This window comes from Zingiber officinale, chromosome 5A (genome assembly GCF_018446385.1).
Source record: "Zingiber officinale cultivar Zhangliang chromosome 5A, Zo_v1.1, whole genome shotgun sequence".
Lineage (NCBI taxonomy): Eukaryota > Viridiplantae > Streptophyta > Magnoliopsida > Zingiberales > Zingiberaceae > Zingiber > Zingiber officinale.
In genome coordinates, this window is record NC_055994.1 from 14871435 (window position 1) to 14943523 (window position 72089).

At 37.8% G+C, this 72089-nt stretch overlaps 2 protein-coding genes across 6 annotated transcripts; both read right to left on the reverse strand.

Moving 5' to 3' along the window:
• Positions 1-6036: 6036 nt before the first annotated feature.
• Positions 6037-31377, reverse strand: LOC121980252 (serine/threonine-protein kinase STY46-like). 4 transcript variants are annotated; one of them, XM_042532228.1, is made up of 16 exons: positions 30894-31375; positions 30467-30581; positions 29252-29349; positions 28976-29092; positions 27233-27287; positions 22333-22429; positions 19913-19977; positions 17628-17803; positions 17431-17538; positions 16216-16289; positions 15925-16100; positions 12101-12196; positions 7203-7283; positions 7060-7113; positions 6601-6735; positions 6037-6526 (listed from the first exon to the last, which is right to left on the reverse strand). In XM_042532228.1, the coding sequence occupies exons 1-16, from the start codon at positions 31106-31108 to the stop codon at positions 6449-6451; spliced, it is 1740 nt and encodes a 579-aa protein (XP_042388162.1). In that variant the 5' UTR covers positions 31109-31375; the 3' UTR covers positions 6037-6448. The 4 variants fall into 4 exon arrangements, 2 of the variants coding, with proteins under 2 accessions (XP_042388162.1, XP_042388161.1); XM_042532227.1 differs by having other exon boundaries at positions 19927-19977; positions 22319-22429; positions 30894-31373; XR_006111470.1 differs by lacking the exon at positions 6037-6526 and having other exon boundaries at positions 6695-6735; positions 7203-7317; positions 19927-19977; positions 22319-22429; positions 30894-31377.
• Positions 31378-70515: 39138 nt separating this feature from the next.
• Positions 70516-71910, reverse strand: LOC121980253 (transcription factor bHLH93-like). Of its 2 annotated transcripts, none has more exons than XM_042532230.1 (4): positions 71327-71910; positions 71094-71237; positions 70854-71021; positions 70516-70785 (listed from the first exon to the last, which is right to left on the reverse strand). In XM_042532230.1, exons 1-4 carry the CDS (start codon positions 71786-71788, stop codon positions 70765-70767), a joined length of 795 nt encoding a protein of 264 aa, XP_042388164.1. In that variant the 5' UTR covers positions 71789-71910; the 3' UTR covers positions 70516-70764. The 2 variants fall into 2 exon arrangements, with proteins under 2 accessions (XP_042388164.1, XP_042388163.1); XM_042532229.1 differs by having other exon boundaries at positions 70516-70764; positions 71327-71907.
• Between the last annotated feature and the right edge of the window lie 179 nt (positions 71911-72089).

A 72089-nucleotide genomic window follows, 5' to 3' on the forward strand; every position in this document is an offset into this window, starting at 1 on the left:
ATTTTGAAGATGAGATGCTTTATCTCTTGAGGTTGTTATGATACTGCAAGTGCATGATTTTGTCGTCAGTAATAAAAAGATATCGAACCCACAAGAACTATTAATTAAGCACTAATTAACTTCGCATGGAGAATTATCTAAACAAATGAAGGGTTGGTTGAGAAAAAGATTAAGTATGAGAAAGGTTAAAGAGAAGGAGAGAGAAGAAATAAGGGAGTGAAGTTGGATTTGGGGATGTATAGATGCTAGGATTTCGGTTTCGTTATGATGCTAGTTAATGCCTCTATGTATTGTTCATCTACCTAACTCCATGCTTATATTCGTGTAGGGCTTCTAACTAGAGTTTGGCACAACCTCACACAGATTGCACCAAAGAGTCTACCCAAGTCCTAACGCCATTAAGTAAAGAAGCAACCCTAGAAAGTCCGATTACAGGGTTACCCTCTGCCATAGGGCTCCCCGGTCATATGTTCCTAGAGCTATCCGACTTACTTCCTAACGGTAGATTAATGCAATTAAGTAGAAGAGGTATCTTAGGAAGTCTATGTTGGATTGAAAGCGCTAGAGGGGGGGGTGAATAGCGCTCGTGGCTTTCACTATTCGTTTTTAGAAATCGTTCGAGTAAATGCAGCGGAAAATAAAATAAATAACACAAACACAGAAGGCACAGTCGTTTACTTGGTTCGGAGCCTGTGGAGACTCCTACTCCAAGGCTCACGCTCGTTGAGCGTTTACGTTGAGCAACAACTATAATATCGAAAAAGATGATTACAATATGAATTACAATTAAGTGCAATAAAAGAAACTATACCAACGAAATGGAAAACAAGGAACTTTTGGAGCTTTGATTCGTTGGAGCAGCAGGGTGTTGTTGAAGAGTACAGGACAGCACACAGGAGCACAGGTTCTTCTGTTCGAGTTATGTTGAAGCTGCACCTCGAGGCCTCCTTTTATAGCTCTGCAAAGTCTGATCCAGATCCCCAAGCTTCGGGATCAAGTTTGACCCGAGGCGGATCGGTTGACCGATCCCAAGGTTCGGTCGACCGATCAGGCGATCCCTCCTATCTGATCCACCCAATCTTCTCGCTCCGCTTCAATCCGGTCAAACTCTATCTGAGGTTCAGTCGACCAATAAAAAGGTTCGGTCGACCGATAAGCTGTTCTGACTCAGCCCAATCAGCCTGATCCAGTCAACACCCAACCCAGGTTCGGTTGACCAATCCCAAGGTTCGGTCGACCGATCCCAAGGTTCGGTCGATCGATCCCCTGGTCGAGCCCGGTCCAACCTCTGGAGATCAGATCTGCTGGCTTGTGGGTTCGATCGACTGATCCCAGGGTTCGGTCGACCGATCCCGGTCACTTCTAACTCTACACAACAACATTAGTCTCCTGCAAAACAGAGTTAGAACACAATTGAATATATAAACAAATAAACTGACAGCCTTCAGACCGTCCGGGTCTGACTTCGGGTTTCCGACCGGAAACCCTAGGTCGACCCGATGCCTACTATTCCCTCTTCGGGGAACGCATCCTCACCTACTCCACTCAGGAGATTTACCTGTTGCCAGTGCGATCCTCCTGATCGACTGGACTTTTGCTCGGCGCTCGATGCTTCCGGACTTTCTGCTGGATGCCCGCTTCCCGACCCGTCCAGTCTTCCACCTGGTTCGCGACACCAAGACTTTCCACCTAGGGTTACCACCCCCTAGGACTTTTGCCTGAAGCACTCGACCCGCCAAGACTTTCCGCATAGGGTTACCACCCCCTATGACCTAGGGTTACCACCCCCTAGGGTTTTCCACCTGCCTAACCGCAGCTAGGACTTTTGCCTAAGTACACTTAGGACTTTTCTGCAAACTTGTTCAACATATTAGAAATCAAAACACCTTAACTTTGAACCCTTTGACATAATCAAAACATAGGTTCGATCGTCGGATGCTTCCCGCACCAACCGTCTAGTTAAAGAGTTACCCTCTATCACAGGGCTCTCTGGTCATACATTCCTAGATTACACAAGTTACTTTCTAATATTAATTTAGGATAACTCTCTAAACTCTAATTAGTTTCCCTTATAGGGAATCGATCTCTATTTCAGGGAAATGTCGTATGATCATGTCCGAAAGTCGATGAGATGGATGCTGGGGATGTGGCACTCCCGCTGACCTCCTGTGGACTTCGCTCCCACCTGCAACACAAGTAGCGTCAGTGTCGAGACAGAGAAGGGGTCCCTGACGATGACCCTCCGACGCTCAAGTCAATCTCCGGTGAAGCAAGAAGAAGAATAAGCCACGAGAATTGTAGCGCAACAATAAATATCGCATGTAATGCATACCTCCGCCGATGCTTGAACCCCCTTTATATAGAGCTCCGAAAGTGCACGTGCATGCTTCCCAAGGTGAGCACGCATCTCAAAGCTTCCCCTGAAAAGACGTGCCAATAAAGTGTTCCTGACACAGTACCTTAACGGGTTGAGCATATCTCTGAAGTGACAGTGGAAGCTTCCGTCGTACGATCCTCTGTCTGACGATGTCACCTGTCAGCGGCACTAGCTCCCAAAAGGATGTCAAAAGATATCCTCCTATGCCTGTTGCTTGGCCGAGTGGAAGAGCCGCTCGGTCGGAATTCTGTTGTACCCATTTGTTGCCCGGCTTGGAGACTAGCACAACAATAGCTAGCCGCTCGGGAATTAGACTTCCCTGATATGGCCAGCCTCCAGTAGCTTCTCTATCTCCTCCCGGATGATCATGTTCTACTCCATGCTGAAATCCCTTTTCCTTTACTTGATTGGCCGAGCGTCCGATCGGACATGAAGCTCGTGCTGAGCCACACTCGAAGAGATGCGGGGGCAGCTCATGTGTCGACCAGGCGAACACATTGTGATTCTGTTTGAGGTAGGCAATCAGTTCTATCTTCTTCTCCTCCTCCAGGTTGGCGGCAACAAAGGTCGTAGCTTCTGACCGGCTTGGGTGAATCTAGACCTTCTCCTTTTCTTCATATACCAAAGTGGGAGGTTTTTGTGATGCGGTGATAGAATTTACCTCTAGCCGTGGAGTCTTCCTAGCAGCCTTTGCCTCAACCTTGACCATCTCCACATAGCAACGCCGAGCGGCCAGTTAGTCGCCCTTGACCTCACCCACCTGATCATCCACTGGGAACTTTATTTTCTGGCAGCAAGTTGACACCACTGCCCGGAACTCATTGAGGGTTGTCAGCCCAGGATGACATTGTAGGTCGATGATGCGCCCACCACTATGAAATTGGTGGTCCAAGTCTTCCTCAACGACTCTTCACCCAGCAAGATGGCCAACCTTGCTTATCCGATCGGCAAAAATTTGTTTCCTGTGAATCTGTAAAGCAGGGTCACCATGGGCAGTAGCTCGCTCCGATCAATCTGCAGCTGATCGAACGCCTTCTTGAAGATGATGTTCACTGAAGTTTCCGTGTCGATGAAAGTCTGGTGAATGGTGTAGTTGGCGATCACCGCTCGGATGATCAGAGCATCATCATGAGGGATCTCTACTCCCTCTAGGTCGCTAGGGTCGAAGCTGATCTGAGGCCCTTCGGCTTTCTCCTTGCTGCACCCCACGGCGTGGATTTTCAACCGCCAAGCGTATGACTTCCTGGCTCTGTTGGAGTCACTGTCGGTCGCCCCTCCGACAATCATGACTATCTCTCCTCAGGAAGCGTTGTTCTGGTTTTCTTCTTCCCGAGCGGATGACCTATTTCGCTCAGCCGGGATCCTTGAGGGATCGGTGTCCTCCCTTCGTTGATGGTGATGGCGCTTAGTTAATTTCTTTTTCCCGAGCGGATGGCCTAGGGTTTGATTAAGCAAAACCTAAGTTAATTTCCTTTTATTTCCTTCTCCTCTTTTCTCCTCCCGACTCCTCGCGCGCACCGACCCCCTTCTCATCTTCTCTCCCGATTTTCCTCAGCCACCACCTCTCTTGCTTTCGCGAGGTTCGCCGACGACGCCGCAACCGTCGCCCTCTCCCTTGCCTCGTCTTCTCTCTCGCGACACCAAACACCACTGCCAACTCTCGATCCGCCGGCTTCCTTTTCTGCTTCGGCCATCTCCGCACAGAGCAGCGCCGACGCCATTACAACCTTCACCCGACCGATCGCATGTTAAGAGCTTTATATAAGGCTTAAATACATAGAGCCTGAATGACCTTTCGTCCGACCAAATTCTTCTAAACCCGACCGACCATTAACTGACCCAGCACCCTATTTCTTATTTTCATCATAGGGCCTTAGAGTTCTTATATTCTACCAAGCTTACAACTGATCGACCCTATACGAGTGTTCTGCTTCAGAACTACACAGACTAGATTTAGGGACTCTGAGGCCAAGCAATCGACATAACCAAATAACGAATACTACTTTATCTTCATTTTGACCACCACCTCATCTTGATTTGACTTCCACATCATCTTTTGAACCTACTTGCCATAACCCGTATCAAATTTTACGTAGTAAAATTTGATATTTATTGATTGTTCTTTAGTATACTAGAAAGTAGAAACATTAATATTTCCTTGGCCTAAAAGAGAATTAAAGACAGAGATGTTCTTTCCGTAAGTTATAAATCATAGATAAACTCAAACATCGTCACTAAAATCTTTAGTGTTTTTTTACAGTATCCGGGCAAAATAATATTTTTGTCTGTAAAAATAGTACTTGTCTAAAGAAATATTAAATCATCAATTAAAAAATTATTATTAAAACTTAAATATAAAATTTTAATTAGCTAGAAAATTAAATTTTGTATAAAAATCTATTTTTTAATTGATATTTTATTTATTTTTCAAAAAAAAAAAATTAAATCCATCATTATAGGTCCCAAGTAAACTTGACCCCGTACCGAATCCGTAACTAGGTCAACGAATCGATTACCTATTGACCTGATTCCCCACTACTTAAGGTTCTAACCCAGTTTAACCCATGGGTCAGCTTTTCGATTTGCAAAGATTAACTAGGATCTTCAAAATTAGGAACAAACATCCTAACCAACTACACTATAATATTTTAACATGCTAATTAATTGTTTAATAACTAGTTTGTTTTGTTATTTTTTTAATAATTTAAAAATAAATGTATATTTATTAATTAATTTATAATCATTTATTATAAATTAATTAATTAATAACTAATTAATAATTTTTACTATATAATTATTCAAATAATTTTATAAATTTATATTTTTAAAAAAAAATAATATAATAATCTTAAATAATAGTAAATCATGACAAATCGTAAATCGTAATCATCTTAAATGGTTAAAGTTAAAAGACGACCTCTCAGAAATCATCGAATTATTGATTCTGAATCAGGATGTTGGGACTGATTCAGAATGTCTAGTCCCAAGTCCAATTGAGAAAGGGTGAAAAAAAATTAATTTGTTTTTTTAAATATTAAAGGTGTAAAAAAATAAATTTCCCTAAGGGACCTGCAAAGTTCTCACATAGAGCTCTTGTCCAAGTTTATAGAGGTCTTATAAAGTTTTCTAATATTTTTTTATTCCCAAAAAAGTTAGGAATTAAGTTGAATTAAGGGTCACTCCCCTCTCTTCTAGCAAGGTGACAAAGGCTCTCAGCTTCAATCTCTAGCAGAGTTTTCTCCTCTTCGTGTTAACCTTTTTCTTGTTGTGGTTTTCACCTTTAATATCTCTAGCAGAGCTTTTCTCCCTCTTACTGTCTCCCTACTTTATGTCCATGGTGACAGTGTTCTTTCTAATTGAATACCACTACAGACGTCTGAAACATTTAGAACATCCAGCGCAGGCCATATGATGGGAGCAATCAACCCAATAAAAATTTGAAGACAATCCACGTACAGCTATTTGTAGAGACAAGCTAGTGTTCACAAGTTTGTTCAGAAGCTTAAAAAGAGTGACTCTAAATAATCCAGCCGAACAATGTGTATTGTTGCGAATGCCATAGATAGCTGCTGATAAGAAGAATGTTCAGAACTTCTAAACAACAAATTACTAAATAAACCAGAATAAAGGAAAGTGAAATTGGTACAAGGAAAACAGCATGAGTTAACAGCCAAAAATTTGATTAGAAAATCCGTGTTAGGCTAAGCATTAGTCTTGTAAGCTACATTCCCTGTCGCAGTGTACTGATGCATATCGAGCATTGGTAGGGTATAGTTCCAGTCAGAACCAAAACTCAGGTACAGTTAGATTTTCAAATATTGCAGAGGTGCTAATAATAAACATAAAAACATAAAAGTGATGAGAAAAAAGTTCCTCAAAATATGCAAACCAAAAAGGGCCTCAAATTAACACTGTACATTTCTAACGGTACAAACCCTATCGATGCCAAAGATTGCCCAGGAGATCATTCATATAGAAGGATTCACGGACCAGATCAGATTGAGTAGCCTAGCTCAATGTGAAATTTCTGGTGACGAGATCAAGCATGCGTAGACTTGCAAGCTAGAAATTTCAATGGCCACGCCTGAGAGCTGAAAGAAACCCACTGGTAGTCTTTTGTTTGCAGCGATTATTGGATTCTTCCCCAACCTGTTCAACAATTCAGATTAACTAACCCTGATGTTTTAAAGGTTCAGAAAGATCATTTTTCTTCAGCGATGAACCTCTTTAGCAATAAGCTCTAGCATCTCCAAGATTTCTGAAAAATCAGGCCTATCAATGGGATTTTGTTTCCAACACTTCTCCAGCAGCTCAGCAAGCTTTGGATGAGCATCTTTTGGGATGGTAGGCCTCAGACCCTACAAATAAATAATAATATGTATGTTACATTAAATAAGAACACCATATATCAACCAGTTTGTAATGAATTTGTCAACGATGATGGGAACACTATAAAAATATAAGTGAAAAGGAAACCATGTTCATATTACTTGTACAAATCAGCATCTGCTTTTAACATGTCTATGCCATTAGTTCTAACCTAATATAATGCAAAGTACAGAGATCTTTGGTAGGATAGTAAAATTGTAGCCAAGGTGCTCTATATTATGATTCTTCTAGTTTAGAAGTGTAATAATGGTATTGAAAGTTATTATCCTTGCACAATAAAACTGGAGGTATACCTTTTGAACCACACCGACTGCTGCTTGTAGTGGTGTTAAATATTCATAGGGAAGCTGGATAGAAAAAAAAAACACAATAAACTTGTTATAAAGTTTAAATTGTGTAGAAAATAATAAAAGTTCATGCTGCAAATGCCAGTTACCTTAGCTGTAAGCAGTTCCCACAAGACTATTCCAAAGCTAAAAACATCAGCTTTGTGATCATAGGGCTTGTGTTCTATCACCTAAATTTAGAGTAAGGTGAATTTCTTCGATATACTACATGTAAGAAACACAGATCAAATATAATGAAGCTACATAATGCCCTAGAATAGCTCTCTAAGATTACCAATAAGTTAATACACCACCAAGATATTTTATACAGATGAATTAATTTAAACATGCACACACTCGCACGCATGAATGCACATAGACACCAGAAAAACAAACACTCATCCACCTACTTAAACAGTAAATGGTAAATGATATAAATGTGTGCAAGGGATTGAAAACAATTTATGTTTTATATGTTCTGTTTAATTTACTGGTGAATAGAAGGATGACATCCATAAAGAAAATCCCAAATAATGAGGACTGATACAATTTGTTAATGCTGTTAGTTGATGCCTGTTCAGTTTAATTATATGCTGCCCAGCAAATTGTAAGTGCAATGTTGGAATTAAATTAAATTGCATTCAAAAAATTTATTTCTTCATGCAATTTTGGAATTAAATTGAATTGCAGACAAAAATTTTATTTCTTCATGCTGCTTCAGTTTCTTTATGAAATGTTCATAATTATATTTAATTCGGCCATTTAAATACAAGAATTAGTTAATGAACAAGAATGTGGTGCTGACAAGTAGTGATCTGGTTTAACAAGTTCAATTTTAAAATAGAGAAATAGAAATCTGCAGTTAAACTTGCTCCAAATCCTTGCCCAACAGTACCCAAGGCCTTTACAGCTAAGTTAAATAGCACCTTCTGGTAGGTCAATAGTTTAACATATCAGTATCACTCGATCATTTACAACCCTAAATACCAAACAACAATAATATCCATGTTTTTTTGGAATAACATAAATGTGCTATTTACAGACATACAGAGACGTTGAGCCATCTTTTCTCCCTTCAAAACCATGTAAGCATTTTTACCCATTTGTTACAAAAGTTATCTAACTTTTATCTGATTTGTTTTAAATTAAATTTAGATTAGAGGGCTTAAATTAAAATTGGAGGGCAAGTTACAAGTTATTAGATCATAGTTATAAACCTAAAAACATGGAAGAGTGATTGGATTTAAATTGGGATGAGCTAATCTGAAAAATATTCTACTCTAATTTATAAGAGAAGTTGACGAGTGTTGTTTTTGTACGTCATTGAAGAGCAAAGAGTCGAGTAACAAGAGTAAAAATACAAATGACAGATGGCGTGAAGCATGAGAGAAGGGCCACATCTCCTGGTTGAGAGGAGGTTTTGAGATTTTTCTTGAATCCTAGAGATTTTAGTGCCAGGCCGGGAACAAAAGTCTTCTTTTGAGTCGTCATGTTTCCTTGAGTTATGATCAATTCCTTTTGATTTCAAGTACTTCTGACACATGATAATTTTCTTATGCTTGCCATTATGTTGAGACCATATGAATTTTGAAGGATTTCAAAACATTTAGTCGATTGTTGAGGGTGAGAAGAGAAGAATAGAAATGAAAGGAATAGAGGAAGAACTTTGTTCTTCTGAGCAATTGACAACAAGGTCAATCGAACACCAACCAAATGATGACTGGTTCATCGATTTGGTGATAAATAGAGAGGTCAACTACCCATCTGATTGACTAAGTCCAAGTGTTCCAAGCAATCTGAGGATTAAGATCAAGAAGCTTGGGCCTTTTGTGTTTATGCAACCATAGGATTGTGAAAGATATGAAGCTTGAGCTCATCCTTTTGGACGAAGTATAAACTACAAAGAAGAAGGCTTGGTTCTTATGGGGCATCATGGGGAAGAGAGTAGTTTTTAGGATAACTTGTGTTCTGAACAAATGGAGACAGAGTTGCAGTCTATAGAAATAGAGAGTGGAGTTATCATTTTTGTATAGTGATCCAAATAAAACCGAAGAAGAGAAGATAATTGAAAATGGTATGAAGCCTCTAAGATGAGTTTAGAATGATACAAATAAAAAGAGACTACTTAAAAAATAAAATGGTAAACTGGTTCAGCATATAAACCTCAATTTCCTTTTATTTCTAATTGGTTGGAAATATAATTTTATTTACTATTTCCAGCATGCATAGTTTAGTTTGCACAAGTCCTATAAGACCATACTATTGTGAAGTCTATAAAGGTTCTAATCACATTTTTCTATTTGTTCACTAAAAAAGATGGCTATCTCTTAATTTCCTATTATCCCACATGCTATTGTCAACTAAGGCTTGTAATTTGCTTCTAAATTCTAAGTTGATTTTTGGTTTACTTAATTATGTCTAACGTTTATGTTTATCATATTCTTTGTGATGAGTTGTTTATGCATCAACAAGAATGAATTGTGCATTATGAGTTAGATCTTACATTTATGGAATTTTATACTTAAAGAGTGATCAATATAGAGAGAATGCATGTTAGGGGAGGTGCATGTTAGCAAGAGTATCTCTTCATTAATTAGAGACTATTGAGGACAGAGGTAAGGGTGACATTAACTTGCGACCATTATGCTTCTCACAAACTTGAGTTTCCCAAGATTGAAGAAATACACAGCTTGAGAGAGGGAATGTGTAATGAGAAATAGAGATGATCAAGAATTGAGATACATGATTTCTGTTATACTAGAAATACAGTAGGAGAGTTCTTAGATGATTAGAAAGTTACATCACAGAGCAGAAAGATTTAGGCTGTATTTCGGTGATAGTCAAATATACTTTAGTGGAAGAGCCAAATGTGAGGTTGAAACTTAGTTTTAGTTTGACATAATTTTAGAGGATTTAGTACGGCTTTAAGTGGCAAGATATGTACCTGGGTTAGAAAAAAAAAACAGAGATGTATCAAGTAGAAGTTGAGTTGGTCATAACGCATAAAATTTAGCAAGCGTATCTTTTATATGTAACCTACCAACATTCCCATAATTATTCCTATGGTGTTTCCCATGTTTTGAAGTGTTGGAGGTTTACAACACACCTAGACCCACAAAAAAAAGATAATTAACCAGACTGGGTAACGTCGAGCCTGGGGTGACCGGCCCGGCCCCACGGAAGTTTCCCACCGGCCACCAGGGTAAATCGGGAAGCGCTCACAGCGGGCAGCCTAGGAGCCCAACATCCTTTAGTTGCGTGCCCCCATTTGGAGGAAAAATTCTTGCAAATTTGTCATAGCTGGGGCTCGAACCGTGGGTGTCTGGATGACAACCTGGATGTCATAGCGAGACCCACAAGCACCATGTTCATATGAAATATCTTGTGCAAGAGTAAATGAGATAATTATTTATGTTTTCTGACGTTATGTTTGAGTACATTCGAGTTATGAGATATGGGTGTTGACTCCAGATCTTTGTTTACAATTCAAGACATCAATTATTTGAAACAATGAGTCAAGATTTTTTGCTATTTTAGTTATTTCGGTTTGAGAAATGTGAAATGTGAAATGTTAATGAAGATTTTGTTGGAAATTTAGCTAACGTCTTGCTGGAATGTCTAGGAATTTTCTACCAGGTATAATTTCCTGAAACCTTGACAAAGTGTTCTAAACTCATATAAGCATCTTTTGCCAAAGTTTGGGATTTTTTTATAAGCACTTAAGCTGTGACAATTCAGTAAAGTTGTCAAGATGTTGATATTTTGACATTTTCTTGATGCTTATGGTTTTACTCAAGGTTTAAAATGTTGTTCGGTAGCCTGAGCACCAGTGCTTGGTGAGAAAAGTTCATTTGTATCCCTACGATATTTTCTGAGATTTTAACATGTGAATTGGCTCATCTGTGCATGACAATTCCCAATCACAAAACTTTGTACAGCTAAATCATAATTTTTCTTTGATAACATGCTCTTGGGCGACAATAAAAAAAAATAACTGCATAAATAGTGACCCTCTCAAAAAAGAAACAAAAGAAAGTAGCATTGAATTTTATGAAACTCATGGAATCCAATTCACAGGTGATTAACTGATATGGGTAAAATTGCCAACCAAATGCTTTGGATGGTTGACAGTTGAATGGAGTAAGACTCAACCAATGATAGTATAAAGATTTAAGGACATACAACCAGGGCAATCTAGGCTTAACACTCACCTAGGGAGAATGGACGTGTTGCAACATAGCATAGCTTGATTCCTTTAATGGATGGGTTGATAAGTGGTTGGACGTTATTAGAGGAGTTTACACCCAAAGGCCTATAAAAGGAGAAGGTTTCGAACCATTTTTGGAGGGGTTGTGATTGTGTGCTAGGCAATGAAACCTTCTCCAACTCGAGCATCCTTCAACCTCACTCTGGCAAATATCCCAGCTTTTTCGCCATGTTCAGCACATAAACCCTAAAAGCTTCTTCAGCCCAAAACCACGCTACAATTCATCCCCGACCCAAAAAATCCTCCAGTCGTACCTAAGCACTTAATCCTAACTGAGCAAAACTAGCTTCAGCCAAACCATTTGCGATTCAGGCAAGTTGAAGATACATTAGCATCTCAGCAATCACAACTGAACTGAATCCAATTTGAGTAAACTTAACTCTACTTAGCCTAGTTTAGACCAAACTCCACTCAATTTGAACTCCTCTATCCTTGTTCCCATGGAAGTCAAAGCTAGATTACCATAGCTAGCAGACTTCTACAATCTATTGCAACTTCACTGTATCAATAGGGAATAATATATATTTTTTCCATGTTAGGTCATTCCTGGGCCTTTAAAAGAGACCATAATCCATTGTCTTTAATTATCTTCGGTTTAATAAAAATTTATTGTCTTTATGAATTTTTTGTGTTTTCTTGTCTGGGGTTGTATAACTGACTGCATCATGTGTACACAGAGAAGAGAAGAAGGAAAAATGAAAGAAAATCTAATATTTCAATAAAATTGATTCTAGATAATACCTCAGGTGCCATCCAACGATAAGTTCCTGTTTCAGCAGTCATAACTCCAGACTCAGCTTTAACACGTGCAACACCAAAATCTGCAACCTTAACGATCTGCCAAATAAATTAGTAAATGAGTTCTGAAAAAAGCAAGTAACTTAGCAGTTTCCCACAAGCAAATAGGATTTATCTTTGATGTTTCACTCATTTAAAGTAAAGAAACTTTATATACTGAGATAATGTACACAACTGTACATACAAAGTTGTCTTCAAAAGAAACTACCCATGGAACAAAGAGCACAAATGATTAAAGCAATTCCTAGCAACATTTGCAAATATCACCTGGCTTCTAATGAAGAGGTTCACTAGAATTAAGAACATAAATGAATTAGACGATAGTGAACAAGCGTGGTGTTTAGTTTGATAAAACTCATTTATGTTCGTAATAGCAAAACAATATGCTAAACAAACAAGTTTGAAAACTAATGAGCTCAGGAAGTTAATGTTCATAAGCAATTTATGAATAAACTTATTTATTAACTTGTGTAAATTTTAATTATAAATTTATTTCTTAATTTTTTATTTAAATAGTAATTTATAAAGTTTTACAATCTTAAATTATTCATAATATGTTAAAAATAAGGAAATAATATAAGTTTCATGTATTAGATAAATATTTATCCAAGTTATAAGGACTACAACACTATTAGTTGAGCTCAATAAAAAGCTCAAGCCCAGTTTGAGCACAATAAGATTTTAATAAATAACTTTGAATGGATTCGATAAGAAAATAATCAAGCTTGAACATAGTTAAGCTCGGCTTAGCTCGGTTCTTTTACATCCCTAACAAGAATGGAGCAGAGTAGTCAAATAATAAATTTACCCTTTAGACAAATTAGTAAATAGGTAATCCCATAGGTGAGCTAAGTTAATATCAAGCATGTCGAATGGAGTGCTAAATCAACAATCCCTACCTCAGGAAATAAAGCTCGTAATAATTTATTTTAAAAGAGATGTATCTTTCCACTTTGTTACTTGAACTTATAGGCCTCTCCTACACCAACCCCACTAGAAGGATCCCAGTTAGCATAGCAAAAATATTTCAGCTTACAAAGTTAACAAAGGAGCAATTTGTGTACTACTGATTTGTGGGATGCTTGTGCATGCCTTTAAGATTTAAAATACTCCTATAGCGATGTGGAGAAGACCCAGTTGGCTGCTTGTCTGTTCTAAGGACAGACTTTTGAGCCTGAACTCATTTTGTGGTGGTAGTTTAAGGAGGCATTTGAAAGCCACACGTTACTTGAAGAGCTTCAGTAACAAAGTCCAACTATCATCTCAGTGCCATCTAGAGGGAGGAAAGTTTTCCTCTTATCTACGATTAGCATGGAGGCTTCTGACACAAAGTAACTATCCATGAATTGTTAGTCCCGGTGTGGCCGGCAAGAGGAAAGTGAATTGCCATGAAATTACGAATATACCCTTCCCATTCTTTTGACTTTGAGTTAGACAAACACTTAATTAAAGTAAACTAAAATAAAAAGAAAATACGAGACTACTAAGATTTACTTGGTTTGCAATCATGAAAGTTACTAATCCAAGGCAATGTGAGCACTAGCAAAATCTCCTTCTTCGAGCAAAGTCAGAGGCAGAGAAGCCACGTACAGCGTTTGAAAGCACAACTAGTAAATATGAAAAAATAAAATGAAATTGAAGTACAGAAAGTGTTGTGTCGAATAGGAGAAAAAACTCTCCTTTTATAGCCCTCTGGTCAGATTTGACCGTTGGCTGACATAGCAGCTCCGGATGCATGGAGTGGGTCCGGGCGCCAACGGTGCACTCTATCTTTTTTGCAACAGCACTGTAACAACTTCAGGATAAAATTTCATCCTCACCGGGGAGCTTGGACCGGTCCAGGTGCCTGGAGTGTTGCTAATGTGGACATCTGACGTCATTCACAGCAATGTCTCTAAGAGGCGCCTAATCTGGCCCAAGGTGGTTCGAGCACCTGGACCCTATCCGGGCGCTTGGAGTCCGGCCGCCTAAACTTGGTCGACAAGTCAACTCCGCTTATACTCCGGTCACTTGGGTGATTCTCCGGTCATCCAAAGTTGGGCTTACCCAAACCCAACTCCAATCTTCTCCTTGAGCAATCTTCCTCCTCGGCTTCTCGTTCCTCGAAAGTGTCGAGCGCGTCCTTCTTGTCCATCAATGTACTCTCCGCAGCTTCTCATCCCTCGGATGCATCGAGCCCGTCGACTCGCTTCCCATGCCTTCCTTCTCATCTACTACGTCTTCCGCTCGACTTCTTGTATTCCCAAGTCACTGCACACTTAGACACAAGGCATCAAACACAACAAGACCTAACTGTACTTGGTTAACCACATCAAAACCAACCCGGGGTACTTACATATTTCAGTTAGAGTTCCCTCATGTTTTCCTAGATGACTTGTCGAGTCTTCATTCAACGCGTCAAACTGACTTCTCTAGTGAACTATAGCATTGCATACTTTCGATATCTAAGGTTCCATAACCTATGATGCCAAAGCAATTAGAGGAGATGATAATTTAGTTGCATGAATTGTTTGATAAGGATTTCATCTAACCAAGCATATCACCTTGAGGTGCTATGGTTCTCTTTGTTAAAAAGAATGATGGAACTTTGAGACTTTATATTGATTATAAGCAACCGAAACACAGTGACTGTAAAAACTTATCCCTGCCCATGCATATAATTTTTTTAATCTTGAACCGCACTAGCATTTGCTCCAAAATTGATTTGAGGTAAGAGTATCACCAACTCAAGACCAGAGATTCAAATATTCAGAAGACAACATTCAAGACTCGTTATGGCCATGAATTTCTAGTGATGTTCTTCAAACTCATTAATGCCCCAACAACTCTTATGGATATGGATCTGAAGAATAGAATATTCCCAGACTACTAACATCAGTTAATGATTGTCTTCATTGATGACATCTAGTTTACTCAAAATAGGCAGAACATGAGAAGCAATTGCAAGTATTGTGTATGTATTGATAGAGACTTTATTGAGAGAAAGTATGCGAAGTTGAACAAGTGTATTATGGTTATCTTCAGTGAGTTTTCTTAGGCATATTGTTTATAAAGAAGGCATTTTTGTCAACCTGTAGAAGATAAAGCAATCAAGAAGTGCAAGTGACCCAAGTCCATGCTAGAGGTTCCTAGTTTTCTTGGCTTAGCTAGTTACTATCATTGCTTCATAGAGGATTTCTCCAAGATTGCAGGACAGTGATTTAATTGACTGGAAAAGGAATTAAATTTGTTTACGGCAAGGCTTGTGATGCCAGTTTTCAGGAGGTTAAGGAGAGGTTAGTTAGTGTTACTTTCCTTTTATCCCCTCAGGGTGAAGACAGATTTGTCCTCTACACAGGTGAATCGAACCAAGGGTTTGGAGTAGGTTTGATGCAATGCAAGTGAGTGGTGGCCTATGCATCTAGACAATTATGGGTCTGTTAAGTAAATAGGTTACTTTTCTCATCTAAAGCAGTAGGGACAAATGATGTGCAAGACACCTAGATCTACCCATATTAGATAATCACATCCAAATCAAAGATCTGAATCCAAGTTAGCACATCAAATTGTCCAATCATCCAAATGTATGCCATATTTCAATTTAAGAACTGTTGTAGAAAGGCTGATTACAAGGATTTTAATGAAGAATGATGTTTCTGGAATCACTTACACATGCATATGATAACTACACAGACACAAAGTAGGGAGCCATAACCAGATTGGCTACAGAAACTTCAAAGAACCAATCCAAAGCAACCAACAGACAAATTATTAAGAATATCACTTGCCTCGTTCTCATCCATCAAAAGATTGGCAGCCTTTAGGTCCCGGTGTATAATGTTATTTTGGTGCAAGTAGTTCATTCCCTTGGACACATCAATAGCTACTCGGAGTAAAGTTGGGAGTTTGAACAATCCTTTGTGTTTATGAAGATAATCATATACACTTCCCCTTGACATAAATTCTGGAACAAAGTACAGAAATGATGAGGAAAAATCTAGAGAGAAATGATACTATATCTATATCTTGAAAATGAAAAGAAAATCCCATACATACTCAATCTTTGAGGATCTTAGTACCTGTAACAATACATAAGGTAGGAGGTCTAGTACAAGCTCCAAAAAACCGCAGCACATTCTTGTGCCTAACCTTTCTGTAAAATCAAGAGAAATAGGAAAATGTATGCAGAGGTTAGAAAGCAAGCGGTAGTGTGGAGGGAGATTATTTTATTAGATATTTTTGATACATTAGAACAATTACAATATCTAAAAAAAAATTACAGAAGGGTAAACAAAACTCCGTGAGAAAAATGACAAAAGGAGCATGTTAGAGAACTGTCTCATGGCAGAAACAAAGATGACCATTAAAAAAAGATAGCATGGTGCACAAAAACTTCCGCCAATGGGGATTAGATTACATTGGATCTATTATATGTAGTCTTACCCTGCATTGAAAAAAGTTATTTCTGTGACTCAAACCCATGACCACCATATCACATGGCAGCAACTTTACCATTACGCCAAAGTTCCCCTTGAGAAACAAAGACGACCATGATGAATAAAAATCAAATTGCAAATTGCAACTGCAAATGATTGCGAACCGCACTGCAAGCAAACTGACCATGCCCCATTGACTTCTATGACGTGACTTTACAAGGAATGACTAGATGAAGACAACAGGACTAATCAAGATTTTATCCGTTTCTGCAAATGGACTGTTTTATTGGAAACAATCATTAATTTTTTATTTTTAAAAGTATCACAGAGTTACTCATTCTTTAGTTGCTTTTAACGAGCGCCAGATGTTACCTTGCTAAATGGTGAATAACCAAAGATACATGATTGTCTATGCTGCCAGATGATGGAGAAAGAGTGAGAGCGAGATCTTGATCTTTAGCACAAATCTAGGTATCTATTAGGCCATATTTTATGTATGCTCAGAACTTTAAGTAAACTTTTCAGCAAAGAGGGGTGAAAATTAAAAAGAAGCATAAGTAATTGCTTAAAGATAAAGCAAGGAAGTCATTGAAGTGTTATGGTTGTAAAATTTTGTCTACCAATGATCAATATTGTATATAGATAAGAATACTTATAGAATATGTACTAATAGAATCAAGCAAAACTTGGAAAATCATATTTAAGGTATTGCTTTGTACACTAGGATATGAGAGACAATCATATTATGTCTGAGGCTCCTGCCTATGACTTCTTAATAGAGCAATATCCATTCAAGCCAGTGGATGCAGAAAAACTTATAGCTCTTATTACCAAAAGATATAAGTGAATTTTACAAACCGCATTATAAATACTTCCTGAGCAAATTCTCGTTGCATTTCAACATTTACAAGCTCAGGCTTTAGTACTTTAATTGCCACATCCTGGCTATGGTACATTCCATGATAACTGAAAATGAATCACAACAATAATTAAGTGGACAAAAATAAACACGAGATTGCTCTCTACTATACGTTTAGTCGATTAGTGAAACTTACAGGTCACCATGCGACCCAGATGCTACTTTATTCCCAAACTTCAGATGCTGAAAATCAATTTCCCAAACATCAGTTCCATCTGTTGGTATAAGAACATGGTCTAGCAGAGAGTTCTCTCCAGGTTGTGGATTTTCAATTTGAGGTGACAGCAAATGAGACTTTGACCAAATATGTCTCTGCATACCAGAAGCTTTTACTGTCACAATCTTACAAAACAACTGTGTCTAAGACATCATGATTCATAAATAGTAGACAATTTATGAGATACATCAAGAAATACGGTGACATCTACTGATCTACATCAAATTGAATAGAATCTATTAAATCACATATTCAAAATTTCAAATACCACCAATGTTGGTTCCAGATAGAGGCGAAACCTAAGTGCAAGTCATAAATCATAAATATGGATCTTAAACATATTTGTTGTGAGAAACATTGTCACCCATAATGACCTACTTATTAATTTAGATAGAGCAGCATTATTCTCCTGGAACGCTGCACTTCTCCTAGCCTAGGTGTGTGCCACTTCCAAACTAGAACAGCATTATTCTCCTAGAACGCTGCACTTTACCCTGTGATGAGATTAGTGAGGTTTTTAATCACATTAGTTGCTTTAGAGCAATCTGGGTACCCTAGGTTTTGATGTTTGGGCAAAGGTTTAAGTTAGGTTTATTGTTGTATTTGATATGCATTGTGAGTATGCAGGATACAAGTACAACAAGGAAAGTCCAAGTGTGATCTTGGAAAAGGAGGAAAGTCCAAGGATGAGTCTTGGCGGTGTAAGTCCAAGCATGTAGTCTTGCCAACGTAAGTCCAAGTGTGACTTGGCAATGCATGAAGTCTCGGAGGTGAGGAGCCTTTTGGCAAAGGAAGACCCGACAATAAGGACAAGGTCGAAGGAAGCTCCAGAAGGCAAGACGTGAAGGATGGGGAGACATCCGAGGACGCGAGGCTGATGGAGGAGACTAGAAGGCTAGGTCTAGGTTGGTCGGGCGAGGACGAGTGCTAAGTGATTGTACTCAGAGCAAAATATTATGTTTTTTAGGATTACTGTAGCAGTACTTTAGTGACACTGTAACAGTACCGTAGGGGGGTACTGTTGCAACACTGTAGCAGCACTGTAGCGATCGACTGGTTACTGTAACAGCCGGCTGGTATACTATAGCAGTCGACTGGTACACTGTAGCAGTCGACAAGTAGCCGACCGTTGGATAACGGTCGGCTTCACTTAAAGGATCAGTCGACTGGTAGCGGAAAAACAGCTTAGTGTTTTCCTCTCGAGCTATATTTAATAGAGCTCGGGGTGCTTGGGCATGGTTGACGAAATAGAGGTGGTTAACCCCTATTAGTAGTCTTCCAAAGCCTCCAAGCTCTTCTTGTGATCTAAGAGTGTTTGGATCAAGGTTGTGGTGAGGTTTCTCCGTCAAGAAGGAGGTTTGAGTTAGTCGGAGGTTTCCGGGGAGTCATCCACCGACGGACTGGGATCGCCCACCTTACGAACAGCCGTGGAGTAGGAGCCCTAATCTCCGAAAACGCCTTGTGTTACGGTTTGTTTTTGGTTTATTGTCTTTCCTTATTATTTATAGGGTTTAGTTTTCTTCTTGTTAGTTTATATTTTGTTTTCCGCTGCGTACTAACAAGTGTAGGAAGTGACGATTTGGGTGAAGGTCCCAACAGTTACTTCCCCTCAAATCAAGTTTGAGGTGACATCATCTTTTCAATCTCCTTAAATAAATGTTGTTTGGTTCTTCATCATTAAAGGTGACATTGAATAAGCATCAAATTAAAGGTTTAGTCCAACACCAAGCAATACCTTATCTATATAAAGCCCCCTAGTCATTAGTTATTTTACTCTACTCATTTACTATTACAGCAAACTCTGAATAGCTCCCTGCTCAGCAGCTCTCTGTTTTCCAACGAGGTAATCTCTCTTTAATTTCAAGGCCCTTTTTAACTGCACTCCATCCAGCTGACCTGGTCCTTTTGCTCTTAGGACCTGCACCTCAATCTCAGTTCAAAACCACCCAAACTGCCCACCATTTCAACACAATCCCTAACCTAACCTCTTCAGTTTCCATTTCCCCTAACCAACTGAACCTTTTCCAATTAATTTCCATTGGAACATCCCAGAGAGGTTGCCCCTCTACACTTCCACATGCTCAGTTCCGATCAATCAAAAGGTTGCAAACAAGAAATTCATGTTAAAAGACTCACTGAAAATCCAAATTAATAAACAAAGAAGAATTATACAAAAGATTCTCTAGCGGAGGAAAAGGAATTACAAAAAGGAAGTTACCCCCAACTTGAGAATCTCTTTCTGCAACGAATCCCTCAGTTGCTCTGTTTCCTGCAAATTGAAGAGTAAGCAAGCATGGTACTCTAACAATTAAAACAGAAACATAGATTACACATAACAATACCTAGTGCATACCAATATCAAGGTTTCGAAAAGTGTGTGCTAACGGTACATATGCAGTATGCAAAAGCATATGCAGAGGCATATATGGATTAAGATATCAAAAAAAATTATAAAGATATATGATTAACACATCTATTTCATATGTCTACGTAGAAACATATATATATATGTCAACCAAGGTTTAAAATCTAGTACCATGCTGGAAGAGATTGGGTCTCTATCTAGTTGATACAGTTTCAAAACCATATGGTGCTATGCCAGTATGGTTTTGATATTTATTTAATTGTATTAACAATTATATTGATTTTACATAAAATAAGTTGTAACTTTTAGTTAACTATTTTATATAATTAATTAGATTGCAAATACATGTTTTATTTGTATTTGTTGATTCATTTGATCACCTTACTTTTTTTTTATTTTTATAATAAAGGTATCCAAATCCATTTGATCACCTTAATGCTCAAAGTTAAAAATGCTTGTAATGAATTATATTTTAATTTTTAACTTTAGTCACTTGTAAATTATGTCTTTCGTTATACTCTCCTTACTCTTACTTTGTCCATTCTCTCTCCTCGCTCCCCTCAGTCCATTCTCTCTCCTCGCTCCCCTCATAAAGTCCCTTCTTCCTCCACCGCTCAATGTCATCGGACCTATGCATGCACGCCCTTCACCCTAGACTGAAATCCCCAGCAAACTTCAATCTCCTCCCTATCCTCTGGGAGCTATTCTCTCTCCCTCAGTCTCTCTTTTGGTCACTCTCCTCCTATTGTCTCTCTATTTCTAGGCACATAGCCACCTCTCAAGGCCAAGCATGAGTCATCGTAGCTAGCGGGACCTTGTAGACAATAGACATCTCACACAACCTCACCAACATTGTAAAAACCCTCAACAACTTTTGCTTGCAAGTGGCAGTATCAATGTCGGTCAGTGGATGGAACAATATTTCATACAATACAAGAACATATGAAATATAATGATCAATATTAGTCCAAAACTAGATAATATATATAACATACATACAATTACAGTTAACAATTTGTGACTTGCAAAATAAGCATTTAAATTAAGAATAACAAGTTACAAGCTATCAAATAGGTTTTTAAATCAACTTAGTTCAGCCTAAATCAATTCAAATGAAACAATTATCATCTTTTTTCAATCGCATATGCATGTTGCAGATGACATATGAGTAACTATATGGACCCATTTAAATCCACCTAGAGAGATACGTATGTAGCTCAAGCAAACACTTTTTTAAACCATGGTTCCAATTGTATGAAAGAAGATATAATAAAGGCAAAGTACATTTATTACAGCAACCAGAATTGCTTCCACAGTTAGAATAACACAGCATAATGAATGAAACTCCTCTTCATTACTCTTAGTTATGGAGGTGTTAAGGTCCAGCACAAAAGATGGGCAATACTAGCCTTAGGCCCAGCTGCAGTTTCCAGCATCTAAGGAGCCAACGTGGATCACACACCAGGTGTGCACGCAGCATGCTATGCACTTTGTGCAGGTACCATCAATTGAGACACCACCACGTAGGATCAGTCCCAACAAGTGGTACTAGAGTGAAGGTTGATTCTATAAGATAAAATGGCAAAGCACTAGTCATATATTGGAAATTTTTTAGTGCCAAGGTTCAACTAACAGAAGTGATTTTTCTATATATCAGAAATGCATAATTATTTCTAGAGAAGAGATTTGTCATAAAGTATGTAATTAAATTCCAAAACTGTGACTGGCAATAAAAACTTGTTCCTTTAATTATAAAATTAATTTTGACCAAAGTTTCTTAGCACACACCCCATGTATCAGGCAACTAGTAAGGTCCATCAGATTTTCTAATTTTGAAAGGGTCTGGTTAATCAAACTTACCATGAGTATTTCATAATTTATTCAATCCAGTCCATAAAGCTATGTAGTCTAAGGGTGAAATTATATCTAAAAATGATATCTACAATATATCTACAACTTTGTAAATCTCTTGTACTTTAAAGTTGCTGAACATGTTCAATTTTAGGGTAGCTAAGAAAAGAATTGCTTAGTACCATAAATCAAACAGAAACCAAAATCATCATATTAGGAGTTATTTACACAAATCTCATGACTTCTATCTACTGAATACTGGTTACAATTATGCAGAAAGGACATTTGTCTACTTCAAGAAGAATGAATGGCATAAGCAGAATGCATTTTATAGTGACTCGATGTCAGATAGTCAAGGTAGTTAAACAACATTCCAACAAGCTACATGAGGTACCTCATAAGGCCAACCTTCAACAACGAATACATCTAATGAGTAACCATCATTTGTTGAGAACGCATGTGCTTCTTGAATATTAAGGCCAAGCTCAGCAAGCAAAGAAGTTAGCTGAGACAAAAAAAAAATTATAATATAGTACTTCACAACACATGCAAAGTGAAGGGGAAGATTATAGTTCACATAAAAATTGGCAAGCATTTAGTAGCTATTAAAAAAGGAATGATGGATATTAAATGAAGATGCTTCGCAGAACTGTAATGCATGCAACTTAAAATCACAAATCTGAAACATGGATTCTAATAATGCCTTTTTTTTTATCTGTTCTCACAAATTGTAGGTTCTAGCAACCCATCAGAACCTCTGAGAAGATTCAACATACAAACAACAATGCACTTCTCCTAACTCAAGGAACTACTTAAGTGACATTAACAATACTCAGTAGAGGAAAAAAAATCATGATATTAGATGTATACAAGACTTCAATACTAGACCAATAGCTTACAAGTGAATGCTAAAAGCAGATCCCAATTACAAACAAAAACAAAAAAAAAACTCAAACCTAGCATTTGCAGAGATTGAAAAAAAAAAGAATAAAGGACTGAAATATCATTTCAGAAATAAAATAATCAAGCTACAAGTAGAGAAGAATTCATTTCTTGTGTACATTATACTACAAATTTCAGTTTTACAAATAAATACTGAAGTGTTCTGCTCAAGCATCAGAAACATGAGTAGCATTTAGTAACTAATTATGGAGAAGAATGCCAACTGCTGCCAGCACATCCTTGTTTAGTTGCTAATAGTGGTAGTACAGATCAATTCCATAAATTACAACTTCAGGATAATATTTTACAAAACAAAATTTTTGCAACTTATTCAACAAACAACAGTAATAAGAGAGGAAGATGCAAGGTTTGAAATTTCATTGAGTTGGATTTCAGTCCTGGCTAGAACCAAGCAGTATGTGTCGGTTGTGACAACATGTGGTGCCAGTCGCAACCATTGAGGAAGAGCAGGGAGCCAAGAGGAATTGAGGAGGTAACTAGCAACAGCAGTAGAAGAAAAAGATGAAGGCGCATAATCATGGATCATGGAAGAAGCCAAAGAAGAAAGGATCATGGGCCTTATAGTTCATGGAAGAAGAAGAAAAAGGTATGGTAGCAAGCTTGTGGAATAACCAACAACAATGAATGAAGAATCAAAAGTAGGGTTTAGCTTGGAGCCTTAACTCATCCTAGGATTTGTCCCAAGTGCAATGAGACATAGGATGACAAGGAAGATGCAACAGGAATGATTCACCTTACAGAAGACACTCCAGATTTGCCCTTGCCAGTTGCATAAAAGATGATGGTGAGGAAGATTCAGTAGGAACCTAGTCACAGTGGGATTCACCTCTTCTCCCCTCTGTTTTACCTAAAGTTGTGCCATCAGGTGGCATTATGACTTCTGAGTGGCACTGCCACAAGTGAATCCCTAGCAAACTAGTCGCAGTTTTGTGAGATGTATTTCATCATTTCAGTCACCGTCCTTGTCATGCGCAGAGAAAAGAAAAAGAAATGTTATGCGAGGAAGTCTCATTGTCTCGGGTGTTATCGCGTGTCAATCAATGGTTCGCTTGTGCCAATCAGCATAGAATGGTATTTTAAACAAGATGTTGGTATTTGCATCTCAGAAACTAAGCAACATTCAATATGCATGCATGTACAAAGAAAAAGAAAATGATGTGATACAGAACCAATTGTTGGTAAGCACCTAATATCAGGAGTTTGAAGGTGCAATATGAAGACATGACACATAGCAAGAAGCAATGTTTAAAATTTTGCTGTTCCAAGCAAGAGTTTTGGTCTTTGGTCAGAACAAGACAATTGTTAGCAAGTGGAATTAATGAAAAAAATCATCATGGCATAGGTAGCCCTCCCTTCTACATACATACGTGCAAACTGTTTGGTCTTGCATATAAATCCTTTTTATATTTAGTCCTCTACAATGACAAATAATACCTTGACACATCAAGAGAAAGTTATCCTCCTACATTGCTTTCTATTCACTTCTTCCCAGTAGCAAAGATTTTCCATCTGCAACTTGTAGATTCTCATCATCCTCCTCTGACCAAAATCCATCTTTCTGTGTCACCATATCTTCACTTCTGCTTTTGCAAATCTTCCATCCATCCTAATCACATTTGTCTACTCCTTCAAACCAAAGTAAGGCACTTCCTGCTTGTCAATGATTCTTCATCAAACTGAGAGTTTGTTATTCCTCAGTGGGCTCCTTGAGTAGAGTTTTTTTTGCATCTCACATCAGTTCCTTTGATCAATTCTTCATATTAACAATTATTCTTCCTTGATTGATGTTGTTGCACTACCTTCAGTCCACAGAGATGTTAGCTTTTCAATGGCAGCATCATTCTCATATTATACAGCCCCTCCAAGGCTCTCTATCTTGATGACCACCATGGGAAAGTTAAATGGTAAATAAAATGTCTCACTTCTCTCAAATGTTGGTTTATGATTTAAGCACAATTAGAGCACCTGAGAACCAAAGATGTCAATAATAATATATTAAAAAGAATAGGTGGGAAAAGATTGAAGATCAATTACTTGTTTTATTTCGGCAAGCAATTGATTTAATTGTCATGTGTTTTTTTCCCAGCCTATGAGAAGTGAAATATATACATTAGTGCATATCTCATGTATATATACTAGATTCTCTCAACAATGATGACTATATAAATCAATCATTTCCAGGCTTTCAATGTTGATTGAAAACTTGCTCCAAATCATATCAGATGTTCAAGTTATTCAAGAACGCATTGATAATTGCTTGCTATATTCTTTACAAGGTGTGATTTGAATTTGGGCCAATCAAAACTCCTTTTATGAGACACATCCGTCCTTTGATCCTTGTATAAGGATAATAAGTGCCTACTTCCAATCCAACTTTTGAACTTCTGTTAGATTGGTTTGATTTTTGGTTTATTCACAGCTTAATCTTGCAACAATAGGATGTTTTAGGGATAGTAATGGCCATCATAGTGATCATAGAGAATGTAGAGCACAAGATTGTCACAAATACAATCACTATGAAAAAATAGAACATGTGAAGGAGATATTTTACAAAATATGAATTTTCTTGAGGTCATCTGTTACATACTGCTAATATGACAGTATGAGGAAGCATCATAAAATGGTCTTCTTGACAGAAAACCCCCAGCACCAGGCCGACTATCACCCTAGCCTAGCCTACGACCACCTTGGCAAGAGGAGGTTGTTTCACTATTCATCATCTATTTCTTAATAACAACCTAGATTCTAAATTTAGGAGGCCCTGAGCAAATATTTGGTAATATTATTGTTCCTCTTGTCAATGGTCCCTCTCATCATTGAAGGTGGTCTGGGTCATGTTTCTTCTAAAAATTGAGTTTCGTGAAATTTGGAACTTTCATTGATGGCCTTGTACCTTTTAGATTCGCACTTGCATGAAGTGGAATAACAGGAAATTGCAGATTAGGAATAACCAAAGGATGAGCATATGCATCAACGCTAGAGAATAACATGATTTGTTCACAATGATCAAACACCTCTTTGTTTTTCCTACTTTCGTGCTAAGCTAATAACATAATCTCATGTTTCATCAAGATATTAAGCCATGTTCAATTTGTAGCTAAGGTAATTCTTGTTCATATTTGAATGTGTTCCCATGTGACCAAAAATGGTCACGGGTTCGAATCCTGGAAACAGCCTCTTGTAAAAAAGCACGGTAAGGCTGTGTACAATGGATCCTTCCCCGGGACCCCACATGGCAGGAGCTTCGTGCATCGGGCTGCCCTTTTTATTTGAATGTGTTCCCACCATATTTTATCGCAAAATGACTAACACAATAAACTTAACCACTATGAAACTGCAACAAATGGCCATGAACTGAGCCAATTACACTAGTATCATTGCTTTGTTATCCAACCAAACCATTCCACGATCAATGTTCTCCACTCCAATTTTGACCTTATTGCATCCAAAAAGACAGGTACACTACCACATCATCACCAAAACACTAACTAGTAAGCTTTTCTTTTATCTTTTGCTTTAATTAAATTTCTCGGATTGTCTTAGAGGTTATATTAGTTCAAATTAGGGACACACTAATAGGTTGTACATAAGAACTAATTCTTCCACCTGTAGGCAAGTCTATTATCACTCGCAAACGGGGATTCACTGTTAAAACATCCCTTGATGGTTTAGTTGATAGGCTTAAAGCTCAATGAATTGCAAAAGAATAAACACAGTCATATGGTTTTAACCATATGACAAATACAATGGGTGCCATGACACTTGAGTTTATTTGACTCAAACAACCAATGACTAAGCTGCATACAAATCTTATTAAATTTGTGGTTTGATTGTGATGACCAAGCTGTCGTGCAAATTGTTTCAAACTCATAATCATAGATAACTAATTTGTCAAGGAGAATATGCTATATAAGAAGATTATTATATCTTTTGCTGATTCCAAGGATCATCGGGGAGAGTTGCTAAATCAAGTGTATAGTCGTCCTAAAGGTCATATTTGTAATAAGATGTATTTTTGTAACATCATGGAGTATGCTGAGGAGTGAGGACCTAGCTGTAATAATGTAAACATATGAAAGTAATGTCTAAATACTCATAATTTACACACATGGGTAGAAGGAGCTAATATAGGTATAATGAATATCAATCCCACTATTCCTCAGTCATGATTGGAAAAACTTATTTCATGCATTTTGCATAGATTAGCATGTACAACAAATAATTACAAAATAGGTGTTTAACAAATATAACAACAAAATATCAAAAGGAAAGGAGCATTCCTCATATGTGGAAATATGCATTAAGAACATGAGTTGTAGAACTGATTGGAGAAAGTACTTAGTACCAAACTTAAAAGCTTGGGTTTGTCATGAGTGGAAAAAGTGATTTCATGCATTGGCCTGCAACCAAACAAATTTGTATTTCAATGCTAAAAATATGAGATACATGTTGAAAAACATAGTCAAATCACATGCCAAGATTATAATTATGATACCAAATTATTAACTTCAATGAAAGTTTTCATACTATAGGACAAATTACAATGAGAGGATAACTAGCAGGCATACAGAATAGCTAAGCAAACATCCACTTCAATCAAACTCACAACATGTTTTTTAGCTTCTTAGAATATAACATTGAAGAGAATTAGATGGACAACAAATAAAATTCATATGTAGAGAGAACATGTAATTTCTAGACCACCACCCAATTGTGTAGATATCCACAAAATGAGATATCATACTGTCCTCCAAGATTCAATTAAGTTCCTGTATTTAGAAGTTACTAACAAGGACAAAACATAGTATATAGATCTTATTCATCTTATTCCAGGTACTTCGATAAATTTTCAAGTTGCTAACCCCGGCTTATTTTTCCTAATTTAACCGCTGACATTATAAAGACAGTCAGGCCAGATCAATTCTTCCAGCATGCCAAGATCCCTATTCAAGGAATCTTAGATTCTTAGGCCATCATTCCAAATTCAGAGAAATGATCAACCATGCGAGTTTTTTCTCATGTTGCATAATGTAACTGTGAATGAATGAACAATTGAAGTCTATCATTTCCAGCTCAACCACCCTCTATCTTTGACTATTCACAACTAAAGATTGCCTTCCATCATTTCTATATACACATCAACTATTTTTCTACCAGGTAATAAATTCTATCATTGTTTTTTATTTATAAATGAAAAATTAAACAATAACTTATATATATGGTATTTACAAGCAAGTCCATAGTTTTTGCAACCAGAGGTTGTCTTCCATCATTTTTATATATGTTCATATTTCCAGTCTCTGCCTTCACAAGGTTTTAAATATGTTTTATGTCGATTAGCATGAGTGAGATTTACCATTACACTCACTGATTAGTAGACAGAACAAGCTCAAGATCATGGCATAGCTACAATGATGGATGAAGGTTGTGCAAGAGCTTCTCCAGATCAGTGAGGTTGAGCGAGCATTCTGAAATGTCAGCGAGGATCTATGCGAGAATTCTACAACATCACAAAGTGTTCGGCAAGGCCACATGAGGTTTTAAGCTTTCACCTATGTTTGCGAGGGTTCCACGATGTCATGAAGTGCTCAGGAGGTCATGCGAGAATTTTGAGTTTCCCTTATGTTCGTGAGGTTCTAAACTTCTACCTATGTCCATAAAGAATGAGCAAAAGTCTATGGCATGATGTGTCAATGTGTCCTCAAAACCTAAAACTTCTCTTTCTGATGCAAAAGCAACCTTGTGTTTGTCCTATCACAAAAGGAGCCTCATGGAAACGAAGCATGTTGGCATCCGTTAATTAGGCTCAGTGTAAAAAATAAAGAGTTTCTCTTCCCTGATTCCTCTTCTCCTCCTCTATTCTTCTAACATACCTGTCAGGATATCTGACACAACACTAACACTGCCTCATTTTGTCTGGGACTAAAAGCCCAACTCAAAATGAGATTTCAAAGCTTGCACCTTTGATATGAAAATGCATTTAAAATGCTCTCATTAGGTTTCCTTTACGGGAAATACCAGAATAAAAACCTGAATCAAGAGATTGAATAAATAAATTTTATAAAAAAGAAGACAACTAGTGCAAAACCTGGGCAAATGTGAAGAGTTGTCAACACTATTGCCATCTTGAGCATCTTGTCTTGTGGCTTCAAGAGCAAGAGCTTCCAGATTAGGGGAAGAACCAAAGGCAGGAGGAGGATGAACACTGAGAGAAAAACAAGTGTAGAATAACATTATTTTGAATACAGAAAGAGGTACAAGAAAAATAAGCGGGAATTGAAGCTTAGTTAATAAAGTTAGAAAACAAGTTCATAGGGTTAGAGACAATTTCAGCTGATGGAAAACATTGAAACCAAAATTATACCTCTGCCTGAAATAAGAGGAAGTTGATTGGCCATCTTCTATTTTTGGTACATTAGAATCGGAATTAACATCTTTATTTTGATCAGGATCAGGAGAAACCTAGAGAAGCAATTGATCAAGTTAAATAATTATTAATAAACCACCAATAGGTTGAAGGAGGAACTTAGAGTACAATATTTGAAGAGGTCTATTATCATGTGGAAGCTTGAGAAGGTAATGTTGTTAATCTATATTAAGATGTATGATAAAATTATGCATAACTAAGGTCCAATTAACTTGACACCAAAGTGAATCATATTTTCCTATGTCCTTGTTGAGATATAAAGGAAATATCTGCACATTTTTTCTTAATTGTAAAACAACATTTAATTGAACGCAATAAAAAAATTTCACTCCATATTAATTTAACTTTCCAATCAAACAGTAAAAAATATAATCACTGCTTCACCAGCAAACTGTCACAGATTCTTAAAGAAACGGGAATTCCAATTTCAATATGTATTAATTACATGTATTTTAGAATTTTAAGACAATTTCTTAAATTAATAATAAAATTGATGGAGATCCATGGGGAGTGGGAACCATAAAAATCAAGCTTGAAAAAACAGATAATGATTCCCCTCCTGCAAACAATATTGACAATCATGTATAATATTCTTGTACATAATAAAACCATGTTAGGTGAAGTCAAATATCAGAAGAAAAGCTCCCCACTGAAAATTTACAAGGGTGACAACTTTACCAAAAAAAATAAACTAGCAAACATATGAGTATGTGAAACTTGAAAGCATGTGGCTACTTTGTCAAAGGAAAACCCACAAAAATACTCATATTAATTCTTCTTTATGTAGTAATATCTGAAAAAAGCTCAGCTACTATTTAAGAAATGATAATGTTTCCAAACTCCAAAAAGTGTTTTCAGAAATCGTAGATATAACAATGTCAGTTCATGTCAACACTTTCATAAGTAGGATGTTGGCAACGACAAATTAGTCAAATAAAACCTGTGTCCAGCATCACTTTGCAGCATGCAAGCTGCACATGAAGGTTACAACTTTTTTTTCCAAATAAGAGAGTAGTTAATTGCAGCAAATAAATCTGAAGGTTTAAGAAAGCACTTATTTTGATGGTTAGACTGCATGACACTGGATTCATCCTCTGTCTAGTACTGAAGCAAAATTTGACACCCATATAAAGTAGGTGTCGAAGATATTACCTGCACCAAACGCACAGCAAAAACAGGCCTGTTTGCGGGCTCTTCAGCAAGTTCCAGCAACCTTTTATGAGTCAACACATCCTCTGCTCTGTCGACGTTTACATCCAAGGCATAACTGGAACAAAGAAAAAAGACAAATATTAAGCATGAAACCATCGGCATCATGTTTTGCTAAAACCAACTCATGTTCATTAATAACATCAGTGGACAGCGATACTATTTCTAGATACGTATCCGCGTTAACAGCAGCAACAGCTACTAAAACTCAATAAGGAATCAAGCAGAGAATAACAGAGTCGAGAACTTTAAAACACTCGCAGGAAAACGAATCAAGAGAAATCTTCAAGAACCCAGGTCGGCCATAAAAACAGAGAGAATGTAGTTAACGACTTATCCAAACCAAAGAAGGGACGGGAGACGGATCGACCGTGCTGGAAGACGATTGAAGTGGTTCCACAACTCATCCTCAAAGGACAGAAACTGCAAATCCGGTCGGCTGGCTTCCCTCAGGCGGCGGAGGACCTCGTTATACACGTCCAACTTATGCCGTTGCTGCTGATGCTGCTGCCTCCGTGGACGGGCGTGAGAAGAGTCCACCTCGGCCCAGCTTCCGCAGCTCTCGGCATCTTCTTCCATCGCCATTCAACAATCCAAACCCCAAACACGCCTAGAAAACCGGTAAAGAAGAACAAGGAGCTCGATTTTAGGGCGGTGAAAGCGCTACGATGAACGGATCGAAGCGCGGATTTCGGTCACAATCGCCCATGGGATTACGTGGGGCGAGGGCGAAGCGAGCACAGAGGAGCAGCAAGCAAACAAGCAAGGGGAGAAATGACTGGCTTGAAAAGGAATAACGGAAGCGGAGAACAGAGGCGAGAATTGTGGCAGAGAAGGGATAAATATATAAGCTTATCCTTTTAGCCATCTGCCAGGTCGAATTCATGAATCATGAGCTTCTTCCTTTTCCTAAATTTAAAAACATTTTTTTCAGTAATTTCCAAAATGCCCCCAAAGATTTAAATTTTTTAACAATATAATGTTACACTAATATCTTATCGTAAAAAAAATTATAAATAAAAGTTTCTAATATATTTTGTCAAAATATCTAAAATATAATTTTTCATTATTAAAAATTATATACAAATCTAAAGAATGTAATTAGTTAAGTGTAGAAGATAGATAAATATCATAATGGAAAATAATTATACTCTTTTAGGGTGCATAACTATATTTTTCTTAAGCAAAACATTGATCTACAATTTCGTCGTGTTAAAAAAATTTTAAATAATCATGAATGACTTTTATATATCAAATTTACCGATTGAAATGGGATTTTTTTTATTATTTATATGGATTTTAAAATTATTGACTAAGTCCCTTTGAATTAAGAAATTAAAGCACATTATATTTTTAATGACAAGCAGTTGATCTAAAAGGTCCTTTTAAGTTTTAAGAATAAAAAAAATTAATATCAGATTGGGCAAAGCAAGATTTATTTTCCCAGCTAAATCTTAAAAGAATAATTATCAATAATGTTAAAAATGTTGGGCGAACTTAGCCTACATGTGATACAGGTTTGATCTCGTGTGGAGTTATGCATGGTCTATTTTAATTCTATGGCAAAAGGTGATTCGCTGGCCCCCAGCACCCTCGTCAATCCGTCTCTAGATCAATACGGAGGAGGTAAATCACGGGTGACTACTAACCATTAGTGCAAATGGCTAAGATATGGGGGAGGTTATGTTGGGTCATGCCGAGTTTTGACTTCAAGATCTTATGTGATAACATCCTATGTCTTAACCATCGTACCGTCCTGAGGGGACCCTTTTTAATTCTCTCAAGATGATATGATGAGTAATATATGAAATGTTAACATATGGGATCTTGAAGTTGAAATTTGATTTTCCGAATACATCTTTCTTTGTATTTGATCATTTATATTAATGACTAATAATTATTTATAATTTATCTTTTTGATATTGATTAAATTAAATATTGATCTAAGTTAAGATGCTAACATAAATAAACCATCTTATGTCATATAGGCATGGCCCATTTTAGCCCCAGATGGGCCACAGCTAGGACGAGACAAACGTGATATACTGAAGTGGCCTGGCTCATTTGCTTATGGGGCCAGTCGGACATAACCTACTACAGCAAAGCGTGTCTGACTATTTTTGAGACATTCTCTCCTCTCAGCAAGGGCACCGTCCCTATGATTATGTAGGCCCCAGCCACTATGCTTGATAAAAAGTTGATTTATCCTCTTTTGTGAGGTTATTTTGCAGGGGCGGTGACGATTTTTATTTTTGCTCCCATGCTTAATAAAAAGTTTTTCTTTTATTTCTTTAAGAAAACATAGATCCGTTATATTATCAATTTTTTTAATATTGATTTTATATATATATATATATATATATATATATATATATATATATATATATATATATATATATATATATGAAGAGAAGTATATATAGATACATATATGTCAGACTTATGATGAAATAAACTTCATATCATCAGACTTATGATGAGATAAACTTCATATCATCAATTCTTGAGAATCAATTTTTGATTATTACATTAAATATGTGCTACCCCAAGGACTTCTACTATTTGTTTGGAGTTTATATTTGAGTTGCATTTCCTGTAAACGATTTTCTTAATAATATAGGGCAAAAGCTAAAAGGCATTTATTTAGGAAAAATTTGCATGCAGTCTTTATTGACAAATAAATATTTACATGTAGTCCTCATCCACAAAAATTTTTGTTTCCACTCTCTAATCAAACATATTTACCTAATTGTCCATGATACTTTTAGGTATAAAAAGCCCAAAAACCCAGTATAATTATTCTTAAATTCAGTACATTAAATTATAATCTAGGATATTTTCACCTCAATTGGATAAAAAATATATTAAATTTTCTTTAAATGGTACTCAATTAGATGAAAAATATATTAGATTTTTTTTAAATAGTAAATGATGCTGAATTTATAAGGAATTATATTAAACAGGAAAAAAACCATGCTCAATTTAATAGAAATATACTCAATTCTACTTTAATGTGCTGAATTTAGTAGGAATTATACTCATTTTTAAACTATTTATATCGAAAAATATGAAGATTAATTTTGATAGAAAATATACTCGATTCTAGCATAAAGTACTGGATTCTAGTGTAAAATGCTGAATTTAACTGAAAATATACATATTTTTAGATTTTTTATACCTAAAAATCTAAAGGGCAATTTAGATAACATTATTTATATGAGGGAGTTGAAATAAGTAATACTTTGCATGTAGAGAATCAAAATAAAATTTATTGTGATTGAGGACTACATGTAAAGTTATGATTATGGTTAAAAAAAAATTTCTACTTTACCCCCTTGTTTTTTTTATCATCGAAGGTATCACTTTCAATATTTTATCAAAAACTCATCATCTCACTATTTAATCATGCATGTATAATAATTTAACGGCAAAAGATACTATTCCGATTATTATTTTTCGTGTAAATCCTAAGTTGATCAGACATGCATATTTAATTTTTTCAAAAATATTTAAATTGTACAATGATAATTTTATAATTACCACATCATCGATCCAATTATATTGATCGACCATTTATTAAATGTTGTAATAACTATTATAACAACTAGTTATAATAATTATAAAATCATAATTTCTCTGACGACCTAGGTTTTATTCCGTCATGTGCCTATGGCCTGTGTATCTGCATGAACCTCCCTCCATATCCGTGGGACCGGCACTAGGGGGATCGCTAAGGTAGCGGATCTACCTTTTTATAAAATCATAATTTCTATAATAGAAATTTAATCTATTCATCTAACATTCACATTATATCAGCTATAAAATCATAATTATTATAATATGTGTGATACAAGATATTACGGGTGAATTCGGATATGATATGACAATCAAAGTCAAGATAACGTGGCAACCAACATGTCACTTTCCACAGGATTTTGCTCTTCGCTCGATGCTAATGCATTTAGTACGAGGACGACCGACCCATGAGTCAGTCGAACCTAGGGGATCTAGTGCTCCATTCCTGTATTAAGACATCTATTATATATCTGAGCATTATATAGCTAATCAAGTTTAAGAAATGTCTGACCTACCACAAAATCGATCGATCATACGTCCAGCCGGAGTAAGGAGATCTAGCTTCCCCTTAGTATGTCTTTCAGCATATGACCAGTCAAACCCATTGTCGATTGACTCTATGGGTTTACTCACATGTCAGTCCTCCTTCATATAGTCTATCGGTAAAAACGTCTGTCATATTTATACAGTTCAGCATGCCCGTCGCTTATACGTACAGAAGATAAAAGTGTAAAGCAATTGTCTTTATAAACTCGGCCAGATTTCTAGATCTCAGCTTCTCACTTTAAAAGCAGGTCTTCGATCATATGAATAATTAGCTTAAAGTACTGATTGAATCTCTTAGGATTCAATTCCCAATTTCTTAGAGGCAAGTATCTTAGTATATGGTCGGTCGGTCATAGAACCGACTGGACCTAGGGGACGTAGCTTCATATTATTTCAAGAGCATATCCTCAACATTATTTAGTGCATTGCTAAGCGGCTTAAAGGAAGGATGACCCTATAGTCTGTCGACTAAAGATTTGGTCGAGATACATTCAGCAGACAACATAGTCAGAGAATCACAACAACTTGTCAGAGTAATTGTTAAGACCGGTTGAGCTAGAGGGGGGGTGAATGACTTACTTCAATTTCTTGGTTGATTTGACTTTTGCGCAGCGAAAACTTGAAGGCAGTGCTAACTCCTTATATTTACTTGGTATCCACCTCCTTGAGGTGGCTAATCCAAGGATTCACACCACGATCACACTTTTCACTATGAAACTTTTCCTTCTCATATCAACACCAAAGGTGGAGAAACCTTATAAGATTTATAGCTCTCTCTCTCTCTCAAAAGAAATAACTCACAACAAGGAAGAAGAAGAAGAGAAGATTACAAACTTTGAAATAGCTTCTTCTTCTTTGAGTAGCTTGAAAATCTAGCAAGGAGGAGAGCTTGAGTTTATCTTGAGCACTTGAGAGTAATAGAACAGTAGTTCTTCTCAGTGTCCGAATCACCTTTTTTGAATGCTTCAAAATCTAGCTATTTCTCAGCTTTTTGTCGCCTCTAATTGATTAGAAGGAAATCTTAATCGATTAAGGATTTTCTGACTTTTGAACGATCACTAACTTCAAATCAATGGTTGAGATTATTCTATTTTTAATCTTAATCGATTGGTGGGAGTCTTCAGTCGATTGATATCCTTAATCGATTGAGCAATTGATTTGGCACAGTTCTTTTCTTGCAAAGAAAGTCCTCTAATCGATTGAACTAATCGATTGGTCATGCCTAATTGATTAGCCAATCGATTTAGCAGCTTTCTATGAGTTCGTAGATAGCCTCTAATTACCAATTGATTAGGCTAGTGCCTAATCGATTATTTAATTGATTAGACAAGCCTTTTGTGCATCGTAGAAAACCCATAATCGATTGCACATAACCCTAATTGATTGGGCAATCGATTTGGCCCCTATTCTATGAGTCACAGAAAGTCCCTGATCGATTGCACCAATTGATCAAAAACTCTTTGTGCATCACAGCGTTCTAATCGATTTCACCAATCGATTAGGCTTAATCGATTGGTTAATCGATTTGGAATCATTAAGTGCTTGCATGATTAGTTACCAATCGATTGATCCCTAGACTTTGTGCCGAGAGTTTCCTCACCTCCGAGTCATCGTCTACCCTAGCATCCAATCTGCTCGAGTTCCTACCATTTGCCAAGAATCTAGTTCTCACTACAAGAAATTTGGTCTTTCTTAATAGTGGAAAGATAACGGTTTTAGGAAAAAGTGTTGTAAATTTGGCAAAAGACAACGGTTTTTGACAAAACCGTTGTCTTTGATGTAACACTTATCCCAAAAGATAATTTTAACAACACTTGGGACAATGACAAAATGAACTGTTGTCAATAAGAATATTTTACAATGCTTGGAACAACGACGCATAAACCGTTGTCATTGTGATAATAAGACAATGGTTATAAACTGTTGTCAATGAAAATTACAAGCGTTGTATTTTCCCGCCACAAAACTCGTGCTAGAAATTGGGGCACGTGTCTGACTTTCATTAGTAATCACAAAAAAAAAAAAAAAAAACTTTACCCTACATCTAAAAGCAAAGACCCAAAATCACAAGTCACACACTTCTTCGTTCCACTTTGAGGCCCCTCTAGGTTTCCCTTCTTGCTGTCATTGAACGTGAAGGTGAAGACGAGAAACACCAACATGTAACTCCTTCCTCCTTCTGGATCTTCATTTGTTACTCCTCCTTTTGGATCTTCATCTGTTACTCGTCCTCTTCCTCCTCCTCAGTAATCACACTGCAAGGCCATGGATATGGAAGACAAGCTCGCATTGTCTGGCAGCGACCACGTGAAGAAGAAGAAGGTTGTGCTCCGAGAGCTGGTTTGGGTGCTGGACACCGGCTCACCCAAGGCGAAGGAGGTGGCACTACGGAGATTGCAAACCTCTACCCCACGTCGCTAAGTGCAACAATGGTCGACCACTTGGTGGTCTCCGGCTTCCTCGACCATGCTCTGCCCTTGCTGTGGGGGCGGCCAAGTGTGTGTCCAGGAGGATGTGCTGAAGGCAATGTCGCACCTTGGGGGCGTGTCGGAAGCCGTGAAGAAGGCAATGGGGTACTTGGGGTTCATCCCTGAGCTGGTGTGACTCCTCGAAGTGGGGGCACTCCAAGTGCATGAGATGGTGGCGGAGGCGCTCGCCGGCATGATATCGGTCCACAAGAACCAGAAACAATTCGTGAAAGAGGAAGAGAACCTAAACTGGTTGCTTCAGTTGTTGAACCTGGAGGAGAAGTCAGCGACGAAGAAATTTCTGGTGGTGACGCTCGTGACCCTGATGGATAACACGAGCATGCGGCGGAGGATTGCGACGTCGGGCTACATCAACTACTTGGAGAAGCTAGCGGAGACGAACGTGATGAACGCAAAGAAGGTCATCAAGAAGTTGTTGTCGACCAAAAGATTAAGGAGCATGCTCACCAGAATTTGGAGCTCATGATGCCTTCGATTCACCATTACATCAATTGATTCCTGAGTCCTAACTCCTCTCGATCTTGCTAACTCACTTCAACAAGAACCTGGTACAATTAACAATAACTTTCTTTGTGTAGATATTTGTTTTTCATCTTCTAGTTAATAAAGATACTTTCATAGATCTTTATAAATCTTTTTTCTGATCTATCAAGTGAGTTTTGCTTAAAATTCTACACAATGTGTGTAGGGACTGATGGGTAGAGTGGCATGTGGGATAAGGTTACGTTACTTCTATTTTATTTTATTTCTCAGTTTAAAAGGCCCTAATTATTTGTCTGTCATCCTACAATGGGGAGAGGAGAGGAATTTTCTTGTTCTGTTTACTTGGTTTGGATGAGCTCAAGAGGGAGTAATATAAGAGGATGAAAGGGTAAAAAGACAATCATCTTCTTCGAGCGTGGTGGCCTCCTGCCTTCTTCGTGAGCTTGGTCATCAAGCTTTGTGGCGAGCCTAATTGACAAGCTTCGTCATGTGCAAAAACTTACCCTTTTAGCTTAAATTATATGATGTGGACAATTTGACTCTTAGAAGGTTTCTTCGTGCACGATCGGTGAGTATAAAGTTCCTCTCTTTTCTATCTTCACCTTTTTTTTCTCTCTCTCTCTTGTTTTGTTGTATTAGATTTGGTTTTGATACATATGTGTTGGTTTTCCTTGTTCTATGCTCTTGTTCTCAATTTCATGCTTGTAACACTTGTGTTGAAGAACCACGCAATTCGAGGGAGAGACTTCTCTGTTGGGTGAAACGCAAGGCATAAGTGCTGATATGGACGTCGTTGGGAGCAAGAGGAAGCGATCTGAAGAGGAATATCTCTTGTGAAGCAACAGTGAGTTATACTTCCCCTCTTTTTGTCATATTCATCTCTTCCTTTTTCTCCTACTTAAGTATTGGCTGTCAACTTTTTAGGGGCATTTGTGAAACAAAACTGAGCTTAACTGTATCTGGGATGCAGAATTAAAGTCAGAATTCGTAGATTTTGTTTAGTACACGATGATCCTGCAATGCAATTTGAATGTTGACAAGTACAAAGAATTCCTCTAGATTATGAACGGTGTACGCCAAAGAAGGTTAGTTCTCGTGAATTGACATCATCATTGTGCCTAGTTCAATCTTAATTTTACATTGTGCACAGTTTGATGTTAATTTTCCATCTACGCTCTTACCTTTGCTGTTGATCGTAGGATCTCTCGAGTTATAGTTGTTCCTTGACATTTTCTTTGATTCCTCATCTCTATTCCTTGGCATTCCCCCTCTCCTTAAGGAGGTTCAAGCATCAATTTTTGTCATTGTGGATGGGAGACAAAAGTTTCGTTGATTGCTTTCTAGTAGTAGTAGAGGTTTTTTATGTTTCTGGATACATATGTGTCATTTTTATTGTTATAGATGGAAAAAATGGTTTTGGTTGCTTGTCTGAAAAGAATTTTGTGTATACGTTTTTTAATGTGGAAGAGAGGATTTTGTAGGTGTTGGTTGCTACTTAGAAAACCTAATGGTTCCACTGTACAAAAATTTTGTACAAAGGTCTGAACCTTTTCCTAGCTACCATGTGTTCTTTTAAATTAAACTTGGATCGCCTGCGGAACTTAACACGTTTGATCTAAAGTTTAATATATTTGTTCTTTTAGGTTTAGACTTGGATCTCCTGCGGAACTTAACACGTTTGATCCAAATCACCTAGGTTATTAATTCCATTAAATATTAATTTCCAAAATTGGCTTCCAGGACTGCATGGCGAGGCACATGGCCTTCTTGGATATGGGAACAATCACCACCGCCTAGACAAAGTCTTTTAAGGAAAGCTAATATTTAATTTCCTTAAATAACTTTAGGTCAACCGAAAAGAACAATCAAATCACAAGAAAAAGAAAAAACAAAAGAACACAACATCGAAAACAAATTCGAAATACTAGAATCGCATGCTTCTTGTATTTGGTATTTTTACAAAGAAGTAAAACTAGTATGATGCGGAAATTAAATACTAGTACACCTTTTCTTTTGCAAGCAAAAACCTCTAGATCTTCTACCGTATTCCTCTTCTAACCTCGGACGTTGTGTGGGCAACGATCTTCCGAAATGAGAAACCACCAAAGCACCTTCTTCTCCTTTCTTCAAGTTTTGGCCAAGCACAATGCTTCCAAAAGATGAAGATCTTTTTCCACCAACCAAGCTCCAAGGGATGTAAGCTTTCTCTCCTTCTTCTCCAAGCTAGAATCCGGCCACCACTTGATCTCCAAAGAAGATGTGAGGTTCGGCCACAAAGGATGGAGAGAAGAGAAGAAGAGGAAGAGGCCGGCCACACCAAGGAAGAAAAGAGGGAGAAAATAATAGAGGTTGTTCACAATGAAGCCTCCTCTACCCCCTCTTTTATAATCCTAGGTCTTGGCAAATAAGGAAAATTTAATAAAAACTTCCTTAATTCTTTTGCCATTGAAAAAGAAAATTTATTTAATTAAAAATAATTTTCTCTTCTCCAATTTATTTGGTCGGCCACTCTTCTCCCCAAATCAAGGAAAGTTTTAATTAAAACTTCCTAATTTGTTTCCAGAAATTTATAAAAATTTCTCCAATAATTTTAATCCCTTCATGATTGGTTAATAAAAAGGAAATTTTATAAATTAAAATCTTTCTTTTAAATATGTGGATAAAAAGAAAGTTATCTCTAAAAATTAAAATCTCTTTTAATTTACAAATAAGGAAAAATATCAAATCTTTTCTTAATCTCTTGTAGAAACTTATAAAAGATAATATTTAATTTTTAAACTCTCTTTTAAATCATGAACATGGTTAAAAAGGAAAGTTTTCTTTAAAATTTAAAATCCACCTTTTAATCAACAAATAAGAAAAGATTTCAAATTTTAAACTCTCTTTTAAACATGTAGATGATTTACAAATAAGGAAAGTTTTTACCAAAAATTAAAACCATCCTTTTAATCTACAAATAAGGAAAGAGATTAATCTCTTCTCTTAATCTTTTGTAGAAAGCTATAAAAGGAAATTTTTAATTTTTTTAAACTCTCTTTTAAAAACATGATATCCACATAAGAAATCATTTTAATAAAAATTCTTTTTAATATTCTAGTGGCCGGCCACCTAAGCTTGGGACCCAAGCTTTGGCCGGCCACCAACTTGGCTCATCCACTTGGTCTTGGCCGGCCCTAGCTTGGGTTCCAAGCTAGCTTGGCCGGCCCCATTGAATAGGTAAGAAGGTGGGTATGTGGTGGGTATAAATCTCTCTACACAAGAGGCTACGATAGGGACCGAGAGGAGGAATTGGTTTTGGTCTCCCGATAAAATTAAGCATCCCGTGTTCGCCCCAAACACACAACTTAATTTTATCAATAATAATTCATTCCACTAGTGAACTATTATTGAACTACCGCACCAATCCCAAATTACATTTTGGGCTCCTTCTTATTATGAGTATGTTAGTCTCCCTGTGTTTAAGATGTCGAATGTCCACTAATTAAGTGAGTTACTGACAACTCATTTAATTAATATCTTAATCCAAGAGTAGTACCACTCAACCTTATCGTCATGTCGGACTAAGTCCACCTGCAGGGTTTAACATGACAATCCTTATGAGCTCCTCTTGGGGACATTCTCAACCTAGATTACTAGGACACAGTTTCCTTCTATAATCAACAACACACACTATAAGTGATATCATTTCCCAACTTATCGGGCTTATTGATTTATCGAACTAAATCTCACCCATTGATAAATTAAAGAAATAAATATCAAATATATGTGCTTGTTATTATATTAGGATTAAGAGCACATACTTCCATAATAACTGAGGTCTTTGTTTCTTTATAAAGTCAGTATAAAAGAAACAATCTCTAATGGTCCTACTCAATACACTCTAAGTGTACTAGTGTAATTATATAGTTAAGATAAACTAATACCTAATTACACTGTGACCTTCCAATGGTTTGTTCCTTTCCATCTTGGTCGTGAGCTACTGTTATAATTTATAAAGTACTGATAACATGATCCTCTGTGTGTGAGACCACACACCATGTTATCTACAATATAAATTAATTGAACAACTACATTTATCATAAATGTAGACATTTGACCAATGTGATTCTTATTTCTAGATAAATGTTTATACCAAAAGCTAGTCTTTTAGTATACATCATAACAATCTCCCACTTATACTAAAAGACTAAGCTTCTCTATTTACTGCCATACATCTAATTCCAAACCATTCAACATGCCCATCAAAAGCTCTTGCCTTAAGGGCCTTAGTGAAAAGATCTATGGGTCATCATCTGATGCAATCTAGGCAGCAACAACTTCTCTTCGTTTATACGATTTCTCGTATTGGGTGGTACTTGCGTTCTATTGTGTTTACTTGCCTTATAGACTCATGGTTTCTTCGAGTTTGCTACTGCACCACTATTATTACAATAAATTGTAATAATCTTTGGACAAACCAGAAATCATATCTAAGTCTATCTTGAGGTTATTGAGGCATTCAGCTTTTATGACTACCTCAGAGGTTTGCCATATGCTCAGCTTCTATGGTGGAGTCCAAAAAAACACCTATGCTTATCACTCTTCCATAGTTATGACTTTACCTCATAAAGTAAACACAAAACCCCGAGGTTGACTTACTATTGTCCCTATTCGACTGGAAGTCAAAATCCGTGTAACTCATAGGGACCAAATTAACTACCTTGTAAGCTAGCATATAATCTCTAGTGCCTCTAAGGTACTTCAATATATGCTTTACTGCAGTCCAATGTCCTTGTCCAGGGTTATTTTGATATCTGCTAACTATGCCCTTGGCAAAACAGATTTCTGATCTCGTGCATAGTATACATTAGGCTTCCGACAGTCGAAGCATAAAGAACTGCCTTCATTTCCTCTATCTCCTTTGATGTCTATAGAGGCATTTCTTTAGATAAAGTTACTCCATGTTAAAAAGGTAAGAAACCTTTCTTGGAGTTTTGCATGCTTAAAACGAGCAAGAATTTTTTTTTCGATATATGAAGCTTGGGATAAGTAAAATATTCTTTTCTTGCGATCCCTTATTACTTTGATCCCAAGAATATATACATTCTCCCAAGTCCTTCATATCAAATTGTTTGGACAACCATACCCTTACTTCTGACAACATTTTGATATTATTTCCAACTACCAAAAATGTTATCTACGATAGTACAAGAAATACCACCACGTTTCCATCACACTTTTTGTATACACAAGACTTATCCGGTTACTAAATAAATCCACAGGTCTGGATTATTTTGATAAGCCAGATGTTCCAAGACCTTGAAGCTTTGCCTCAGTCTATAGACTGATTGAGCTTGCACACAAGATGCTCTTTGCCCTTTGCAATGAACTCTTCTGGTTGCTTTATATGGATGCTTTCTTCAAGACTTCCATTAAGGAATGTTGTCTTGACATCCACTTGCCAAATAGATAAAAGAATCCGGATATACTTAAGCATGGCTACCAGTGAAAAAGTTTCCTTTTTCATCAAGCCTTGCTTTGAAAGTTTCCACCTTCCTGTCTATCTATCTTTTCCTATTGTAGACCTATTTTCACCCAATGGCTTTTACACCATCTGGTGGTTCTACAAGATTCCAGATTAGAATACATATATTCTAATTCTGTATTCATTGCTCTTTACCAAGATGATGCATCTTTATCTTGGAGTGCTTCATCATATGTCCGGGATCAGGCTCATGTTCATTTGGGATCAAGTCCAAAAATTCTCCCAAAACATGAATCTTTTAGGTTTTCTTGACAACCCTCCCACTACGATGATGCACTGTCTATAATTGTGTATCAATTGTGATACGTGTTACAGTTTCTTGTAATATTTCATCTTGTACAGTTGGTACTAGATTAGAAGTGTCTTTTATTAAAAACAAATTTATTTATGAGCTTGTGGTTCATTATATAGTCCTCTTCTAAAAATCAGTCATTGATGCTAACAATGACCTTCTGATTTTTAAGACTATAAACCTACTTTTGTTTCTCTAGGATAACCCACAAACAAGTGAATTCCTATCCAACTTATCATTGTCTCTCTTAAGCATATGTGCTGGACTACCCGAATCCGAATATGCTTCAAAATAGGCTTACGCCTATTCGGCAATTCTATATGAGTAGAGAGTTATGACTTTGGAAGGTACTATGTTCACTTTCTTTTTCAGAGTATATCCTTAAAACGAACTTGGTAATTTTCTAAATAACTCATCATCAATCTAATTATTTCCATAAGAGTCCTATACCTTCTTTCTACTACACCATTCTGTTGGGGTGTACCAGGTGCAGTTAGTTGGGATTGAATCCCTACTTTTGATAAGTGACTCCTAAATTGTCCCAAGAGATACTTGCCACTACGATCTTACCATAGTGACTTGATACTTTTACTTTAACGTTTCTCCGCATCAGCCTTGTACTCTTTGAACTAATCAAAGTACTTAGTCTTGCGGCACATTAAGTAAATGTATTTGTATCTTGAATAGTTGTCTATAAAATAGATGAAATATTCGATACTACCTCTTGCCTGGATAGTCATAGGATCACACAAATCAGAATGAACCAATTCCAACATATCTTTGGCTCCATACCCCTTAGACTTAAAAGCTTCTTGGTTATTTTTCCTTTCAAGTAAGACTCGCAGGTTGGAAAGATTTCCACTACTAATGAACCCAAAAGTTCATCAGCTGCTAATGAATCCTACTCAAGTTAATATAACCTAGCCTTAGATGCCAAAGATATAATTGGTTCATTTCCGAAGGTTGCTTTCTCTGCTTTCTCTTAAAGTTAGAAGATGTGTTACTAATTTCCATTTGTTGCATCAGGGGAGTTATTGGATTATAAATTGTCAACCAATATACCAGAATAGATAACTTCTCTATTTTTCATAACAACTTTGTTATCAAAATAGACACAATATCTATTCTATAATAGTTTAGAAACTGAAATTAGGTTCTTTCTAAACTTAGTATGTAAAAACAATTTCTAATAATCCATTTTTTATTCCTATTAGAGAATAAACCTCTCCCACTACAACAGCTGCTACTTTTGCAGTAGTGTCCATGTGGACAGTGTTTTTATTTTCATTTAGTTGTCGGGTTTCCTAGAACCCTGCAATGAATTGCAGACATGATTAATGGAATCTGTATCTACACTCCAGGTTCTGGTAGATAACACCACTAGACATGTTTCAACTAATGAATTAAATACACCTATATTGTCCTTAGTTCTAAGAAGACAGTCTACCTTAATGTCCAAGTCCTATTTCCAATCATTACAATTGGACTACTAAGTCTTTTCTATAGTATAACAACTAGGGGATTGACAAACATTTTAAATCTTAAGAGTCACAAAAATATTTGGTCAAGATCAACTCCTTAAAATTCCCATGAATTTTGTATGCCACGATAGTGTGGAGGTATACAAAATCAAAGAGGAGATTTTATCCATTAATTTTATTATCTTGTCAACTTTACTTTATGACGAATAAAATTAATAGTTGATCTGTCTTTGATCAAATATTTGGTCAAAACTTTTGAATTTAAAATAACATTGATTCCTCAAATAATATTATTTAAAATTCACCAACACCTCAAACACCGTAAATTTTGCATGCCACGATAGTGTGGACGTATACAAAATTTAAACATTTGTAAGAGGAGAGTTTTACCCATTAATTATCTTGTCAATAAATCTTTATGACAAAATAAAATTACCTCAAACACCGTGAATTTTGTATGCCACGATAGTGTGGACGTACACAAAATCAAACATTTGTAAGAGGAGTTTTTAATTTTATTATCTTGTCAACCTATTTATTTGACAAATTAATAGTTGGTTTTCTTCGGTCACACAAATAATAGCAGTGACTCCGATGGGGAGGATACTATTAGACGTGCTTAAGTGTATACCATTACTTGACACTAAGTCCATTAATAAGATTGTACCCCTTCCGATGGGGAAGATCACACGCTCTTAATTAACTTCCTATAGTCATCCAAAATGGAAGCTTAATCTAGTGATCCACAAACAAGCTCATTCGGTATGGAGGAAGGCACTTAGAGCCAACGCGCAACCTTGTTGCATCACTTATAAACCAGTAATGGAGACTGTGGAATTTATTAAAAAATAAATCCCTCTCCCACTTAGTTATTTAAAGTGAGGAATTTTGACTATGCTAGCCTACTTAACATGCATACTAACAAGCACACACAACACAGCATAAAAAGTAATAAATAGAAAAACTAATTTTCAACTATTATGGCTTTTATCTATTGCTGTCCTCCGTGTGTCGCCAACCCTAGCTGCTGCCATCTTTGGCCACCGCCACCGGGTCAAGTTGTCGCATCCATCTTGCTCCTTGTTCCGCTGCGCCTCTGGTCCTCAAAAGGTTCCACGCCTTGCAAGATTCGATCCGTGACATAAATAGAATTTTACATTTTTCGATCCTATATTCCTCGAAGGAATGTACATGTATCTAGATCAAAAAATAAAATCCTAATAAAACTAAATACAGCTCCTGCTGTATTTTATAATACAATCATGCACACACAATAAAATGCCCTTGACATGTCCAAGGGTCTAATCACACACACAATATCTATAAGCCATAATAGTTGGATCTTGCATCCACAAAGTTAGCACATCCTACTATTATCCTGCCTAAATTATGTATGACATGTGCATAATTAAACTAATACCAAATACACAGAGGTAAAACCCTAGCTCTGATACCAATTGTTGGTTGCTACTTAGAAAACCTAATGGTTCCACTGTATAAAAATTTTGTACAAAGGTCTGAACCTTTTCCTAGCTACCATGTGTTCTTTTAAATTAAACTTGGATCGCCTGCGGAACTTAACACGTTTGATCCAAAGTTTAATCTATTTGTTCTTTTAAGTTTAGACTTGGATCTCCTGCGGAACTTAACACGTTTGATCCAAATCACCTAGGTTATTAATTCCATTAAATATTAATTTCCAAAATTGGCTTCCAGGACTGCATGGCGAGGCACATGGCCTTCTTGGATATGGGAACAACCACCACCGCCTAGACAAAGCCTTTTAAGGAAAGCTAATATTTAATTTCCTTAAATAACTTTAGGTCAACCGAAAAGAACAATCAAATCACAAGAAAAAGAAAAAATAAAATAACACAACATCAAAAACAAATTCAAAATACTAAAATCGCATGCCTATTGTATTTGGTATTTTTACAAAGAAGTAAAACTAGTATGATGTGGAAATTAAATACTAGTACACCTTTTCTTTTGCAAGCAAAAACCTCTAGGTCTTTTACCGTATTTCTCTTCTAACCTCGGACATTGTGTGGGAAACAATCTTCCGAGATGAGAAACCACCAAAGCACCTTCTTCTCCTTTCTTCAAGTTTCGGCCAAGCACAATGCTTCCAAAAGATGAAGATCTTTTTCCACCAACCAAGGTCCAAGGGATGTAAGCTTTCTCTCCTTCTTCTCCAAGCTAGAATCCGGCCACCACTTAATCTCCAAAGAAGATGTGAGGTTCGGCCACAAAGGATGGAGAGAAGAGAAGAAGAGGAAGAGGCCGGCCACACCAAGGAAGAAAAGAGGGAGAAAATAATAGAGGTTGTTCACAATGAAGTCTCCTCTACCCCCTCTTTTATAATCCTTGGTCTTGGCAAATAAGGAAAATTTAATAAAAACTTCCTTAATTCTTTTTCCATTGAAAAAGAAAATTTATTTAATTAAAAATAATTTTCTCTTCTCCAATTTATTTGGTCGGCCACTCTTCTCCCCAAATCAAGGAAAGTTTTAATTAAAACTTCCTAATTTGTTTCCAGAAATTTATAAAAATTTCTCCAATAATTTTAATCCCTTCATGATTGGTTAATAAAAAGGAAATTTTATAAATTAAAATCTTTCTTTTAAATATGTGGATAAAAAGAAAGTTATCTCTAAAAATTAAAATATCTTTTAATCTACAAATAAGAAAAAATATCAAATCTTTTCTTAATCTCTGGTAGAAACTTATAAAAGAGAATATTTAATTTTTAAACTCTCTTTTAAATCATGAACATGGTTAAAAAGGAAAGTTTTCTTTAAAATTTAAAATCCACCTTTTAATCAACAAATAAGAAAAGATTTCAAATTTTAAACTCTCTTTTAAACATGTAGATGATTTACAAATAAGGAAAGTTTTTACCAAAAATTAAAACCATCCTTTTAATCTACAAATAAGGAAAGAGATTAATCTCTTCTCTTAATCTTTTGTAGAAAGCTATAAAAGGAAATTTTTAATTTTTTTAAACTCTCTTTTAAAAACATGATATCCACATAAGAAATCATTTTAATAAAAATCCTTTTTAATATTCTAGTGGCCGGCCACCTAAGCTTGGGACCCAAGCTTTGGCCGGCCACCAACTTGGCTCATCCACTTGGTCTTGGCCGGCCCTAGCTTGGGTTCCAAGCTAGCTTGGCCGGCCCCATTGAATGGGTAAGAAGGTGGGTATGTGGTGGGTATAAATCTCTCTACACAAGAGGCTACGATAGGGACCGAGAGGAGGAATTGGTTTTGGTCTCCCGATAAAATTAAGCATCCCGTGTTCGCCCCAAACACACAACTTAATTTTATCAATAATAATTCATTCCACTAGAGAACTATTATTGAACTACCGCACCAATCCCAAATTACATTTTGGGCTCCTTCTTATTATGAGTATGTTAGTCTCCCTGTGTTTAAGATGTCGAATGTCCACTAATTAAGTGAGTTACTGACAACTCATTTAATTAATATCTTAATCCAAGAGTAGTACCACTCAACCTTATCGTCATGTCGGACTAAGTCCACCTGCAGGGTTTAACATGACAATCCTTATGAGCTCCTCTTGGGGACATTCTCAACCTAGATTACTAGGACACAGTTTCCTTCTATAATCAACAACACACACTATAAGTGATATCATTTCCCAACTTATCGGGCTTATTGATTTATCGAACTAAATCTCACCCATTGATAAATTAAAGAAATAAATATCAAATATATGTGCTTGTTATTATATTAGGATTAAGAGCACACACTTCCATAATAACTAAGGTCTTTGTTCCTTTATAAAGTTAGTATAAAAGAAACGACCTCTAATGGTCCTACTCAATACACTCTAAGTGTACTAGTGTAATTATATAGTTAATATAAACTAATACCTAATTACACTGCGACCTTTCAATGGTTTGTTCCTTTCCATCTTGGTCGTGAGCTACTGTTTATAATTTATAAGGTACTGATAACATGATCCTCTGTGTGTGACACCACACACCATGTTATCTACAATATAAATTAATTGAACAACTACATTTATCATAAATATAGACATTTGACCAATGTGATTCTTATTTCTAGATAAATGTTTATACCAAAAGCTAGGCTTTTAGTATACATCCTAACAGTAGGGATTATTTTTGGATGTTTGGTTTAAGAAGCAATTATATCACAAAATGTTAAACAAATGCTACAATGGAAGTCAAGTATGCACATTGCTTTCATTTTCTAATGAATATTCACTTTATTTTACAGGAAATAAGGTGAAAATATTATTGTACGCTATCAATTGGAATGGGAAATTGCTTTGAAAGGCGTTTTGATGTTTATATTCTGTATTATTTCCAATGTATTCCATGTCTTTCTTTTTGCAATGAAAAAAGTTACAAGCCTCCTTTATTTTTATTGTTGCAATTTTAATAATCTTTGGTAGGTAGTTTTTTTTTTTTTTGTGAAGCTTACTAATTTTATTGCTGAAAACTTCATACAATTAGAAATTATGATTACTTTTATTGTTGAAGATGATTCATGAGCCGTGAGCCCCCTTAACTTAGAGATTTCTAGAAGGTAACTTTAACTTTAGATGAGAATGTTAATTTTGATTTATATGGATTTTAGTTATTTTTCTTAGTACTATTAAGGACTAATTATGCTTTTCCTACCTGTTATCAAATCAAAAAATATTCGAAATGTTCATTTGATTGCCAGGTATGACGGTGTAACTCATAATTAATAAATTTGCTATACATGCTACAGATGTTCATGATTCTGGATTATTATACGGAGAAAGGTTCATAAGATATATGATGAAGACCAATTAAACAAGGATATTTTAGAATAAAAAATAAATGGGAAAAGGTGTGTTTGATGAATTATAGTTAAATATGTTTACAAACATGCTTGAATTAATCATCCTAATAAAGCATACCTGAATCCATAGTTCACCTTTATTGCTAATAATAATTTGTCCAATATTTCTTTTTGTACAGAGGCTCTATAATATTGTATATATGTTTCTAAGGAGTGATCATGTGATCATGAGTTTATACTTTTTATTACTACAACTGCACTTGTATATATGTTTTCTATGACTCTTTAGATTTATCATGAAAAAGATTTTCCATTAGAAGGTTATACTACAGCAGTCCGGTAATATACTTCTATCTCCTTGCTTTAGTTGTTTTTTTTTAATATTATACTTGTCTATTATAACTCGTTTACTAATCCTCCAATTTTTTCCCCAAGCTATCTCATGCAATTTCTATAAATTAAAGTACTTAAACATGGGTTGGTGTGAGCATGTTAGCAATGTAGGAGTTACCAGTTTTCCAGCAACAAGATGAAGCCATCATTCATCTTATAGGTTTGTGTATGCCCTAATCCTCTAATGTTTCTCCCTCTTTATCTAATAAATAGAATAAGAGTTCTATGACAGAATTCTATGTTAGGGTCGTTTTGGTGCTAGAGGGGGTGAATAGCTCATCGCGGGTCTCGTTGCTTGCTTCTTGGTGATGATGTGCAGCGGAATGAACAAGAAACAAACTTACAACGTTAACACAAGGGATTTACTTGGTATCCACCTCACGAAGAGGTGACTAATCCAAGGATCCACACGCGACACACACTCCACTAATCAAAACACTCCTTCTTGGTCGCAGTCGAAGGTGGAGAAGGCTTGTACAAACTTACACAACAATAAACAACACCCACAAGAAGAAAATATAAAAGATACAAATGAAAACTCTTTCTTCTTGCTTACTTGTTGCTTGTTGTTGCCTCTTGAACCTTGGAAGTATGACTACACTTGTCTCTAAGAGCCTTCAAGAATTGGCTGTGAAAGTGCGGAGAAGCTCGCTGAGATCGCCGCTAAAATCGCATTGTAGTCGCTGGAGAGGAAAGCACAAAGAAGACGTTTGCCAACGGCTATAACCTGCGCAACGATTGGATCCCAATCAATTGAATGACTCTCAATTGATTGGGGAGGTTTTGAATCGATCGGCTGATCGATTTAGAGTGCCTTTATGCTCTTTGGAAAATGCCTGAATCGATTGCCCGATCAATTCAGCCTCTATTGCGTGATTTCCAGCTTCCCAATCGATCAGCTGATCGATTGGAGGTTTCAATCGATCAACTGATCAATTGGAGGTTTCAATCGATCAACTGATCAATTCAGAAGCTCATTGTTTGCTCATAAACTCTTTCAATCAATTGACCAATCGATTGGGGAAGTTTTAATCGATTACCCAATCGATCAAGATAGTTTCTGCACAAAATCATGTCAACCAATCGATTAGTTGATCGATTGAAACCCCCCCCCTCCAATCGATTAGAAAGTAGAAAACTGTGTAGATCTTGAAATGAGCTTCATTTCGCATCCGAGATCACCTTATTCCGATATCTGAGTAAAAAATTATGGCCTTCGGAAGTTTACTACGTCCGAACTTCCTAGTTCCATGCCAACTCCTTATTGGGCTTACGACCGCTAAGTGTTCGGTCAACTTTTAACCTATCAGGACTTTCCCTTTGCTTACTTCTTGTTGGACTTCTGATCACCAAGTGCGGTCCTCCTTGACCCACTTAGATTTACCGTCTCGTTCCAAGTGTTTGATCCTCCAAGACTCATTTGGACTTCCTTCTACCAGATGTACGATCACCCTTGACACATATGGATTTCCTTGTGTCAAGTATTCGGTCAATCCTTTGACTTACTTGGGCTTCTCAATACTAGGTGTCTAGTCAATCTTGACCCACTAGGATTTCCACGTGCTGGCTTCACTCACCAGGTCTTTTCATCTGCCTAGCTTCACTCACTAAGACTTCTCATCTGTCTGACTTCACTCACTAGGACTTTCACCTAGCTTCACTCACTGGGGTTTTCACCTGGCTTCACTCACCAGGATTTTTCCACTGTCCGGATTCACTCACCGGGACTTTCACCTGCCTGGCTTCACTCACCATGACTTTCACCTAGCTTCACCCACTAGGATTTTCCAACTGCCTAGCTTCACTCACTAGGTCTTTCACCTGACTTCACTCACCAGGATTTCCAACTGTTTAACCTCCAGTTAGGACTTTCCCAATCAAGTATCCAGTCAACCCTTTGACCTACTTGACTCTTCTTCACATCTAACTGGTCAACCATGATCAGAGGGGAATTGTATCAATAATCTCCCCAAACGGACGATTGCATCTACAATCTCCATGTATTGTCAAATATTAAAACCCAAACATCAAGACTCAAGTCTAGGGATATTATACCAACAATCTCCCCCTTTTTGATGTTTGATAATACCTTTAAGTTAGGCTAATCCCATAGCCTCAACTTCCTTTCATGCCAAGGCATGAATGAGGATTTCCTTCATTCTCCTCCTTTCCTAGAGGGAAAACTCCCTCTTTAGGTAATGAAGGCCTAATTTAAACCCTACATTCTGTTGGAACCCCAAGGTTGTTTTGGTGTGATCAACAAGTTAAGTTAGGTCCTGCGTTGTTTCTAACCTTGTGTCTAAGTGTGCAGGAGCTTAGGAGCACAGGTACTCGAGCGGAAGACGCAGCTAGCGAGAAGGACGGCACGTTGTGCGTCCGAGGGACGAGGTGCTGCGGAAGAGTACACCGGCGGACGAGAAGGAAGTGCGTGCGGTGGTTCCGAGGTACGAAAGCCGGAGCGGAAGATTGCTCGGGGAGCAAGAGACGCAGCTAGCGTGAAGGTCAGCACGGGGTGCGACCGAGGGACGAAGTCTGCGGATGAGTACGCTGGTGGACGAGAAGGGACACGCGGTAATTCCGAGGGACGAGAAGCCGGAGGGAAGCAAGCTTGAGAAGACCGGAAGATGGGTTCGGGTGAGCCCTTCCGGATGGTCGAGATCACCCAAGCAAGCGGGCCGGAGCGAAAGACCTAGACCAGAGGCGAGCTGAACCGAGAAGAGCATGGACCAAAAGTCAAGGTTGACTTTTGGCTCGGCGTCCGAACTATCCGGCGCCGGAGCTGTCCGGCGCCGGAACCATCCGGCGCCGGAAGGACTTTCACAGGATCGAGCTTTGACTCGATCCAACCGCTGGGGATAAATTTTATCCCCCCGAGGGAACCCATCCAGGCGCCCGACCAAGGCTATAAATATAGCCTTGGTCCGAGCTTTCAACAATCACGATCATTCTATTTCCAAACACTTGTGTGCTTTAGTTGTAGTTAAGCTTCAATTTTCTGTGCCTAAACGCTGTAAGAGGCTTCTCCGCCTGAAGGAGTTTTTGAGCTTAATCTTCCTTGGATTAACAACCACATCGGTTGTAACCAAGTAAACATCTGGTGCCTCGTCTTTTCTTTTATGCTTTTATTTATCTGCTTAATTCATTTTACAAGTGTTAGCTTAATCGTTCGAGGAAGGGTTGTTTGTTCTTAATTGACAGGTTATTTACCAACCCTTCTAGCCGGCCCAACGGTCCTACAAGTGGTATCAGAGCCGAGTACGCCTCAGAAGGACTAACCGCCGTCTGAAGCAACAGAACAATGGTCGGAGCTAGCGACTACCCACCAGCATTCGAGGGGGAGCTTGCTTCTTGGAAGCAACAAATGACGGTATTTCTTAACTCTGATATTGGTATTTCACTAATAATGAAAACAGGTTATGAAGCACCAAAGACAACGAATGGAGAAGAACTCGATCTACGCCTATGGAACAAGAAGCAACGTGATGCGTCAATGGCAAACGGTCGGGCAGAGTTTCACATTCTAACCGCAATACCAAATGAAGATTTCGATAGAGTTGGCGAATACAACAGCGCAAAAGAACTTTGGGAAAAGTTCTTAAAACTCTACGAAGAACCAACTGAAGCTGAATTCTGAGATGGAAGAAATTACCGAGACAGCCCCAACAGCCGAAGTACATCCCGAGAGTGATGAAGGGGGAGAATCTTCGGATAAAAGCAACTCGACAGGGGGAGAATCAACTACCGAAAAGGTAAGTCAGGTATGGATTCGAACCTCTGATCAATTAAATGATTCAATCGAAAAATTGCCTGAAGAGTCTTTCGAATCAGAAATTGAATCATCGAAAGAATTTTTTGAATTAGAAAATCAATTGTCAAACTTGCCTTGCAAATTATTATTAAAAGAATTTTGCAAGTTAGAAATCTTGTCGAAAAACTTTTGTAAATTGCAAAATATTTTTTCGAAAAATTATGCAAATTAGAAATGATGTCAAAAACTTTCTTCGAATATTTTTTCGAATTACAAATTACTTTCTCGAAAGAGTTTTGCAATTCAGAAAATGAGACATCGAAAAAGTGTTTCGGATTAAGAAATCTATTATTAATAAATTCCTGCAAATTAGAATTTTTTTTCTTGCAAATTACAAAATATTCTTTCAAACGAATTTTGCACATTGTCGAAAGAATTTTTTATAGCATCGAAAAATTTTATCAAGTTAGAATCTATGCTATCGAAATATTTTTGTGAACTTGAAATTCAAAAAATAATAGAAATTAGCATGATACAAATTGTTGCATGTTTAATATTTTCTGCTGTTAATATGAAAAAGTGTGACTTAAGAATTTCTGATAAATTAAAATGAAAATTTAAACCTTCTGATTAAAGCATAAAATATATAAATAAATAAATGCATAGAAAATTTCTCTTTATGTTATTAATTTTCTGAAATTTTCTTGCATAAAGCTTTCTGTTTAAAAACTTCTTAAAACTTGATGTCAAAATGACTTAGAAATTTGTCTTGACTTAGAAATATTTCCCTGAAAATTATTGAAATATATTTTCAAATTTTTTTTTAATGTCAACCCTTAGATTTCGTTTGTACCCCATTTTTATTGTGATCAAAGGGGGAGAAGGGAAAGTATAAGTCTAGGGGGAGGTAGAAAAAAATTGAAAATTAGAATTTAATTTTTTTTCTATCATGTTGCATGTTATTGCAATAAATTGTTTAATTTCATATCTATTGTTGACCCTAGCTTAACTTGGGTTGATCACACCAAAAAGGGGGAGATTGTTGGAACCCCAAGGTTGTTTTGGTGTGATCAACAAGTTAAGTTAGGTCCTGCGTTGTTTCTAACCTTGTGTCTAAGTGTGCAGGAGCTTAGGAGCACAGGTACTCGAGCGGAAGACGCAGCTAGCGAGAAGGACGGCACGCTGTGCGTCCGAGGGACGAGGTGCTGCGGAAGAGACGAGAAGGAAGTGCGCGCGGTGGTTCCGAGGTACGAAAGCCGGAGCGGAAGATTGCTCGGGGAGCAAGAGACGCAGCTAGCGCGAAGGTCGGCACGGGGTGCGACCGAGGGACGAAGTCTGCGGATGAGTACGCTGGTGGACGAGAAGGGACACGCGGCAATTCCGAGGGACGAGAAGCCGGAGGGAAGCACGCTCGAGAAGACCGGAAGATGGGTTCGGGTGAGCCCTATTCCGGATGTCAGAGATCACCCAAGCAAGCGGAGCCGGAGCAGAAAGACCCGGACCAGAGGCGAGCTGAACCGGAGAAGAGAGCACAGACCAAAAGTCAACTGGGTTGACTTTTGGCTCCAGGGCGCCCGGAACTGTCCGGGGCGCCCGGAGCTGTCCGGGGCGCCCGGAACTGTCCGGGGCGCCCGGAAGTGACTTTTTCACAGGATCGAGCTTTGACTCGATCCAACCGTTGGGGGATAAATTTTATCCCCCCCAGGGCGCCCGGAACCCTTCCAGGCGCCCCGACCAAGGCTATAAATATAGCCTTGGTCCAGAAGCTTTTCAACAATCACGATCATTCTATTTCCAAACACTTGTGTGCTTTAGTTGTAGTTAAGCTTCAATTTTCTGTGCCTAAACGCTGTAAGAGGCTTCTCCGCCTGAAGGAGTTTTTGAGCTTAATCTTCCTTGGATTAACAACCACATCGGTTGTAACCAAGTAAACATCTGGTGCCTCGTCTTTTCTTTTATGCTTTTATTTATCTGCTTAATTCATTTTACAAGTGTTAGCTTAATCGTTCGAGGAAGGGTTGTTTGTTCTTAATTGACAGGTTATTTACCAACCCTTCTAGCCGGCCCAACGGTCCTACAAGTGGTATCGAATAATTGTCGCAAAGGACAAACCACATGAAACAATGGTCGGAGCTAGCGACTACCCACCAGCATTCGAGGGGGAGCTTGCTTCTTGGAAGCAACAAATGACGGTATTTCTTAACTCTGATATTGGTATTTCACTAATAATGAAAACAGGTTATGAAGCACCAAAGACAACGAATGGAGAAGAACTCGATCTACGCCTATGGAACAAGAAGCAACGTGACGCGTCAATGGCAAACGGTCGGGCAGAGTTTCACATTCTAACCGCAATACCAAATGAAGATTTCGATAGAGTTGGCGAATACAACAGCGCAAAAGAACTTTGGGAAAAGTTCTTAAAACTCTACGAAGAACCAACTGAAGCTGAATCCGACTCTTTGATAGACACCGAGCTGCCGACAGAACAGTCTGAGATGGAAGAAATTACCGAGACAGCCCCAACAGCCGAAGTACATCCCGAGAGTGATGAAGGGGGAGAATCTTCGGATAAAAGCAACTCGACAGGGGGAGAATCAACTACCGAAAAGGTAAGTCAGGTATGGATTCGAACCTCTGATCAATTAAATGATTCAATCGAAAAATTGCCTGAAGAGTCTTTCGAATCAGAAATTGAATCATCGAAAGAATTTTTTGAATTAGAAAATCAATTATCAAACTTGCCTTGCAAATTATTATTAAAAGAATTTTGCAAGTTAGAAATCTTGTCGAAAAACTTTTGTAAATTGCAAAATATTTTTTCGAAAAATTATGCAAATTAGAAATGATGTCAAAAACTTTCTTCGAATATTTTTTCGAATTACAAATTACTTTCTCGAAAGAGTTTTGCAATTCAGAAAATGAGACATCGAAAAAGTGTTTCGGATTAAGAAATCTATTATTAATAAATTCCTGCAAATTAGAATTTTTTTTCTTGCAAATTACAAAATATTCTTTCAAACGAATTTTGCACATTGTCGAAAGAATTTTTTATAGCATCGAAAAATTTTATCAAGTTAGAATCTATGCTATCGAAATATTTTTGTGAACTTGAAATTCAAAAAATAATAGAAATTAGCATGATACAAATTGTTGCATGTTTAATATTTTCTGCTATTAATATGAAAAAGTGTGACTTAAGAATTTCTGATAAATTAAAATGGAAATTTAAACCTTCTGATTAAAGCATAAAATATATAAATAAATAAATGCATAGAAAATTTCTCTTTATGTTATTAATTCTCTGAAATTTTCTTGCATAAAGCTTTCTGTTTAGAAACTTCTTAAAACTTGATGTCAAAATGACTTAGAAATTTGTCTTGACTTAGAAATATTTCCCTGAAAATTATTGAAATATATTTTCAAATTTTTTTTTAATGTCAACCCTTAGATTTCGTTTGTACCCCATTTTTATTGTGATCAAAGGGGGAGAAGGGAAAGTATAAGTCTAGGGGGAGGTAGAAAAAAATTGAAAATTAGAATTTAATTTTTTTTCTATCATGTTGCATGTTATTGCAATAAACTGTTTAATTTCATATCTATTGTTGACCCTAGCTTAACTTGGGTTGATCACACCAAAAAGGGGGAGATTGTTGGAACCCCAAGGTTGTTTTGGTGTGATCAACAAGTTAAGTTAGGTCCTGCGTTGTTTCTAACCTTGTGTCTAAGTGTGCAGGAGCTTAGGAGCACAGGTACTCGAGCGGAAGACGCAGCTAGCGAGAAGGACGGCACGCGGTGCGTCCGAGGGACGAGGTGCTGCGGAAGAGTACACCGGCGGACGAGAAGGAAGTGCGCGCGGTGGTTCCGAGGTACGAAAGCCGGAGCGGAAGATTGCTCGGGGAGCAAGAGACGCAGCTAGCGCGAAGGTCGGCACGGGGTGCGACCGAGGGACGAAGTCTGCGGATGAGTACGCTGGTGGACGAGAAGGGACACGCGGTAATTCCGAGGGACGAGAAGCCGGAGGGAAGCACGCTCGAGAAGACCGGAAGATGGGTTCGGGTGAGCCCTATTCCGGATGTCAGAGATCACCCAAGCAAGCGGAGCCGGAGCGAAAGACCCGGACCGAGGCGAGCTGAACTAGAGAAGAGGCAGACCAAAAGTCAATGGGTTGACTTTTGGCTCCGGGCGCCCGGAACTATTCCGAGCGCCCGGAGCTGTCTGGGGCGCCCGGAACCATCGGGCGCCGGAAGGAGATTTTCCAGATCACGGTTGACTCGATCCATGCGGGGGATAAATTTTATCCCCTGCCCGGAACCCATCCAGGCGCCCCGACCAAGGCTATAAATATAGCCTTGGTCCAGAAGCTTTTCAACAATCACGATCATTCTATTTCCAAACACTTGTATGCTTTAGTTGTAGTTAAGCTTCTGTTTTCTGTGCCTAAACGCTGTAAGAGGCTTCTCCGCCTGAAGGAGTTTTTGAGCTTAATCTTCCTTGGATTAACAACCACATCGGTTGTAACCAAGTAAACATCTGGTGCCTCGTCTTTTCTTTTATGCTTTTATTTATCTGCTTAATTCATTTTACAAGTGTTAGCTTAATCGTTCGAGGAAGGGTTGTTTGTTCTTAATTGACAGGTTATTTACCAACCCTTCTAGCCGGCCCAACGGTCCTACAAGTGGTATCAGAGCCGAGTACGCCTCAGAAGGACTAACCGCCGTCTGAAGCAACAATGGCCGGAGCTAGCGACTACCCACCAGCATTCAAGGGGGAGCTTTCTTCATGGAAGCAACAAATGACGGTATTTCTTAACTCTGATATTGGTATTTCCCTAATAATGAAAACAGGTTATGAAGCACCGAAGAACACGAACGGAGAAAGAATCGATCTACGCCTCTGGAACAAGAAGCAGCGTGACGAGTCAATGGCAAACGGTCGGGCAGAGTTTCACATTCTAACCGCAATACCAAATGAAGATTTCGATAGAGTTGGCGAATACAACAGCGCAAAAGAACTTTGGGAAAAGTTCTTAAAACTCTACGAAGAACCAACTGAAGCCGAATCCGACTCTTTGATAGACACCGAGCTGCCGACAGAACAGTCTGAGATGGAAGAAATTACCGAGACAGCCCCAACAGCCGAAGTACATCCCGAGAGTGATGAAGGGGGAGAATCTTCGGATAAAAGCAACTCGACAGGGGGAGAATCAACTACCGAAAAGGTAAGTCAGGTATGGATTCGAACCTCTGATCAATTAAATGATTCAATCGAAAAATTGCCTGAAGAGTCTTTCGAATCAGAAATTGAATCATCGAAAGAATTTTTTGAATTAGAAAATCAATTGTCAAACTTGCCTTGCAAATTATTATTAAAAGAATTTTGCAAGTTAGAAATCTTGTCGAAAAACTTTTGTAAATTGCAAAATATTTTTTCGAAAAATTATGCAAATTAGAAATGATGTCAAAAACTTTCTTCGAATATTTTTTCGAATTACAAATTACTTTCTCGAAAGAGTTTTGCAATTCAGAAAATGAGACATCGAAAAAGTGTTTCGGATTAAGAAATCTATTATTAATAAATTCCTGCAAATTAGAATTTTTTTTCTTGCAAATTACAAAATATTCTTTCAAACGAATTTTGCACATTGTCGAAAGAATTTTTTATAGCATCGAAAAATTTTATCAAGTTAGAATCTATGCTATCGAAATATTTTTGTGAACTTGAAATTCAAAAAATAATAGAAATTAGCATGATACAAATTGTTGCATGTTTAATATTTTCTACTGTTAATATGAAAAAGTGTGACTTAAGAATTTCTGATAAATTAAAATGGAAATTTAAACCTTCTGATTAAAGCATAAAATATATAAATAAATAAATGCATAGAAAATTTCTCTTTATGTTATTAATTCTCTGAAATTTTCTTGCATAAAGCTTTCTGTTTAGAAACTTCTTAAAACTTGATGTCAAAATGACTTAGAAATTTGTCTTGACTTAGAAATATTTCCCTGAAAATTATTGAAATATATTTTCAAATTTTTTTTTAATGTCAACCCTTAGATTTCGTTTGTACCCCATTTTTATTGTGATCAAAGGGGGAGAAGGGAAAGTATAAGTCTAGGGGGAGGTAGAAAAAAATTGAAAATTAGAATTTAATTTTTTTTCTATCATGTTGCATGTTATTGCAATAAACTGTTTAATTTCATATCTATTGTTGACCCTAGCTTAACTTGGGTTGATCACACCAAAAAGGGGGAGATTGTTGGAACCCCAAGGTTGTTTTGGTGTGATCAACAAGTTAAGTTAGGTCCTGCGTTGTTTCTAACCTTGTGTCTAAGTGTGCAGGAGCTTAGGAGCACAGGTACTCGAGCGGAAGACGCAGCTAGCGAGAAGGACGGCACGTTGTGCGTCCGAGGGACGAGGTGCTGCGGAAGAGTACACCGGCGGACGAGAAGGAAGTGCGCGCGGTGGTTCCGAGGTACGAAAGCCGGAGCGGAAGATTGCTCGGGGAGCAAGAGACGCAGCTAGCGCGAAGGTCGGCACGGGGTGCGACCGAGGGACGAAGTCTGCGGATGAGTACGCTGGTGGACGAGAAGGGACACGCGGTAATTCCGAGGGACGAGAAGCCGGAAGGAAGCACGCTCGAGAAGACCGGAAGATGGGTTCGGGTGAGCCCTATTCCGGATGTCAGAGATCACCCAAGCAAGCGAAGCCGGAGCATAAAGACCGGACCCAGGCGAGCTGAACCGAGAAGAGAGACGGACCAAAAGTCAACGAGTTGACTTTTGGCCCGGCGCCGAGCTGTCCGGCGCCGGAACCATCCGGCGCCTAAGGACTTTTCACGGATCGAGCTTGACTCGATCCAACCGTTGGGGAATTTATCCCCAGGCGCCGGAACCCATCAGGGCGCCACCAAGGCTATAAATATAGCCTTGGTCCGAAGCTTTCAACAATCACGATCATTCTATTTCCAAACACTTGTGTGCTTTAGTTGTAGTTAAGCTTCTATTTTCTGTGCCTAAACGCTGTAAGAGGCTTCTCCGCCTGAAGGAGTTTTTGAGCTTAATCTTCCTTGGATTAACAACCACATCGGTTGTAACCAAGTAAACATCTGGTGCCTCGTCTTTTCTTTTATGCTTTTATTTATCTGCTTAATTCATTTTACAAGTGTTAGCTTAATCGTTCGAGGAAGGGTTGTTTGTTCTTAATTGACAGGTTATTTACCAACCCTTCTAGCCGGCCCAACGGTCCTACACATTCTCCCCCTATTGGCATACATCAAAAACTCTCCTCCTGAAGAGTTACTCATCGTTGTTCACAACTACACTTGTTGTGTTCGACACTATAATGAAGGTCTCATACCCTTCACTATATCTAATGCTCATCCTTGAGCATACACAACTAAACAATGAAGATATTCATTTTCCATTGTATTTAAATGCTTAACCTTAAGCATTTACGCTAAGGAAGGTTGATCACCTTCCAAGGTTTATGAAAAATTAATTTTCATGTTATTAAAGAGTAACTCCCCCTAAGGACATGCTCGTAACTTCTGTCATTGCACCAACAATGATTTGGAATCCCTAAATCTTTAAGAAACCTAAATTTAGAAGTTTTGAGGTTCAAAACTTCAATATTGAAACCAAACCTCAACCTAAACTCCTACTTAGTCTCCCTTAACGAATCCATTCATATTTTCATCATGAAAACTCCCCCTAAATGTATACAAATGTGTGTCAAGGGGTTAGGAATGGTTACCTAGACTAAAAATGATTTAAAATATTGAAATCAAGCTTTCCCACCCAAAATTAGCATTTTCAATCGATTGAAGTTGGGTCTCAATTGATTGAAACCATTTCAATCGATCCACTGATCGATTCTACGAGCTTCTGTTCGCGGAAATTACCCTTGAATCGATCGGTTGATCAATCCAGCTTAGGTCAATCGATCGGCTGATCGATTCCGTGACGTTTTGGTCGTGAAAAATACATTCTCAATCGATCGGCTGATCGATTGAGACCTTCCAATCGATTGAATTTTTGATTTCTTGAAATCCAATTTCAGCGAAATTTAGAAATGCCCTAGAAATTCTATAAAATTCTAAAAATCATGAAAATTCATGTAGACTTTACTTAGGGTATATACTATCATGGAAAAATAGTTTTCTATGAAAATACTTCTTGTTTTCAAAGATTGACACAGAGTTAAAAAGCTTGTAAAAACTTCAAAGTTTTCTTCCAAGTTTGTGTCTAACTCTTCAATGATGATTACTATCAAAAGATAGTCTTCACCAAGATTTTTCAAAGTATATTTAAAATATTTTTCAAAACTAATTTCCAACCATGTTCTTTAGGCTTAATAGACATGACTTATACATTAGCTTTCCCAATGATTGAAGTACACATAACTATATGTTTTGATGAACCTAAAACTCAAAGAGAATGCACTAAATCAACATCTTGAGTTTTGTTCATCATCCTAACACCTCACTTATATCTAATGTGTACTAAAATACATACAAGTCATTTTATGGTTTTTTGTGAGACGTAAGGTTTGATTTTACCCTAAACTAGGGATCATGCATATTTATCTAGATATTTTAGAAATTTTGAACATCCACCTAGGATGTCACTTGTTAGTAAATGACATTTGTCCTTAATTGCAAGGAAATTAAAATAATACATGATGATATATGGCACACATCAAAATGAATAATTTTTAAAAGAAAATCTGCTATAACTAATGATGTATGTATGACATGACATGGTATTTTTATGTTTTTCATAATAAGCATGAATGCAAAATATGATATCATGACATATAATGAGCAAACAATCATGACAAGTTTTAGCATAAATAAAATATACCTAGATTATCTATCTAAGTATCCTTAATTCTTAGCTAAACCTAAAATTTATCTAGATTGCCCCATTTTCTTTAAGAAAATGTCAAAACCCAACTTAGTATTTATTTTATTCTTTTCCTTTTTGTGCCAATGAAAATTAAATCTATTTTCTCAAATTATGGCACATTTTACTCTTCCAAAGAGTAAACGATAATCCATTTCATTTTCAAAGGTTAACAATAACCATGAAAATATTTTCCGAGTGTCAACTTCATCAAGGTTAGGTTAACTACCCTTCCAATTTGAGTTGACAAGGGGTAGCGAAGATGCTCCTAGGCACCCAACACCTATTGGTGCTTCTTGGATATTCTAGGTATTCACTAGGGATAACTTCCCTTGATACCTTCCTAATAACCTTTCTAGGCTTCTTAGAAGCCTTGGTCACTTCCTCTAAGTCAACTCTAGGGATAACTTCCCTTGTGACTTTCTTAGACTTCTTAGAAGTCTTAGTCACATTTGTTGTTGCAAAGATACTCCTAGGGATAACTTCCCTTGTATCCTTGACTTGACCCCTAGACCTAGGATTGATTCCATAGCTATATGGAATCCTATAATAAGATATTACATCCTTCTTAGCCTTGGATTTATATCCCAAACTTCTATGGCTATTGGATGACCTTTGATGTCCTAAATCTAGGTTATGCACATTTTGACCCTTAAGAAAAATTTCGATTTTCTTTAAGGTCTTTTCCATGTTATCAAGCCTTGACCTCAAGACTTGATTTTCCATTATTAAATCCTTAGTTTTGGATTTTTCTTTAAATCCTTGAGCATTTCTATTTTTGGGCTTGTATCTACTATCCTTAGTGTTTTTGCCCAAGTAGTTATCTGCCTTCCTAACCTTAAGTGAGGTAGTTTTAACATGATAGGCAACATATTTTTTTTTAAATTCTATCATGCCTCCTATTTTCATGATAAATAGCATTGAAATGATATAAATTTGAACTAGCATACTTTTTACCATGATTTAAAGGGATAGGCTCAATAAATGATACCTTGGGTTTTACCTTGGAAGCTCCTCCTTTACTTATTCTTCCTACTTTGACTTTGACCGACTTCTTCTCCTTTAAACATTGACTTCGATAATGTCCTTTTTGATGACACATGAAACACACAATGTGTTCCTTCTCTTCTTTGTTGTGGGGGCGGTCTCCTTGGGCTTCTCCTTGTCCTTTTGTGCCGGTTGACTCTTTTTCTTGGTCAACTTAGGACATTTGTTCTTATAATGCCCATGTTCCCTACATTCAAAGCATATAATATGATTTTTATTTTTAATTGAACTAGTTATACCTTCACGAGTAGGGATGACACTTAATCCTCCATTTGATTTTGCTTGTGTTGTGGAGGTTGCCCCATCTTCTTCTTCACTTGACCCGAAAGTAGAAGCTTCTCCTTCTTCTTGGTCTGGTGTCAATGAATGTCTCTCCCCCTCAATCCTAGAGGTGGAGGCTTTTTCATCTTCATCTTGTACATGAAACAAAGAGTATGCTCCCTCTTTGCCCTTCTCATTGCATTCCTTTGAAGATGAGGTTTCTTGGACTTCTTCTTCGGATGTTGAGCATCTTTCAACTTCCGAGTCCTCTTCTTCTTCCTTTTGGTCTTGATCCAATGAATCACCCTCTTTTGATTCTTCTTGGTTTGGTATAGGGGAGGGTTCTTCATGAAGCTTGGTGATAACCATGATTTTGCTACATTATCTTGATTCACAATGCAAGTTTTTAATGATCTTCTCATAGATTGAACTCATATTTATATCACATTTCATAATTATATTTGATCTTGGACTTAATTATAAATTAGCCTATAATCATGGTATTTGATTCTAATAGTTGATATATTCTTTGTAGACATCAAAAGGATTATGGACCCGATCAGATCAGATCATTTGGGCTCAAATCTAGGGTTAAACGAGACGATCAAGCATTGGAGTGATTTGGACCGTTCATCTAAGATCGGAGTAGATCTAAGCTATCCATCGAAGATCCAACCCATCCAACCTAATGAGGAGCAGATCTCAGCCGTTGATGAAGATCCAGAGATTTTGATCCAAATCCGAGATGTTCTTACCGTTAGATGAGATCTGAAACATTCTGGACTATTGGATCAGATTGGGAGAGATTTAAAACCTGAGAAGCTACAGTGACTTCGCGGAGCTCAGGTGACACTTCTTCCTCGCGATTTTCTTCTATTGTTCATCTTCGTCCCCATAGTTTCCCTTCCGCACTCCAGATCCAATATCAAATTCCGTCGTCGACGGAAAGCCTTGGACAATCCGGGAATCAGTAATCAAGGAGCAAGGCACGATTTGAGGGCGTTCTCCGTTTCGTGATCTTGATTCCATGAAGTTCATCCTTGGCAGATTTGAGGTGTTCCCCATTCTGTCAACGACGATCTTCGGATGCTGGCGAATTCGGGAATTGCGAGCTTGAAGAGGGTGTTCTCCACGAGCTATGAATGACGTTAGATGAGCTGGGAGTACAGAACTTCACGCCGGTTGCTTGAAGGGTGTTCCCAATAGTATCTCTGTGTTATAGCAGAGAGAAGGAGTTTGAACTAGGGTTTGGTTGTGGAATGCTCTTTCATTTTGTTTTACTTTTGAATCTTTCTACTTTTTGCTCAGATCTGATGATCTGATACTTATTTCTACAGTTTTCATTTTAGCCAAGAATCTTTGAATTTTGATTGTTGCATTTCATTCATTACTTTGTTGTATCAGAAATCCTTGATCGTTGTTAATAGGAGACAACCGGAAGATAAAGATGCCTGCTCGGTCTCATGCTTCTTCAAAAGTGTTTGGCCAAGCTGATTTAATGTGTCTTCATTTATCTGAGTATTTTTGAAGAGGAAAGCTTTGGAGATAATTTCAACTATAAAAATAGTGTTTATTATACACAATAAGGTAAAAGAGAAAATTTTAATTTAGGGAAAAAAATAAATGGAAAATGTTTCTTACCAAAGGAAGAGTCCAACCCAATTTTGATATGACTCAACCCAAAAATATACAACAACCCCTCTTGGAGAAGTTGGGAAATATTAAACTTTAGGCCGGCGAATTTTTCTATAGCCTAGCGGAGGGAGGGCTCCACGCTAAGGTCACCCAGTGTTGGTGCAGGGAGCAAATGTTGTTGCCAAGTAGTTGGCCAGGATACAGGAGTGAGCAGTTGGATAAAGAAATATTTATCCCTCCAATTGGTACCATGGACCAAAATCCTATCGAAAAGGATGAGCTTAGGCCAACCATGAAAACAAAATATATCATCATTTACTTGTTGAGGGTAGAAGAAGTAATGAAATAAGCGAGGAGACAAAGGAGCCCTGAATAAACGAAACACAATGGCAGCCCCACATAGTAGTTGAATGGAATTGGGGATCAATTGTTGAAGAGGAATGTGAAAATATTTGCTCACCTCAACGAAGAAAGGGGGAAGAGGGAAACGTAAGCCCGCTAAGACTTGCTCCTTAAAAAAGGTTACATACCCCACCAGAGGGAGATGGGGGTGTTCCTGCTCAGTTGATATTATCAAATCCATAGAGGTAGAAACATCGTAAGTAAAGTGCATAACGTCGAGGTCTACCTCGTTAAACTTCAAAATGAGGAATGTATATCCCAAACCCAAGATATTCATATAAAAATTGAGAAGTAAGGTTAAAAGAGGGTGAATGAAGAAGAAAAGAGTTCACCGAAGTTTATAAAAGAGGGTTCGTTAACTTTGAGGAAGAAGACGAAGGCCTTAGGATTTTAAAAGGGTTTTTAGGAAAACCCTTCAAATCCCCTTTTAGGAAGGACCGTTGGATCAGGATGACAAAACAACGAGCTAATTACCCTAATTGTTGGATCCGAAGGAAAATCGACGTGGACATGGAAAATCGTGCGCCGATTGTCATGTCAAAGAAGTGAGGTTGCTAGCAATACACTTGTCACCAATGGGAGATACACATTTATAGTGGATGTGAGAGCTAAATTATTATTTTGAAATGATGGCACATGCATCAAGGGTAACCTTTGTTTTTAGTGTTTTTGTTTATGTCATCTAAAGTCCGTCCGGACATAATTTTATCTGGGGTTTTAATGGATTCATCCTATTTTTGCAAAGGTGTTCCTCACCATGTATTTGATTGGCCCAAAAGTCGGTCGAACCTTAAAGTCTAGTCGATTTTAATTCCAGACAGACTTAAATCTGAATGGCTCATAAAGGCTTCATCCTTAAGTGATCTTTACTATATACCCGACCAACTACATAACTGGTCGAACCTCCAAAGTTTTGTTACTTTATGATTAAGTGAGAGGATCTCTGAGGCTCTCAGTGTATAAAATAAAATAAGACTAATGCCCATTCAAGCAGTGTGAGCACTCACAAATACTTGAGAAGAATAACCGTACTCAACAATTTGACAAGAACCAAAAGTAGATAAACATAAGTCTTAGTTATATTAAGTCCATAATTTTGTCATAAGAAAGGTTGGGATATAAAAAACTACTGAAGATTAGACAATAGGTCAGGCGGATGCTCCTTCACAAGCCTTTGGCAATCCAATAAATGAGCCAGCGATTCAAACGCCAAGTAGCCTCCCTCTCTGAGTTACTTAACCACATCGTCAGCCCCAAGGAGAAGAGCTTTGTTAATGGAGTCGACGGACAACATGTTAAAGTCTCGTGAGTGGAGGGTGACTGTTTTCCTTGTCTCAAACTATTCGTCCTCCCCCACTTAATAGCTTGTTAGCTCCGCCTGGGCGGCTATTAGTTCAGCTGAGAGTCTTGCCAGCTCAGATCTTTAGGCATCCAAACTTTGTTGCTGCTCGGACATCAACTGGATTTTGTTGTCAACTTAGACTCTTTAGCGGTCATCTTGTTAGCATGAGTAGCCCTTAACTCTTCTAATTGGGTAGAGATGCTTTGAACTTCAGTAATTTTTTCATCTAGCTCGGCCATTATTTTTGTTCGGCGAGCTGTCTTCCAGCGGATTCTATCTTCAGTAATTTTTAAGGTAGTTTCTGCACTCTATGCCCACTCTACCCTAGCATTCATCGGCGCTTGAGTCTCATAGAGTTGTCTCTCCAACTCGTTCAGCTGATTGAGTTGCCTTAACACTTATGTGGCAAGTAGGCGGGGGCATACATAGAGTCGGCCTTTGATAAGAGCTCCTTCAAAACGTCATTCTCTAGGGCCAAGTCATCAATTTTTGTTTCAGACCCATCCCTACTTCCCATTGCTACAAAACAAGCATTATCAAAGATTTCTAGAGTAAAAGATAGTTGGAAAATTATAACTTACTATAGTTTAATCATAGTGATACTCATTCACTATCTCCGCTGGTTTATGTTTGTCTAGCCGGCTCATGGCCAATTCCCAGGCATCCATTAATCAACCCCTTAGTAATAGTCGGCTGATGGTCGGTAAGGAAGCTGAAGGAGAAACTATGTCCTAGCGGACGGTACATCGTAGGCGGTCGAGAATTGGTAAAGCTCTTTTGGCTCAACGACGAAAACGACGATCAGTGGAGTCTTGGCGAGAGGAGCAGGGCGCATCGGCTGAGATGTGACTTCTTCTTGGATTGGATTGATGGAAGGGAGAGCAGACAAAGTCCATTCGAATGATTGGACCGAGTTTTCCTCCCAGATTGGTGTAAGATGAGGCAAAGACACTCTGATTGGAGATGTTAGCCCCTTAGGAACTTGGGTTCAAAGGACAAGTCAACGTCTCTTGCGCCTCCTCTTCAAAGGCACTTTAGCTTCAGAGGATGGAGAGTCTTTGAAGGCTAGGAGAGGATCAGCAGACAACTCTTCTGAGGTAGTCGTCGCGCTAGATTCAGCCGCTCGCCTACCGGATGCTTCACTAGAAGAGTCGACCGACTGTTGAGCTCGCTCGGCTAACAACATTTGCTCTTGCTAGATTGCCTTGTCATCTTCCAGCTGAATTCTCTCAAAAGCCAAAGAATCAGTATTCACTGCATAAAATAGAAAGCACTTTAGTTAGTGATAATATAATGGACAAGTTGGTAAGACTTACCGAAGGAACAACGGAGTGATGCTTGGACAGGGCTTAGTCCGAACAGATAAAGTAAACCCTCTCTTAGTAACTTGGGAGCTTTGAATTGCACGCCACCTAGCTTCTTTGAGTGAGAAATGAAGGTTGGGTCGAGTTTAAAGTTTCCAAGGTCAGGAATAGTGGGAAGGTCGGATCTCCACTTGGTTGGCTAGGAGGTCAACTCGAGCATTTGAATAAAAAAGAAATGAACTTTCCATCTCTTATTCGAAGAAGACATTTCTTTGAAAAACACTATCTTAGGGCGAGATTGGAACAAAAAAAAAAAAAATCTTTGGTTCTGATTTTTTAGGGTAAGAAAAAAGACAAAAGTTACGGAAGGTTAGAGGAATCCCATAAAGGTGAAACAAAATGAACATTATGTACATAGTGTGGAATGCATTCGGTGCAAGTTGTTGGAGAGAGATGTTAAAGTAACATATTTTAGAAATGAATGAAGGGATAGGAAATGCAAACCGTATACAGTTTGATCCTTAAAGAAAGTAATATGGCTCGGTAGAAAGCGGTGAGGACAATCTTTGGAGGGGGTCAGAAGGCGAATACCATAATTTTTAAGGATTTCATATTACAAGTGGAGCACTTCTTGATCGCAATAACCAAAATCTAAATGAGTGAAGATTTACTAGGGAGTAATAATAGGAGACAGTAGCAATATAGATGGTAGAAAAATTAGGTGAAAGAAGGTGAATTAAAAAATGTATTAGATATATAGAGTATAAATTTTTATACAATTAAGTTAAAAATTTCTAAATTTTATATAAAATAAATAAATAAATTATCCTGAAAATTATAAATAAATATAATCTAACATGCTCGTATTTTTCTTGGCTTACAGTAAACATGCCTCTCCGTCAGCAAAAATTGACTGTCCATCGGCCATTGTTATATCTTCAGACATATGGCTTGATGTCAGGCGCTCGGTCGCCTAAAGCGTACGGCGCTTACAAGGCCTGCCAGCGACTGTGCCATCCCCTTGCCAGACGTAGAGGTACGCCACCTTAACCGACGGGTCATTAAAATGCTTCTGGACAAATTTATACCTGTGCACATGTTCTCAAATGAAAGCCAGTGTTCATCGTGAAACCGACGGTGAAAGTTTTGGATCTGAGAGGAAGCGAGGACCTCTACTACGAACACTACGATTTTACGTGTTGATTAGCGCCCTGAAAGATCTAGATCTTCGAACCAGGAAAAATGAGGGTTGGTGCAGGGCAACACGACAATGGTATTATCCATGATTGATATCTCTTAACTGCCTAATGAAAGGGCAGATATCAGAAGCCATTTCAGACCTACACGATTTTCTACTTTGAGCTGAGGAGCTAATAAAGTCTTCCCCCACAATCATTAAGTTATGTCTCAAATTTACCAGTAAACATTTCATATTTAGAACTGGCATATAAAAGAACATCCAGCAGAGATAAAACAGATGCGTCATAGAAATATTTATATAAGAGCATTTTTAACAGAGATGGCCACCACACCGTAAAAAGTATACTTCTCTCAAATCCTTGAATGGCGAGGATTTTGATTTGATGAAAAGGAGAAAATTTTAATAGAGTAAAAATATATTATAACAGAAGCCTGGAATTAAGGTTATCCACGTTTAGGGTGCTAACTTCTAGTACTAGTAGCATGTCATCTTTGATTATTATACACATGCTGGAAATGGTCGGAAGCCCAACTTATTTCACAACAAAGACAAATTATATTCCTCGAGATTAAAAATTCAATAAAATTTCCATGATCTTAAGGACTCTGCATTACATTAATTAACCCTCGTTAACACATTGAAGCAGATGAACTTCCATAAATTCGACCAACAGGGTAAACGTTTCTTTGGTTCATCTCTACAGGCATCTTTCTCCGTATCCTGCATTTTTGAAGAGTGCCTGCTTGATGTCTTCAGCGCCATTAACTGTCCTCTGACCCGTCTCCTACAAGCTCGACCCGATCACCTCGTGAAATCAAGGACCAATAGGATAAAAGTTTAGCTTAATGTATCAACTGCATGATGGAAAGGTACCTCGGAGCAAGATGCCTGCATTCCGAAGTCATTGAAGCAACTCAGCACACACTGTTGGATCTCCAGTCCAAGCACTTCCAGGGTGCTCAGCGTCGACAGCAGGAGGCCTGGCTTGGCGGCGCAGCAGATTCCAATCCGTGTATCGTTGGCTCTTCTTTCCACCTCGAACTAGAAGATTATTAGTTCATAGAATCCATCGACATCAAAACCAAAAGGATGCAGTTTTAGAGAGAGACTCACCGAAACCTCTCTCGAGTTTAAGGTGCTCGGTAGATTGGCTTGCTCCGGTGTGAGATCGATCTCTTCTCGCAAGCGCTTGAGCTTATCGAGCAGCTCCTTCACGTAATCGACGGTGTCGCCGAGAATGGACGTCCTGTCCATCTGCTGAATAGCGTACATTTGTTTTTCATGGGCATTTTATCGAACATTTGAGGGGCGTCTGGGTAAAATTAAACTAAGAAAAAGCACTCCACCTTGCTAATCCTAGGGACGATAGATCTGAGCATCGAGAGCCGGTCATTGAGCCTCTTCCTCCTCCGCCGCTCCGCCATTAAATTCTTCGACGGCACACCTTCGAACTTCTTCTTCTTCGCCTTCCTCAGCCCGAACTCCGAAGGCGGCACCTCCAACTTGCACGCGCTCTTGCCGAGCTCGGCGCCATCGAGCGCCGACCGGACGGAGGAGGAGGAGTGCTGGACCTCCGGGGCGCGAGAATACCCAGAGTCGGTCGGGCAGTGGACGTCTCTGAAGTAGCCATACTGGCAGCCGGCGTCCACCGACACACCGGCACAGGGCGGGAGGATCGCGGCGGCGCTCTGAGGGAAACAGTCAAAGGCGGTGGTGTCTATTTGAGCAGGCTCGAAGAAGGTGCCTTCCCATGGATCGCTGCGGAAGGAGAGCAGCTCGTCGAAGAAGCTCTGCTCGTCAGGCTCCATGGCGTTCTCGCTAGTCCCATCCCAACGGCTGCCGCTGTTGTTTATATAAAGCGAGAAGGACCAGGACGAAGGTGGGAGGAATAAGAGTCCTCCCAATAAATGCTCATCTCGCTCTATCCAATAGGTTACGTTGGAACAGGCCCGGCTTAAGGCATATGCCTAGCGCCCCAATTTTATTGGGGCCTACTAATATCAAAAAAAAATTTTTGATAAATTTAATACTGAAAATTTAATTCACTGCCATAAGAGCAAATTTTTTCTGCCATAACAGCTAATAACAGCTGTTAAAATTGTGACTCTT

Excerpts from the sequence above, each read along its gene's own strand:
- LOC121980252 (XM_042532228.1), bottom strand. The coding sequence starts at position 31,108 with ATGGCGATGGAAGAAGATGCCGAGAGCTGCGGAAGCTGGGCCGAGGTG. Across the intron at positions 16,101-16,215 it reads TACCTTATGTATTGTTACAG|AATTTATGTCAAGGGGAAGT; the intron begins GTACTAAGATCC and ends ACTTTGTTCCAG. Across the intron at positions 7,284-12,100 it reads ATCGTTGGATGGCACCTGAG|GTGATAGAACACAAGCCCTA; the intron begins GTATTATCTAGA and ends CTCTAAATTTAG.
- LOC121980253 (XM_042532229.1), bottom strand. The coding sequence starts at position 71,788 with ATGGAGCCTGACGAGCAGAGCTTCTTCGACGAGCTGCTCTCCTTCCGC. Across the intron at positions 71,238-71,326 it reads TCGTCCCTAGGATTAGCAAG|CAGATGGACAGGACGTCCAT; the intron begins GTGGAGTGCTTT and ends TACGCTATTCAG. Across the intron at positions 70,765-70,853 it reads TGCAGGCATCTTGCTCCGAG|GAGACGGGTCAGAGGACAGT; the intron begins GTACCTTTCCAT and ends TCGAGCTTGTAG.